Source organism: Acipenser ruthenus, chromosome 8, assembly GCF_902713425.1.
Source record: "Acipenser ruthenus chromosome 8, fAciRut3.2 maternal haplotype, whole genome shotgun sequence".
Lineage (NCBI taxonomy): Eukaryota > Metazoa > Chordata > Actinopteri > Acipenseriformes > Acipenseridae > Acipenser > Acipenser ruthenus.
In genome coordinates this window covers 46,407,995-46,470,972 of record NC_081196.1, presented here as the reverse complement: position 1 = coordinate 46,470,972, position 62,978 = coordinate 46,407,995, and the positions used below count along the sequence as shown (strand labels likewise).

General features: G+C 37.7%; 4 protein-coding genes across 7 annotated transcripts in view; all 4 read right to left on the bottom strand.

Moving 5' to 3' along the window:
* Positions 1-2,234: 2,234 nt before the first annotated feature.
* Positions 2,235-9,587, bottom strand: trim45 (tripartite motif containing 45). The gene is made up of 6 exons (XM_034011023.3): positions 8,518-9,587; positions 7,115-7,848; positions 5,213-5,342; positions 4,836-4,950; positions 4,138-4,264; positions 2,235-3,474 (listed from the first exon to the last, which is right to left on the bottom strand). The coding sequence occupies exons 1-6, from the start codon at positions 8,973-8,975 to the stop codon at positions 3,323-3,325; spliced, it is 1,716 nt and encodes a 571-aa protein (XP_033866914.3). The 5' UTR covers positions 8,976-9,587; the 3' UTR covers positions 2,235-3,322.
* A 774-nt stretch (positions 9,588-10,361) lies between these two features.
* On the bottom strand, positions 10,362-15,599 carry LOC117406740 (V-set domain-containing T-cell activation inhibitor 1-like). Of its 3 annotated transcripts, none has more exons than XM_034011024.3 (5): positions 15,314-15,598; positions 12,966-13,030; positions 11,682-12,047; positions 10,886-11,149; positions 10,362-10,679 (listed from the first exon to the last, which is right to left on the bottom strand). In XM_034011024.3, the coding sequence occupies exons 1-5, from the start codon at positions 15,343-15,345 to the stop codon at positions 10,564-10,566; spliced, it is 843 nt and encodes a 280-aa protein (XP_033866915.1). In that variant the 5' UTR covers positions 15,346-15,598; the 3' UTR covers positions 10,362-10,563. The 3 variants fall into 3 exon arrangements, with proteins under 3 accessions (XP_033866915.1, XP_058885090.1, XP_058885091.1); XM_059029107.1 differs by having other exon boundaries at positions 15,457-15,598; XM_059029108.1 differs by lacking the exon at positions 12,966-13,030 and having other exon boundaries at positions 15,314-15,599.
* A 1,192-nt stretch (positions 15,600-16,791) lies between these two features.
* Positions 16,792-33,288, bottom strand: ttf2 (transcription termination factor, RNA polymerase II). The gene is made up of 23 exons (XM_034010835.3): positions 33,065-33,288; positions 32,859-32,970; positions 31,846-31,932; positions 31,675-31,741; positions 30,429-31,517; positions 29,905-30,040; positions 29,336-29,533; positions 28,712-28,869; positions 28,284-28,365; positions 27,907-28,026; positions 27,347-27,497; positions 27,087-27,192; positions 26,802-26,992; positions 26,260-26,413; positions 26,012-26,103; positions 25,396-25,478; positions 24,506-24,633; positions 22,330-22,500; positions 21,517-21,575; positions 19,167-19,320; positions 18,689-18,771; positions 18,265-18,339; positions 16,792-17,756 (listed from the first exon to the last, which is right to left on the bottom strand). The coding sequence occupies exons 1-23, from the start codon at positions 33,090-33,092 to the stop codon at positions 17,612-17,614; spliced, it is 3,669 nt and encodes a 1,222-aa protein (XP_033866726.3). The 5' UTR covers positions 33,093-33,288; the 3' UTR covers positions 16,792-17,611.
* Positions 33,289-48,043: 14,755 nt separating this feature from the next.
* LOC117406640 (immunoglobulin superfamily member 3-like) overlaps positions 48,044-62,978 on the bottom strand; it is an 85,932-nt gene continuing 70,997 nt past the window's right edge. For both annotated transcript variants that reach the window (XM_034010819.3, XM_034010820.3), the window contains exons 7-9: positions 53,411-53,818; positions 52,372-52,785; positions 48,044-51,354 (exon numbers count right to left, since the gene is read on the bottom strand). In XM_034010819.3, the coding sequence (XP_033866710.3) occupies positions 51,104-51,354; positions 52,372-52,785; positions 53,411-53,818 (1,073 nt within the window). In that variant the 3' untranslated portion in view covers positions 48,044-51,103. The remainder of the gene's footprint in view (positions 51,355-52,371; positions 52,786-53,410; positions 53,819-62,978) is intronic.

Here is a 62,978-nt window from a genome sequence, read left to right as displayed (position 1 = left end):
AATAGTGATAGTTACATCAGGATGTGATTAAGTACAAAGTACTACAGGTTAAACACTTGGCAGATTACAGTATTCTGAAGTACAGGATTAAATGCAGTAAAATAGGGGGCAGATAAGAGCAAAATAAAGCACATTTAAATGAAGGGTGATAGTGTCCCAGGATACAAACAGAGGAGTTCTACAGGTGCTCTTTGAAGAGGTGAGTCTTAAGGAGGCGCCGGAATGTGGTCAGGGACTGGGCAGTCCTGACATCTGTAGGAAGGTCATTCCACCACTGCGGAGCAAGGGTGGAGAAGGAGCGGGCTCTGGAGGCAGGGGAGCGTAGCGGAGGTAGAGCCAGTCTTCTAGTGCAGGTGGAGCGGAGAGGTCGAGTGGGGGTGTAGGGAGCGATGAGGGTCTGGAGGTAGCTGGGTGCAGTCTGGTCAAGGCATCTGTAGGCTAGTACAAGAGTCTTGAACTGGATGCGAGCGGTGATCGGGAGCCAGTGGAGCAAGCGGAGTAGTGGAGTAGCGTGGGTGAAGCGAGGCAGAGAGAACACCAGGCGGGCAGCAGAGTTCTGGATGAGCTGGAGCGGACGGGTGGCGGACACAGGGAGGCCAGCCAGGAGGGAGTTGCAGTAGTCTAGGCGGGAGAGTACCAGGAGCTGGGTAGCATAGTTGGTGAGGAAGGGTCGGATTCTTCGGATGTTGCTCATCTGCAAGTTCGTGCCAGAGTGGAGATGTGCTGGGAATAAGAGAGGCAGGGGTCCAGGGTGACTCCAAGGTTATTAGCGGAGGAAGAGGGAGAGAGTGTGGTAGATTCCAGAGGAATAGAGATAGATCAGAGGAGGGGGAGGAGGAGGGAAAGAAAAGGAGGTCAGATTTAGAGAGGTTGAGTTTGAGGTGATGCGAGTGCATCCAGGAGGAAATAGCAGACAGACAGGTAGAGATACGGGAGGAGATGGTAGAGTCAGAGGTGGGGAAGGAGAGGAAAATCTGAGCATCATCAGCATAGATCTTACTCTGTGATTGTTTTTCTTTTTTAATTATTTGAAGATCTTTATTTTGATCCTCGTGAACTGCTGTGGTGTAAAATGTCAAACATGCAGGGGCAGGGTAATGGTCCCCTGGCATCTTGCCAAAAGAGAATGTGTGATTCGTAATATTAAATCACTGCAGTGAAAGGTTTAAGGGCTAAAGTAGGTAAGGCACCTACAGCAATTCCAGTTTCTTTAGAATAGGCAATTTATTTTAATGGGTCAGCCACCAGTTTGTAATGTCATTTCAATAGTACAACAGCGACATCAAGTGGCTGCTAATGCTGGAGCATCTACACAATTTATTATAAATACAAGGCATACAGTGTCTATAAATCCAGACTCCTATCGCAAGGCAGTGTCACTGATGTGAAATAATCTGATCTCCATAAGAGTTTTGTTGCTCCTGATAGGAGACATTTGGGATCATCAATTAAATGATTCACAGTTGGATTTTCCTGTTGTCCCATTGATACTGTTAAGCTTCCAATCTGGGAACCTTCTATTATGTGGAATGCATTGCAAGAATGTTCTGCATATTAAATTATATCAACAGTAGTAAAGATTATCAGACCCCCAAACCATTTCTCAGGGGTAATGCTAGTAATCTTTGTAAGGAACTGCTGTTCATTTTTATATCTGATGACATTTGACATAGATAGGCATTCATTAACCACCGATATGTAAACAGAGTTAATAAAGATTTGTATATAGTACTGTTATCATTCACTGCTCCACAGTAGCATACTCTTTCAGATGTCTTTAGCGCTATTGAAAAATACTCACCACAACCCATTTGCAATGTGCAAAATATTTACAATTATACAGCAAAAATCACGTTTCCACCTTCTGTAACAAGTGGTAAGAAATAAAAGCACAAAAATTAACCACATTTTTACATGACGTTGAAATTTGCAGTTAATGCTATTGTTTGTCTGTACAGTTTTTGTCTGTAAAATCAAAGCTGTAAATCAACATTTAATAGATTAAACTTGTAAACCTATTTAAACACTTTGAGTGAAAAAATGTGTTTACTCATATTTTTATTTTACATTGTTTTTGCAGTGGCTTATAATTCCAATGTATTTCTGTTTACCATTCAAACCTTTAGAATTTTTATAAAATCCAAGCGATAGAATGTATTCAATAAAACACAAAGGATCATATTCACAAAGCATTTACCACTATGTGTGCATCTAGCAAAACCAAACTACTAATGTTACAGAACTAGCAAGCATGGTCTTTTTTTTTTTTTTTTTAGAATTAAAATGGTACTTTAGTAGAATTCTGTCTGAATACGGCTCTTATTGTCTGTCACTTTTACATTGTGCTTAATTAAGAGTTTTGATCTGCAGTACAAAACACATTTCTTTGTCAGACAAGCTCATTAGCTATGATCCTTTTGATAAACCCCTAACACATTTTAATTTTGAATACCTTTCCCACTTGTGGTATAACCATTTACAAGATTGTGAAACAACTCTAATGATTTTTTGCTTGTGATCTGCAAGTTTTCCATGCATAATTTTCCATGTTACAAATTTAAAAAAAAACAGTGCATTAATTAAAACTACCGAGAAGCCAGACAAGATATTCACTAAATTGATTAACACCTTCCACCCAATAAAAACAACTTGGAAGGTGTTACGTATTAACTCGAGTTGTTGTGATTGGATCACACTCCCTATGCTGTGCCCATGTCTAGTGTGTGAGATTTGCCCATGTGAATGACAATGGTATACTGGGACTCCTCAGACAAGAATTATTAGCTAATGTTTTTGCTGCTGCTGGAGCGTAAATGTACAGTTTGAAAACAGACAATTATTCAGCTTTGGAAGTGACCTAAGATTTCCTTTCTCACTATATTTCCCTCTGTAAATATTAATGTAGAGGCAAAACGTCAGTTCCTTTTGCAGTGCACTGCTGCACAGATACCTCAAGCCTAATGTACTTCAAATGTAATCAACACAAGAGTACTTATTTGTAATGCATGTTGTCCATGCAATCTCTTCTAATTGAACACAATATATATAGTAAACGTAACCCATCAGCTGATGACACCTAATTGAATAACACAAGACAAATATAATGCATGTCAGAACATTTCAACAACACATTTTTGAATAACTCATATGTGTATATATTATAAAGATTCAAATGTGTGCTAAATGTTGCACACAGAGAGAAAGAGAGAGAGATCATTATAAATAGTGTCAACAACTATTTGTGTAGTAATAAATGGATCAAACACATCAACGATACAATAGTGGAGAGGTGTTTTGGGGCAGCGATCAGATCTGAAGATATTCAGAGAGCAACAGTTCTGAAGAGGCTGCGGGAGGAGTTTGTGCCTGTGATGGCTCCAGAGCATTCAGACACTTCAGTGAGATTTCCACAGCAGGACCAGTGCGGCTTCCCCGGATGACCTTTGTGCCCATGTCCACAGCCTTGGTACCCTCCTGAAGACACAAGAGCAAACAGAACTGCTTTGTCAATATCTATTGTCCAATAACAGAAGAGGTTGGAATCTTAGAAGGATGGAGTGGGGCCCCCTGATAGAATGCCTCTTCGCAGGGCTATGGAACAATGAGGCCCTGAATGAATCATTCCATTCCGTTTTTTGGCAGAGAAGTGCAGGAATTAAAGGTGAAAGAAGTTTTGGCCACTGGGTGGCGCCAGCTAGCCCATTTTCTATTATTTATAAGTTTGCAGTTGCTGGTGCTTTTTAGTACATTGATTAAATATTTAACCTTTCAGCTGACCACAAACAACAAGCTTAGTTATCCACCTAACACACCACCACCAAAATGAATGGACTGAAAATGAGCTTTTGACAATGATGGATTTAATCTGTTTTTCTATTGTTTGTAGCTTGAAGTGGGAGAAATAATTTGAAAACATGGCGGAAAACAATGGGTAGGCTTCTGATAAATTCCGTCAGACAAACACATTTTACTTTGTGAAACTGCATCAAGACAATGTATGCTTTTCGTAGTGTGATCCTTTAAACCTTTTCCCATCAAGTTCTTTGAAATCAACTGCATGCTCAGATTTCACACAAATTCACAATTGTAGAAGTGGTTTAAACAGGTGCCATGCATTGTCCTCGAGCCAGACCTCACCTGGCATTGTGCCCCCACACCCACAGCGAGCCTCCTTCTGTCCTCCGCTGGAACAGAATGTGCAGCAGTGGAATACGCCACGGTGTTTGCGAACTTTACTCCTCACAACCAGGACAAAGGGAGAACCCTTAAAAACATCATACAACACTTAAACAATTTTATATTTGGGTAATGAACCCCAAGCCTCCCAATTACAACAGTGTCTGAGGCTGATAACCACTGCACATGCAGCCCGTCTGAATTCCTCCATCGCTGTTACAATGTACGACTACGCCACCCTTGAATAAATATGTTTTCTGCTTTCTGTTTCTGATAAAAAAAATTACACTGCAGTGTATAAACATATACAGTATGGGTATAGGGTACTTTATAGCAAATCATTTAATTGTAATCACACTGAATTGAGAATTTATGGTGCTCAATAAACTACAGTTGCAGCTTTCATGCAAGTACTTCAGGATTCCCACTTTTATCAATTAAAAAAATAAATAAGTAAACTGGCTGCTTAGAGGAGTTTAAAACTTTGACATACAAGCCCTCAATTATATATCCTCCGTTTAGAGAAGACGTCTACGAGCACTGATGGATTTGTTCACTTATAAACTGTTCACAAAACAAGATGCACAGAATCTATAACCCATTGTATTTAATGTAGACTACAATTCCTTCTAGTAAAATCAAGTAAAACATTGTCGCACCTGTATATGCTGTCCTGTAACACAGACCCACACAGTGTATGTCCCTGCTTCCTGAGGGGTGTAGGACACACGATACGTGCCATCATTGTTGTCCTGGACTGCAGGCTTGGTGACACTAACAGGAAATTTAAATATTACGATAATATAAACACATTTTGTGACAGCAATTTGATTTCCCTCAATTGTCTCTGCATAACATGCCGATTTAGAAATATGTTTTTGATATTTTTCCTATAAATAAACAAGTAAACCAAACGTACTGCATCAGCTTGAAAAAAAAGAAAAGATTCCCATCATAGAAGTTCAGTAGTGAATAGTTTCTTTTTTTTTTTAGTATAGCAACTCTGAACTTTTCAATATTTAACCCAATTTCCTACCAATCCTTCTTCTCTTTGTGAACGATGCTGATACGGACAGTCTCCCCTCCTTTAGCCATCTGCTCTCCAGCCGAGTCTTTGCAGATCACAGTGAATTCACTGGGGTGACCCTGGCGCCCCACTTGAAATCCTGGGGGGACAGAAATAACTTGTTTAATCTGACCTCTTCTTCCTGCCACTAACTCACACCCATGAGCAGAGGAATGAAGTGGAGTGAAAAAACCCTGTCCATGGTATTATAGGTTAAAATCTTTCGGTTACCTTGTCACAAAACTGATTCATACAAGTAGTACTACAAAGAAACTTAAATGCTTTATAAAGAACCCTTATAGGATTGTTTGCCAAGGAGACCAAGTTGGTCCCAAAGATATATGCTAATCATTAGTGGGGCTATTCCATCTCAGTGAAGTGGGCTGGGGTCATAAAAATAATTCTACACATAAACAAAGCAGAATTTGTTAGCCGAAAGGAGCATCTGTTTACTCGTAACTTAAGGGTAATGGCATCTTTGATGATTTGAAAACATGAAGATGCTTCTGAAAAATGGCTGGAATTCTTAAGAAATGGGACACCATTAGATTTTGCCTGAAGAGCGCAGCAGCTGTAGATTCACAATAACATGTTTTTACTAGAACACTCTGAGCAACAGTAGCTTCTTCCTAAGTTTCTGGTACAGTCAGTTTGTGTTCTTTTCCATATTATCGTACACACAAATCTTTCAAAGTCTTATTTTTTACTTCTGAATAGGCTCTCGTATATGGATTATTTGCTCGTGCTCAGTCTTTTCGCAGAACTCTTTTTTTCACACAGTCACACCATCCCCCACCAGACATCTTTTGAATCTTCATGAGGCGCAGTACTTACGGCTACGTCTGGAATGGCCACCAGATCATATTCAAAGTAAGTGCACTTGTAAGGAAACCATGGAAACCAGGAATGTTACCTGCTTATCAGTGTCATCGCAAATCACAGGTTTTAGTAATGTTTAAGCTTGTACAGTACAGATGTAAATACAAAAATAAAAGCAGATATTATACATTATATTTAATTGTATTTTTACAGTTCACATAGGGTAAAATTTCTGAAGATTTTACACCAAAGTACAACTTGCACAATACTAGGAAACTAACTGTTTGTTACAAAAGTAGTAACATAAAATAAACTTAATTTACAAGCGCACACTGGTGTGTTACTTAAGCAAACACCCTACTGGTGCCTCATATCTGTATTAAAAACAGGTCACAGCTATAACACAAATTCATTGTTTAGCTTCTCTTTATTTATTTTATTTATTTATGGATTTATTTGGGGGGGGGGGCAAATAAAACATTAATTGTTTGATTTCAAATTGATTCACTACTATTAAGTGTTTTCCTCGTAAAAATTTGAACTCCAAGGGTGGAGAAAGTGAAAGATAATAAAGAGAGCCCAGCTGCCCTTGCAAGACTACACTGCAGTATTTCTGACATGCAATGCTGTGGACACAGTACTTGTAATGCAGCACAATGTATACATATTGTAAAATATTTGTACAGTTTAACAAACAAAAAAGTTCCCTATGACTATACAGTGAATATAATACTGAAATATTACTGTTTTATGTTTAACCTGCCTTTTTCAAAATGTATGCATATCCCTAAAAATAAAGCAATTAGGAAACTGCTTAGTACCCTAGTCTAGACTTGCTGGTTTGGCATGGCATGACTATGGGATAGTTAATAACATGTGATCATCTACAACAGTAGAAATCATCATGCATGACAGTGAGGTTGTGTGCTCCAAGGTTTTCAAAAGGCTAGAGGCAGCTTGTGTATTGGGATCAAAAGAACTCTCCCATCCAATGAGTTAACCAGACACAACCCTAAGCTTCCCAGATCTGACTGGCTATGCAGAATATCTTACCTTCCCCACTAATGCCACATTTAGCCGGTTCCACTGCCCTGGTGTGGATCACTCCAAACACCTCGAACACACCACTCTGTGCTGCTCTCTCCTGGGGCAGGAAGTGTACACCATCATCCACGGCCGGATGGGGATTATACCCCACCTCAAGCAGCCTCTTCAGCCGACTGACCGCTACCCCCTTGGCCATCAGGATCTCCAGATCAGAGCCGCTGGTCAGCAGGCGTTCCGTGAAGTCCACTCCGGTCTTCACGTCGGACAGGATCTGCTCCAGCTGAACCCGCTGCAGGTGGAGCTGGTTCCTCTTCTGCACCCGCAGCTCCTCCAGCTGATTCAGGAGCCCATCGCGGTGCTTCTCGATGGCTTTTATGTAGCCCTCGGCAAACACGCGGACTTCCTCGGCCACAGCGTCTGCTCGAACCTCGACAGACTGCTGCACGGACTCTATGTCGCTCAGGGCCCTCTCGAGCACGCCCACGTGCGGCTGGACGTTCTTCAGCAGCTCCCTCACGGAGTCCCCGTGCTTGTGGATGACGTTGGCGGCGTAATCGCAGGCGTGGTCGCGGTGTCCCGTCACTACGCAGTCTCTGCACACAGGCCGGTCGCAGGTCTCGCAGAACAGTCTCACCTCCTCTGCAGGGTGCATCAAGCACATGATGGGCTTTACAATTCTGCTGGATCCGTTCAGGTCCTGAAGGCGCACGGTGGTGTGGGAAGCTGTCTTTTTCTGTCTCCTGTTTCAAAAACAATTCAGGTTTAGAGTGTGTGTTTTTTTTTTTTTTTAGGATTTGTAAATAAATTAGGTATTATGTAGTCACTGCAATTTGTGGTTGGTAGTTTTGAGAAAGTGCTTGTTGCTGCTCCTGCTTAGTTTGGTCATGTCCCATTCTATTCTAATAGGATATGATGATGGCTCCTATTTCGGCTTACTGTAGCAAAAATCTTTTATTGTTTCTTTTATTTTGGTTTAATAAAACAGGATTTTTATTTTTTAAACCATAAAAGCAGCAACAGTCACACTCACACAAAAGTTGTTTTTTTTATGATTAAAATGTATGCTGATTCAGTACTGTAAAGTAGCAAAGGGCCAAAAACTAAGGCTTTAAAAACATCTTTAAAAATTTATCACACTTAAAAATAACAATGAGGCCCTCGCTCAGAGGAGCCATGAGATACTTTAGATGCTGCAGCTCTTAAGACGGGTGCAGAACACTTCTGCACCGGAAGTGAATATATAGTGTTGTGGTTGAATACAAAAGCACTATGAAAATAAAATATCCTCTTCAGAAAAATGAATTACTTTCCATAATGTTGATATGCTGAAGGACTCATGCTGTTAACGCTTTTTTCTTCTTTCCATATGTCTTAATTAGAGTACTGTCTGTACCTGCAAGGGTACCTACCTGTGTGCCTGACAGCAGAACTCACACAGATTGACACAACAGACATCGCACCGTTTCTCTGCAGTCCCCTCGCTGCACAGATCACAGACTAGCTCACAGTCTTCATTCAACAAACTCTCCAAAAACACTTCGCTCACGGCGAGGTGGTCGGTGGTTAACCCTTGTACCCCTGCCAGGGGCAAATCCACTTCTGAATCACAGACCGGGCAAAGGATAGTGACCGAGGGCTGGTCACGAAGGTAGGATTCCTCGGGTAGAGTTTCAGCTGTCTTCCCCTGTATTGAAAACTGCTCCAGCTGTTGAATGCATTCTGTACAGAAAGTGTGGAGGCAGGGCAGGATTTTGGGGTCGCAGTAAAAATGTCTGCAAGCGGAACATTTTGTCCTGGCGTTAACCCCGCTCCCACTCGCTTGTGAATGAGGATCGGAGGCGCACTTCTTATTTAAATTTCGTGACATTGTTTCAAATAAAAGGTATTGAGATTTATTTGCTTAAAAACAAATACTGGATGCTATAAACCCCAACAAATATTCACCGTTAACTCTTTTGAATAGCGCCGTTAATACAATATATTTCAATAACAAAACAAACATCAAATTCGTTCCTGTTAATGAACGTTGAAAAGCCTTTACTCCGTTAATTTTGTAAAAAGCTAATCCATCGTAGTTGTGGTTTATAGTTATTTCTAAAAAAAGATATACTATGGATTGCTTTCTTTAAAGCCAGGCTACTTATATAGCAACACTGTTTAACTGATAAGTAAAAATAGAAAAGCTAGCCACTTCGTAACTTTTCTTTAAAACAAACTTTCTGGAACTCTTTTCAGTCTGCAGGACAGACATACCCAATTACTGCTTGCGTTTCAGATGCAAGGCGTGGCTGAAACTTAACAAAAAGTTGAGAAAGAGATTGCTTGCATGATGAGTGTACAAGTAATCCTGCAGGAATGTTGGTGTATCCCCATCTACTGGAGGGAGAGACGAACTAAGTGCATAGCAATTCTCAAACGGGCTTGTGCAAATTTCGGTTGTTGGAATTTTAAGCAGGGATAAGTACTTTTGAGAACAGGTTATATTGTCCATTTCTAATATATATATATATATATATATATATATATATATATATATATATATATATATATATATATATATATAATTATTATTATTATTATTATTTATTTCTTAACAGACGCCCTAATCCAGGGCGATTTACAGTCGTAAACAAATACATTTCAAGAATATATATATAAAATCACTGAAAATACCAAAAAGTAACGTTCATTTAAAATCATATGGTTAATTGTTTACATTGTATACTATTACTACTACTACTACTACTACTACTACTACTAATAATAATAATAATAATAATAATAATAATAATAATAATAATAATAATAATAAACAGGAAAAACTGTGAATTATATTTCTATTATGGCAAATATACAATCTCAACAATATGTTCGAACTAGAGTGATTAGTTTTATTCAAAACCTTCTTCTCTTGTGCGATGGTGGTGGCGGAGTGGGCATCAAAATAATTTGTACTAACAGTATATTCGTGCAAGGGAATTCGTATCATAAGAAGTATTTTACAATAAGCGACTGCTAAATTTGGACATAAAATTAGAAAATTGACCGTAGTGTTAAGTTCTAAAGCTAAGAATTTACAACTTTTTCTAACTGCTATTTAGTTGCTTCTTGATACTTGCTCCATTCGGAAGAAAAGGGGCAAAGTTTTCCACTTGCTTCACAATCTTTAGCCCGTATTTTATATATCATGCTGTATATATATATATATATATATATATATATATATATATATATATATATATATATATATATATATATAGGCTTACAATTAAAGGCATTGCATTTTCTTCCCACTTAATTCCAACAGATAGTCTTGTGGGTCTTTACAAAGAATCACATTTTGTGAATGTTGTGGAGCTTCAATGAAATAATCAAACAGAGCTTGATCAGATCATCATGTCTTTTACGTTTCTATTGGTCTTCTGTACAAGCAGCAGTCTTTTTAAGAATTCATTTTAAGAAAGTATCCAGTATGCCCAAAGAGGAAAGTGAAAGGAGAAGATCAGCCAGTGAGGCAAGGGCAGGGCTGCGCTGTTCATCTTAAAGTAATTCTTCTCAGTTACTCCAGAATCTGAAAAACAATGAAAGAGAAAAGACAGGTCTGGTTTAAAATCATTAATTAGATACAGGTATGACTAGAAATTACTGGCATAGTTTTCATTTTGGTCCAAATGCCATGGTTTGCTAAAACAAAAATCCATTCCGTTTCCTACAGGAAAAGTCTGAAGCATGTAACTATGCATTGAAGTGCGGGAGAAAGTGATACTTGTACAATACCTGTTACTAATGCATTGGAAACCGATTTGACTAAGGCATTCTCAATTATGCACTCGTAGCTGTCATCAACTTTCACCGTCTTCAGAACAGATGTCACTTTGAATATTCCGGCAGAATTGTTAGAGAATTCTGTTTCTCCTGTGAGATTAGCTCCATTAAAGTCTGTCCAAGAAACAGTAGGTTTTGGATACCACCTCTGGGCCACAGCCTTTAGTGTTGCTGCCTGACCTGTGGCCTCCATAGTAAACTTTGGAGCTGAATAAGCTTAAAAAAAAAAAAAAAGATTATTAAAAAATGTAAAAACTGTAATAAAAACAAAACACACTGCTTCTAATTACAAAGACAGAATGTGTATATATTTTACAGTGTATTTAGAATTTGATCTTTTGTACTGCCTGTAACAGAGGATTCTCAAATCAAGTGCCACTATGTCTTGTTGTTTGATTTTACACAATCAGGGAAACAAAAAAAAAGGTAGGCAAAGTATCCTTATAAACACTTTCAACCAACTGAAAATAGTACAACTACTTTTAGAATAACTACCTCCTGAGAATTCTTCTATTATCTTGTGTAAAGACTTCCTTACACAGGAAGTGTGGTGGCAGTAGAAATTAGCTTCTCTTCACTACCAGCAACTAACGTCAAGAAAACAGACAAACTTACAAAATGATGAAGGGGGTTCTGAAAATGATTATAAGCCATTAACCCTTTAATTGTGACTTCATTTATAGTCTCCTTTGAAAACTAAATTGGGAAGTTGATATGTGAGCTCACGCAAAAGAGAAGGGACCCTTACCTGCAACTCTGAGATTCACATTGACTTTTCCTTGCCCATTGGAGTTACTAACAGAGCACGTGTAAGACCCCTCATCATCCCACTGAACGTTTCTCAGCAGCAGTGATGCATTGCCATTGTTGATTTGATCAGGAAACATCAGGGTCCTGTCCTTGTAGTGTGGATTCTGGTCCTGGAGCTGGTTGACATTGCTTGCATACTTATGAATGACCCCTGTTAAACCGTCCTTCTCCCAAGTAACCATTATTGTGGTAACTGGTTTGCCACCTGAGTCAACTGCAATGAATTTACAATCCAGCATAACATCGCCTTCTAAATTTCCGACTGGAAACTTAAATCTGCTTTCTACCATCGAGCTTGCGTTTCCTGAAACAAAAATAAGACACCAATCATAGTTCATGGTGCTGTCATAGTAATGGGGTGGGTTCTGGGTGTTTTAATGTTGAGAAAATAGCACCATAAATCAGGGTCATGTGTCATAAATCAGGCAAATGTCATAAAGCTGCACTGTATTTTATGATCTTCCCCAATTCTATAAGATTTTTTTTTATTTTTTATGAAACATTATTTTGTTCCAACTGTAATCGGTCAGTTGTAACAAACACCAGGAGGGACACCGGTCCTCCAGGACCAGAATTGCCCACCCCTGTACTAGATGCTGTTTATAACCAAGACTTTTGTTATTTAGTCAAATTAATCTTGAAGTAACCATTGTGCTTCTAAATAGAACACCCAGTGTTCTTGTCAGTGAGTTTACATGGTACATGCCCAATGCCTGACAGTGACCCCTAGAGCAGGTCTTTCTATTCAAGCTATTGACCAGGAGGGATTAGCAAAGATGGCACAAGCCCAATGTTTTCAAGCCTCAGTACCAAGCATGTGCAAGTGACAGCCTTTTATAAATAACAAAAGTTTTGCATTCTGTAAATATGCATCTTGTGTACATGTGTATGACAACTACCTCAGATCTTGCCATACCAGTAATTCCTATTTATACTGTACAAGTGTCAAGAGTTTGAGCATCAAATAACTTTTTTCAATGCTAGAACAGTTTTATTTTAGTTGCTAACTATTAATTATCCTTTATCTGTCACTAAAAGAAAGTGAAGAAAAAAAATTCTAAACAAAATTGGAATTTATTTTGAATGGTGCTTTTTAGTTAAGAAAAAATGTTCTTTGACTATCACTACATACTGTATATACTTTAATGGTTGATTAAGCACACACCATCCTCCCTTTCTTCCTTTTTGCTTTCTAAGGGCAATGCATTTTAAAGAAACTCACCTCCAAGTGACGTTGCTAGAATGAGGATAATGATTCCGGCAAGAATGAATATGATAGCAATCATGCTACAGAAAAAGAGGGAAAAAAAGAACGTTCATTGTGAATCCTCGACTGAACTCCCTTTTCTATACGTTTCTAATGAAACTGTAGTTAAGAACCTCTTTTGATTTATAAAAAAGGTGTTAAAACAGCAGTACATTTTTCTGTTCACCTTTTTCAACAGTTTTAGAGAGTTTAATTAGTGTCTTCTAATTTTACAGTGTTTAAAGGGAAATATGTGGAACTATTCTTACATTATTGACCCAGGCAGGGTTTCCTTGCTGTACCATGATGCCAGGAACCATGTTTGTTGTGACAAAGGCTTGAATCATATTACAATCAAAGCTCTAAAAAATATTGGAACCCTTGGATAAAAGCACTGTAAGACACTTGCAATGTAACAGTACTGCCTAGGTATGTATCTTATTTTTATTCTATAAACATTAAAAGGCAATCTGAGTCTGTCCTATTAAATTAAATCAAATGGGGTGCTAAAAAGGTTTATAAAAAGGTATTTTTTGCACAGTATTTGGCAGTTTTACCACGCATTTACCATATTTTATCCTGATCTGCCATGTTTATTAATATGCTTTACGAAATCTCCCTCTCCTCTACCATGCTTTAAGCATTATGCATTACGCTTTGCTATGCTTTTACTATGGTACACTTTTATAAAGGTGTGTTTGCTTAGTAAAAAAAAAAAGAGAAGTCTTCTCTGCTGCTGGCTTGCACAATTAATCCTGTAAATGTGACACAGAACTAGTCTTACCAGCCCCTGATGTGGATGACAGCCTTTGATGGTGTATTTGTTTAAGTGGGAATACTGGTAAGACAGGTCCCTGAAACTGCTCTATTGTACAGTACTGCCTTTGGTTTTACTGCATATAAATCATACACTGAAACTTACTTGAGAGCAAGTCTACTGTGCACACCTTCTGCATTAACCACTCCCAGCCTTTGTGCCCATCTGCTTTAAAGTCATTTTGATTGATGATTTTAATGCATTTCCATTATTAAATAAGGGGCGAGAAAAGTGCAAACTCTGTCAAATGGAATCTATACCAGTTTTGTACATAAATGTACAGTTATTACCAGAAACTACAATTATTCCACTTTAACATATCATACACAGCATGATATATATAAAATAAATAGCATACAATTGTGTTTAATTTTCTTGAAAGATGTTAATTTAAAGAAACACATTGAACCCATAGGGTCAATTGCAACGAACCAAGAACTTCCAGATCGTCACCAGGTGCGTATTAAAAATGTTCCCAATTGCACCGAACTCCAGATGATGACTGCTGCCCCCTAGAAGTGCCTGATGTACTAAATTAAACCATAAAACCATCACTATCAATAGCTCCTTCTATTGGCAAGCAAATTGGGCATAAACGATGTAATTAGGCTGTGTATCATGGGGCAAAGGATGGTCAAACGCTCCGCTCAATTGCTGTTGGCATTGCTCAACAAAAGAAAGTTTCTGCTCAGTCGAGTAATTCTGTGCACGACCGGCAGCCATAACTTCGTTTGTATGAATACAATGAATATTATAACTTTATATACGTGGATGACTCGATTTCATATCTGATTACATTTACAGCTTTGATACATATTTGCTCTGAATTATGGTCTTTGTTTATAATTATGCGGATAATTACGTTTGGTTAATTAGGCTAATTAAAATGTATTATCTTCATGTTTTACATATGTATGTTTTTTTTGTATTGTTACTTTTATTTATTTATTTATTTACTCTTTTTGCATAAAAACATTGCAAATGCTTAATTACATAAGCCCTTGGAACTATAACGAACTGGAATCAATTTGTTTGTGACCCACCCCGCAGTTGCAGTTTGGAAATAGTCTTGATCCTCTGCTGCTTACTAAACCTGAGCATCAGCTGATCCCCAACTGGTTTGTTCGTTGCAATTGGAACTAACTTAATCCGCAGCTGGGGATGATCCTCAGGAAAGTGCCCTACTAGTCCACAAAGCTTGATGCGTACTAACTCAGAATGTTTGTTGCAATTGACCCATAGTTTAATTCATACATGTGTCTGTATTGTTTGCTCAATATCTAACAAAACTGTCATCAATACAATTACTAGTGAATTTCAATTGCAAAACATTAAAAATACAAAACAATGTTACAATAAAACACCAGGTATAGGCAGACTATATATATATATATGTATTTAATTTGCTAAGGAAACCAACGTTAGCTACAGCACCCAGGCTGGTTTTCTTTCTTCCTGTTTGGATAACCTTGTACTGCAAGTCAAAAGACTGAAAATATAAAATTACCTCCCAAAGATGATTTGCCCAATGGTAGCCATGTTTGACAAAATATTATTAGTCCTGTTTTATGTTTTTTTCCCCCCTCCTGTGTTGGGGGGGAAAAAAGTTGAGTTTCAATAAAGTTGAGTTTCCAATAAAGAGTGGTTTACCAGTGCAGTCATCCCAGGCAGCAGGAAGCAGGTCCACCTGTCTCTCAGGACTGAAGGTATGTGTCTGTCAGATCTCTTACTGACTCCTCCTGTCTGGTGCACACATGCCCTGTTAAAGAGAACACTAGTGCTGAAGTCTTGAAGTAAATACTGTGCTTCACACAAAGGCCTGAGCCAATACAGTAAGCAAATAAAAAAGGGATTGTCTTGGGTGTTAAGAAGTCACACAAACCTGAACATACCATTCCACCTACACACTACAGAGGCCCTAGGCCATTAGGATTCAGATAACCAACTAATGGGCCTGATTGTCAGAACCAAGAGTGGAATTCAAGTATATCCGGTTTTAGCAATTTCAGTAGTATAAACATTCTCTGCCTTTGAAATGTAAATGTTGTTTTGTTAAAGCAAGGTTGTCTAATCTGTAAAAATGTGATTTTATTATTATTATTATTGAGAGATTTCCTCAACATGAGGTCCCCAGGATTTTAATAAGGTGCATTTTTTTTTTTTTTTTTTTAGTATCTAGAGGCTTGATGTAAACTAATCGACTGCATGTTTCTTGTTTGCAAAGGGAGGTGTCCAAAGATAACTTTTGCCAGAAAAAAACTTCAGTATCTAAAATTAATACATTGTAAACGCCTTTATATCCACAGCGATTTCCAAACAACCCAAATTTAGACACCTAAAACGGGTTTTGTCACATACCTCTTCCAGATTAAAGCCTTAAAATGGCGAGTGTAATAATCGTAAACATACACAAAAAAAAAAAAAAAAAAACCAGGGCAATTTCTGAACAAACTGAATTAATTTTTCATACTTTCTGAGGATAAATTTTTTTTTTCACATTTCTCTGCAAGTCTCCATTTTTGATTCGTTCATCATGTTTTGCTCTATAGACAGCACCTGCAAGAGCCAGGAGCAGCACCTGATGGACGGTTTGGGATGACTGGGAAGAATGACTGTGGCGGCTGGAGGACTGGCTCTAGAGCCCAGGAAGACGGACTGTCGTTTTGAAGATTGTTTTTCAGACTTTCTATTTTCCCAAAGATCTTGTGCTGAGATATTTGTAATTGATGCATCATTAATAGCATCTCTAACATTTTGTAGCACTTTCTTGTGCCAATCTGTGAAACTGTTCCTCCCCATACTTTTCTCTCTAGTAGATACAAATCATATACAGCTATGGCCAAAAGTTTTGCATCAACTAGAATTGTAGGATTGAGACATAATTATAAATAAATAAATAAATATACATATTATATATATTATATATATATATATATATATATACACACACACACACACACACACACATACACATATATATATATATAAACACAATTAAGATATTTTATTTAACATCATGTAATCAAAGAAACTACAAAATGATATCATAAAAGTCTACCGGAAGCCATAATATTATTATTTTATTTTTTTTTGCAGACGCCCTTATCCAGGGTGACTTAAAATTGTTACAAGATATCACATAATAGTAGTACAGCAGTTCATGTTAGATTTTGAAATGCCACATTTTTCAATTTGTGTCAGATTATGGAAAGTATATGGAACACTACAAAGCGGTATGTAATTCAATGCTAATGTAACATTATTCAGCAGGTTTCATTATACTTTATGAGGTATAGGGTGATGCAAAGCCTTTGGCCATAGCTGTACTGCACATGCCAACAGTACGGTTTGCACTTGCAGGAATAAATGTTTGAAATCAAATTAGAAATAAATAAACTGAATCCTGAATATTTATTTCTGCCAAGTTTAATATAAATCACTAATTATTTTTAATATCTTTGTATCTCATATTTAAATCAACTATTCATTTGGGGGGAAAAAACACACACACTAACAGCATTATTATTACATTTGTGTACAGTATATTGTAGAGACATTTCAACATTATAGGAAATAACTTCTACAAACAGTAAAACGTTTTTAAAAACAAAATCACATTCCAAAAACATATAAGTACATGAAAGGTGTGAAGTTATGACATTGGTGGTTTGTGATCATACCAATCTGTGAAGCATGAACACCAAAATGGTCCATCGCAGTGTGATGTCATGGGAGGTCAGAAGCTTAGGTGTGACAAAATAAGTTTCCAGACATAAATCATTCATAATAATCTTCAGGCTATATTTCAGACACCAAAAAGGATCTTGAGGTCAGCCAATGTAAGTTTGGTGAAGGAGTCTCCTGTACCCGATAGCACTTTCTTTGCCAGTTCTTTTTTCTTGTCTTGAAGTTCCGTGATCTTATCTTCTACAGTCCCCTCACATACAAACCTAGATTAAACAAAAAGAGGACCAAAAAAAAAAAAAAAGATGATAGACAGAAGATTTAAAAAAAAAAAAAAAGTCAAGTGAAAATGAAATACTTTCACTTAAAAAGAACAGTGCACAGCAAAATGCATACATGTGTTTCCTCTTCTGCTCTTGGGTAGCTAAGAATGCAGCTGACAACCAGCCCAACACATTCTTTGAAAAGAAAAAAAAAAAAATATATATATATATATATATATATATATATATATATATATATATATATATAGATACTTTATTTGATATTATTTTGGCCCAATAGTCCCAGCTGCATATGTGTTTAAAATATTTAATAATAATAAAAAAAATATGTATTCCTTGTTGCATTTTTTTTTGTCTTCATCAACCTATTCACCAACCTACTAAGAGCCTCAAGGTTACTGCCTCAAAACCAGAGAGGACAAAAACAACTAGATGAAAAAGGCTATCATATGCATTGTGGAACAAAAGTTTAATGGAACTGTCTTCTCACCTGTGTATGGTTACACTTCTGATCTGTCCCACCCTATAAATACGGTCACAGGCCTGGTCCTCCAGAGCTGGGTTCCTGAGGATTGAAATGAAGGTCACATTCACAATCAAAACAAGCAGAGCATGTAATAAGTACAGGTGTTATACCTAGAAAGTTAACCAAGACTTAAGGGGATCACCTAAAATGCAGTAATTACAGTCATAATTAATCTAAGCACATTTAATAAATGAGAAACTAAATATGACAATACTTTCACGTGCACAGTAAATAGACTATCAATGTTCTGTCAAAACACTCAATAATATTGAGCACACTATCACTCCATATGGCATGAGGATCAAAGCTCTGTAGCACTGTTCTTATTAGACATAATTACACACAGGAAGTAATCTGGAGCTCCTTTAAACTGCTTATTTGACCTTACCAGTGCATGTCCAATAAGAAGAGGTGATTTCCTCCAATCAGGTTTATGCCGACTCCTCCAGCACAGAGAGACACCAGCATAACCTGAACAATTTACGGGAAAGAAAAAAATCCACTTTTATTATAAATTATTTTTACAGCTGTGAATTGGTCAAGCAACAAATCAATTTTATATTGCATAACTGTAATTTAACTAGATAAAGCAGTCATATACTTTTTGTTGACACATCACACATGCATATCATTGTACTTAATAGTATTTTTGTTTAATATGTATATAACTGAATTAGATAAACATCCATATACCTTTTCATGGCACATCACACATGCATATAATTGTATTTACAGTATTTTATTTAATATGTGATCCCCACATATTAAATAAATATAGATCGAAGCAGGGGGGATGTGCAGTATGCATTCTTCCTCCAAGATGCTGAATAAAACTGACAGCTTTATGTAGCTTTCAGTGTGACTACCTCTGGTCCTTTGGGATTGGTGTTGAATTCCTCCACGAGATCCATTCTCTTTTTGGGATTGACAGATCCATCGATTGTAGCGCAACGTAAACCAATTCGGTCCAGGTGCACAGCAACAACACGGAGCATGCTTGTCCATTGTGATACAATCACACTGATAGAAAGAATTACACAATGTAATAATCAATCAAAAAGTGTGATATGAGTCACAAAAAAAAAAAAAAACCTTCCTTTATTACAGATGCACAGCTATGACCACCCTATAGAATTAACACATTTTGCTTCATAAAGTCGAATGAAACCTGATGAATAATGTTACATTAACATATTGAATTACAATTAGTCATGTACTGTTTGAATTAAAATATAGCATTTTATATATGTATATATTTATATTAATGTGTAAAAAATAAATGTGATATCTTATAACAATTGTAAGTCGCCCTGGATAAGGGCGTCTGCTAAGAAATAAATAATAATAATAATAATAATAATAATAATACCGCTTTGGAGTTTTCCTTATACTTAAGAAAAACTGACAAAAATTGAAAAATGTGATATTTCAAAATCCAACATAAAATACTCTATTATGAATTCCAGTAGACTTTTGATATCATTATGTAGTTTCTTTTACATGACGTTAAATAAAAGATCTAAATTACATTCATATAGTTTTTTTTGTTTGTTTTTAAATTATGTCTTAATCCTAAAATTTAAAGTGTGCAAAACTTTTGGCCATAGCTGTAGATTATATATTCAGACCCCTGACCAATTCTCTCATATTACTGAAATATCTTGCTTGCATAAGTATTCAACCCCTGTGCTGTGGAAAATTCCAGTTTACACCGATGAAAGAAATTGCCCTAACGAGGACACAATTACCTTACCATTGGCCTCCACCTGTGAACCATTAAAGTTGCTGTCACATTTTCTGGATAAAAACCCCACTGTTGAAGGATCATTGGTCAGGCTGTGAATCTGAAGGAAAATGAAGACCAAAGAGCATTCTACAGAAGTTAGAGATAAAGTAATACAAATGCATAGATTAGGGAAAGGGTACAAAGTAATATCCAAGTGTTTGGATATCCCAGTGAGCACAGTTGGATCAATAATCAGGAAGTGGAAGCTGCATCACACCACCCAGGCACTGCCAAGAAAAGGCCGTCCCTCAAAACTCAGCGCTCAAACAAGAAGGAGACTTGTGAAAGAAGCCACAGAGAGGCCAACAATCACTTTGAAGGAGCTACAGAGTTCAGTGACTGGGAGTGGAGTAATGGTGCACCAGTCAACCATATCAAGAGCTCTGCATAACACTGGTCTGTATGGGCGGGTGGCAAGAAAGAAGCTGTTACTCAAAAAGTACCATCTGAAAGCACGTCTGGAGTTTCGCAGAAAGCATGAGAGTGACCCAGCTGCGATGTGGGAAAAGGTTTTGTGGTCAGATGAGACCAAGATAGAGCTTTTTGGCCAAAACTCAAAGCGCTATGTGTGGCGCAAACCTAACCCTGCCATGCCTCAAGACACACCATCCCTACAGTGAAGTATGGTGGTGGCAGCATCATGCTGTGGGGATGCTTCTCATCAGCAGGGACTGGGCATCTTGTTAAAATTGAAGGAAGAATGGATGGAGCAAAATACAGGGAAATACTGCAAGAGAACCTGCTTCAGTCCGCTAAAAAACTGAAGCTTGGGAGGAAATTCACCTTTCAGCAGGACAATGATCCCAAGCACAAGGCCAAAGCAACATTGGAGTGGCTCAAGAACAAAAAGGTGAATGTCCTACAGTGGCCCAGTCAAAGTCCTGATCTCAATCCCATTGAGAATCTGTGGCACTACTTGAAAATTGCGGTCCACAAGCGTCGTCCAACCAACCTGAACAACCTGGAGCAAATCTGCCAAGAAGAATGGGCCAAAATCACTCCGACACTGTGTGCAAAGCTGGTACATACTTACCCCAAAAGACTTAAAGCTGTTATTGCAGCAAAAGGTAGCTCTACCAAATATTAATGTGTGGGGGTTGAATACTTATGCAAGCAAGATATTTCAGTTTTTTATTTTTTTTTAAATATTTCCCCAACATAAAACCAATGTCACCTTACAATAATTGATTTTGAGTTTCAGTGTTTTAAAATAAAATATCAAACAGAACGAAATTTCAATGTACCATTTGTAATTCAGTACTAAGAGAATTGGTCAGGGGTCTGAATACTTTTGCAAGGCACTGTGTGTGTATATATATATATATATATATATATATATATATATATATATATATAAATGTACGTTTTTATGTTTAACGTAAAGTGAATATGGTGTAACATCCTTTCTTTGTTAAAAAGCACAACATTACCTTTTTTGAATAATTGGACCACTTTTAATTTCTTTCAGCTCAGCAAGTATTGCAGATATCTTAAAAAAATAAAAAAACAAAAAAATAAAAATACCAATTAAAACTAAATAAAAACAAGCATCTAAGAAGCCCCAAAGCCAAAATGAAACATTTCTGATTGCCTTGTGAATTCAAGAATTCTGCTCAACACCGTTGATCAGACACTGCCCTCCCATGGAGGAGTACGCAGTTTTAATAAACTAATCTAATATACTTATTACATCCATTTTTAAATGTATTTCAGTACAAGACAGAGGTAGCTTTGAAAGTGGCATACAAACATCACTACTGAGTCACACTGAAATCATACTAATTAAAACACATGGCTGGGAACATTTTTATAATGTCACACCTGTTTGTTTAGGTATGAGTATTACAGAAAACCATGCAACTTCCACTGAAGCTCAGCAATAACAAAGAAAAGGTTCATTTGGCTTTAAATTTCTATTGGATGAATGTTTTTCACTGGGCGAGTCATGTCACATGGCTTCTGTTCTGATCATATGTGATCTATTCGCCCCTCCCATGCAAAACTATTTTACACTAGCTAAGAATCCCCCAGTATGGAATTTAGCCACAACAGATTAACACCCAGCCATTTTCAAAAGTGCCATGTGATCTTTAAATGTGCAGAGGTCACCCATCAGACCAACTGTGAACCTGTGCGGAGTGTCAACACCAGTGCTCTGTGTCTGCTTCATGATTATTCAGTGACGACCAACACACGTAACACTTCCCCGTTACATGCGGACACAAGTTTTCTTTCAACCATACCTTAGTACTCTCCCTGGTGTCATCAAAAAGGTCAGATTTAAATTTGGTCCCATTCAGAGACACAGTGGATTTCAGGTCAGGGCTGGACAGTTCTGAGAGGGACAGGGCATTGAGCTGCTCATCCAGTGAAAGAGTGATGCCTTCATTCTGAAGCTCTGTATGATCCAGGGTCTAGAGTTTAAAACAATGAAACAAATGGTGCTCGTTACATTTGTGTTAACAATTTAAAAGGTCAACTTTATTTTACATATTCAAAAACCATCAATAGGCCTAAATCAATCGTTATGGTGAATTGCTGAGGGGAATACGCTGTTTTATTTGTCAGATTGCGAGTGATGAATTTTGCCTTAATAACATAATTTGCCAATGCAGCTTTAAATTCTGCAACTCTACATCATGTTACTGCAGTATAATTAGTGTCCGCGTTTCTGGTTTATTCAGAATTTTACCGAAAAATTACAGGATCTTTAACTGAAATGTCAGTTTTTACTGATTTTTGTCTACTATTCAATTTTCCTGGTACTATTTTTTAGGAAATACATCCAATAATTATATTTTATTTTGATTCCGACTGTAATAAGCAGCCCTACAGCATGTACATTTAGATGTCAGAGGAACAAATAATGTTCAAAAGTGGTTCTCTGTTCACAAACACATTATCACCTGTTTATGTTGGCCAATCAAAATCTGACTATTGTGGCAATTGCTTGGCATGGCAACTACTAGCTTGACCAAAAACTAAATTGAAATACTTACACGATAATATAATTTTTTTAGTGGATGAGGAATGGGGAGAAAATATAAATCAGTTTATGAATATACAAAAGAAAACAAATGTTTCGAAGTATACAAAAATCTAAAATAGCAGAAGTGGGTCAGGTGAGGCAGGACGCATAGCACTGCATAAACTGCTGCACTGAGGTACATGTTCGCGCTGACAATAAAAGAACATACTAAAAAATATGTGGCATATTAATCTAAAACAAGAACGTGAACTGAGAGACAAGCAATCCATTTATGCAGCTTTTACACACGCTTTTATAAAAAGAAAGCACAGAATGACTGTGTTAATGAATTTGTCAGAGTGCTGTCAGCCACTATTTATTGCAGAGAGATGTATTGGTGACTTCGCACAATATGTCCATCAGCTAAAACACTGCCTAATGACAGCAATCTTAATTGTAAATATTTGACAGAAAATGGTGATGCTTTAGTAGGTATACTTATGGAATGCATTGATGGAAATGTCCAGTGTGATTTTTGACACGTCTCCCGATGGCTTGCACCATCCAGTTCTGTCAATGATCTTTTTGTTTTATGATTGTAAGGTGAGTAAACCTGGCTTGTTTTGTGCTGATGTCATGTTTATACCTTCTGCAGATACTATTTCCGTCAGGGCAGCAATTGCCTAAACGTTCGCATAGTACCAGCTAACTGGGTAAAATGTGACTTCATCTTGCACAGATTCTGCTTCATCATACATGCCAGGGACATAAAACTTAATCAGAAACCAGAACTGCTACAAATCATATTCCACATGTAAAGTGTGTATACTGAGATTCTCTCCCCCCCACCCCCCTCCGATTTCTAACAAACAATTTTTTTTACCTATTTTATTTTTTTTACCTATTTTATCCCTATTTTAATATATGTAAAATAAACTCAGAAAAATTCCTGGGAATTTTTTTAAAGATAACACACAAAAATGCGGTACACACAAAAGTGCCTCAAAATCTCATTATTTCACAATCCAAAAAAGCATGTTCTTCCTCCCATCTTCTACAGGGGAATGTAACAAACATTAAAAAGAACAGGCTTTTTTTTTCTTTTAAATATATTGATCTTACTTTAGTAGTACACAAAAAAACATTTAAAATCAAACAAACAATCTAAAATTGAACTTTAAAGCTCTCTAAAAAAACATAAAAAGCAGATACTGCATGTTTTTAACACACAAGACAAGACAGGATGGTCTATTAACACAAGTGTCAATACAGTAAATAGGCACTACACAAGATAAAACAAATAAAGAAAATTAGCACAGTACTAAACGAGTGTCCAGAAGTTCTGCAAGCTATTTATTTTTCACAAATGTATAGTTATAGATACAGTTCTACTAACAAGTTAACTGGGCAGTGCACTGTATATATTTGGTAGTAGATCCCAGTTTCATTACCTTTTTAAGCAGGGAAAGGTGTCCGCAGCACTGCCGCAGTCTTAGCAGCAGGGATAGAATGTGCACTGTGCTGGAGGCTTGGGACTGAGGCTGGGAACCAGACTGGCTTGCACCAAACTCTCGTGCCACTAGAGAAAAAGTAAACGTGTTAGATAGTTCCTCAGTGCTATGGTTCTGCACAGAAATATTAAAAGTTAGTCTTCTGCCACTGCTCTAATAAAAAAACAAAAAAAAACAGAAGTAGTCTGTATGTAGAAATACATTTATTGTACCTACATGAACATAAAAATATCATCAATTTAGCACTATATACAAATAGGAAATACACTAACAAAATAAGTTATTCAGTCAGCAATCTGAAAAGAGTGACTATATCACCTGTGTGTTCTAAAACACAAATTATTTCAAAACATGCTATAGCTGTGACTGAGCTTTGCACTCATAGGCTTCTTATTTTTCCAGGTTTGGTTTCATATTCAAGCACATTCACATACACTGAGCTACACATAGGCTCCCCTGGCAGCCAGAATGTATTACCATGAGCAGGTTTCATCTTTCACAAGCAGTCTAGTGCAAATAAAACATATTTTCAAGATAATACATTCTAGCGGCACCTAGAGGGCTGTTTGCTTGTTAATTACTTTTTTTTTTTTTTTTTTAATTAACTTGTCATTTTTACTTGAATTTAGAAATATTGATTTTCATCTATGCACTTCTCTCTTGATCAGCCTTTACCGTGCAAATAGCCTGAGCAGTTGAATCAAAAGAAAAATTGACAGCAAAAAAATATTTGCATCCCTGATCCTGATAACTATACATTACCCAAAAGATACACATACTGTATATTCATACACTGTAAACAGTACAGTTGTAAACAATAAAACTCTGACCTTTGTCAAAGGGGTTATCAGCCTGCCCGCTGTGTTTGGAATCCCCACCTTCGTGTCTCTTCAGATATGACTGTAGTGTTGATCTGCAAGAGATGATCAGGATTCATCAAATGCTCCCGAAAACCTAGACTGCCCTGTCCCTCACCTCATACAATTACACATTGTGATCAGCCTTTTAAAAACCAGCAAGTCATTTTGGTTGGTGGGGCAGTAGTACTCACCGCATGACCTTCTCTGGAACTGAAATTTGATTTTTTTTTTTTTTTTTTTTTTTTTTTAATAATTTATTTATTAAAACAATTATTTATGATTCAACATATGACATTTGTGAGAGTCACAGGGATAGCAAGCGTACACAGCTATTGAATTAAACTTAACAAAAGCAGAACACACTGTATAATACACCACAGTAAAAAAAAGAACAAAAAAAAAGTCTATGCATGGAGGTGGGGGCCAAGTAACTACATATTTTAAATGCAATGCAGTTATAATTGTTAGTAGCAGAATATGTTCCTTTCTTTAAAAATATATACACCTGGCAAATAATTATATTACATATTTACAAAATCATAAATCTCCAGTTAGGAAAAATCCATTGTTTTAACATGTACAGTACCTGGATTGTGCAAAAACTACATCATAGACCGACTGTTCGTCCTCAGAAAGTTTCAAGCGATGGGTTTGGCAGCAACGTTCAGGCAGAGAGACCTAAAAAATGTTTATCATGTTGTAAACATAAAAGTAATATCCACCACCCCATCCTCCCACTCACCTACACATACACACACACAAAGAAACATACATGCATACATGCATACATACATACATACATACAAAAAGAAAAAAAGAAAAAAAAGCTCATACCAAAGGTTTTCCAGAGGAATCAAGTTGGTCTTTCGTTCTCCGCAGAAGAAGGGTTTTTGTGAGAATATTCAGTCTTTCTCCTCCCCTCTTTGAACCATTGTCTACCTGATTCTTCCACAGCTTATATTCGTCAAAGGGCGAGCACCTGAGGAACCTAAAGACAGAAGTGTCAAACACAGAAGTGTAAAGCATTAGGGTCCCACCATTATAAATTAATTTGGAAAACAGAATAAAACAAGATATGATTCCTAGGTGTCTATAAAAGTGCATTCTTTCACGGTTTTTCCTTCAGAAGTTGGGGCTTAAAAGCCACGTTTTTTTTTTTTTTCTATTTCCATTGCCACCACAAGAAACCTGTAATTTATGTGCACTACCTGTAGCAGTCAGGGGTTTGGTTGTAATTCAGAAGGCTAATAATATATTTTACATTTGTTGGATCTTTCCTCCAGATTAAAACATTGTGCTATACTACTTATCAAGCTAAGTGTTTTGTAAATGGCAATATAAAACTGATTTTGATTAATAGATAATATCACCCTTACTTCAGCAGCGAGTACATGTCGAGCAGGTTATTCTGAATGGGAGTCCCAGTCACAACCCAGCGCTTCCTAGCCCGTAGTTTACACACAGCCATGGAGGTCTGCACACGCGGGTTTTTGATGTTGTGACCTTCATCCAGGATGATTCGGCACCAGGTTACTTGCACTAAGGGTTGACGAGGTAATGAAATGTCCTAAAAAAAAAAAAAAAAGTTCACAATATACCTGGTTTGTATTTGCGTTAAGTTTTAGCTGAGAAATTCCAATAATCAAGCATTCTCTTCTCACTTGGTCGTCATCATCTTTAGCTGGTTTGTCTCCGTCCTCCTTCTTCACTGGAATCTCCTTGGACACCAGACTGTAAGTTGTAATCACCACATCGTATTCTGCAAGGCTACAGGAGAAAAAAAAAATAAAAAAAATAAAAAAGAAGAATGTAAGTTCTTGGATTTTCATGAACAAATACAAATTGTTAAGCAAACTGAGGACTAGTAGTGTGCTGCTTTTTAGAGCAAAGGGACAGATTTATCGGTTCTGGTTAAACTTACACCTTTGCATTCCTCTCTCGGTTTGCTCCATGGTACACATACACACTCAGTTTACTGCCTTTGACATGCCTCTCTATCTCTTTCTTCCAGTGGTGGATAAGAGAGGCAGGGCAGATAATCAAAGTCCCCTGTGAGTTCACACATGACGAATCTGCAGTAATAAACAATCAAACAAGTATGTCAGTAACAGAGGTATGATTACAAAAATATAGCCATCAGCGGCATGAAAAAAAAGCAGACCACCTTGACTACATCCGATTCCAGACAGGTACCTCCATATACTGATAATCACACTTACTTGTACGCAAGTGTGCTTTACCACATTTCATCACAAGCGTTCTCTAGATTTTAGATCAAAATGTAAGAGTAACATGTACTGTACATACATCACTTCTCAAAATGTACGAATACACATGGAGCGACACCACCATATCCATCGCTTTATTGGAAATATTCAATGGTAGCACATCAATAAAATGTTTTAATAAAGCTAAAATGGTAAGAACATTGATTACAAAGCACTTTAAAGGGTGGAGAGAATGGAATATACATTTCATTACCACTTTTTGAAATCCATCCCTCCTGCTTTTTGTCTTCTTTTTCTTTCTTCTTTTCTTTGGCTTTCTGAGACAGAATAAGTGCAATCATCGTCAGCGTCTTCCCCAGACCCATATCATCAGCTGTGGAAGGTTGGACACAGAGGGTCACACATGTGCTTACTTCATTTTACAACAAGTAAAGGCAATTACTCCCTAACTTAAAGCTGCCTTATCCCACTATCACATACCTGTATCAATTAAATTTAGCACGCAACTTCTTAAAAAATTGACATTTTCACACAAGCTTTCTCCCTCTGAAACATGTTGCAGCTGGATGCTATGGATTTCATTTACAAGCTCTATCACTGTAAATAACAAGCTTTTGAAATCAATGTTACCCAGAATTCCTCCACATGGTTTTTGAGTCTCGCGCCAAAGTAACCATGCCAAAGCCTGCTTCTGGTGAGGCAGCAGGGTGACCTTAGGAAAGAGGAGTATACAGTGGCTTAAATACAAGGACATTTCACCTTTTAAGTGTACAGTTGTAGGACAAAATATCAGAAACACCTGCCATAACAGTCCTAGATTACAGTTGTCCTTTCAAAAGCAATTAAAAAAAACAAAACAAAAAACAACGTAATATTTTGCCTGCGGTTGTTGTGTTGTATGAATCCCATTATTTCATGAATAATTTCCACCAAACAGCAATTTCCCACCAACACACTTCCTCTGATTTGTATGTTGCCAATTAGACCTTATCAATTAAAAATCAGAGGGCAAAGCGACTTGCTAAGAATAGTTTACTGCTGGAGTCTAGTGTACATACTTTGAGCCCCTTTGGGTCCTCAGCTTCTGTTTCTGCAGTAGGACAGGACTCCAGAGATTTATGTAGATGGTCAATAGCATCAGCAGTTGCATTACGGACAGCCAGAAGCCTGTCGTCAGTCATACGACCTCCATACAAAGCGCTGTATTGTGAGTTTACTAAAGGGAGAGGCAACAAGGGACAAGGAAAATAATGTCATACGTTTTAGAGTATGTCCAGAGAGACCACTCAGAGATAAAATAAATTAAAACATTTAAATCAGTCACAAAATTCTTTGAGGAATTTGAAATCTTTTGCTATTTTCCCAAGCTGTATAGTCGCTGGTGGTCTGCATACAAAAGTCAAAATCACATTGCAAACCCATTCCCAGAGGATCAGTCTCTGCTGGATCGTAATATCTAACCAATAATCAAAAAAGTTAGAAGAGAACTGAAATTGAATGCAATGTGTGGCATGTAATCATTGAAATGGAAAAGCCACTTAACAGAAAATGACCTCCATATAAAGTCAGGGGTCAAGTTCAAAGTGTCCAACAATTTAAAGGCAAGGGATTTTAGCTACAATATTCATTTTATGTGTGCATCTTTACTTGTTGCATTCCTGCTGACAAAAAACATTCCATACCTCCATATGCCTGGCCATAGCCCTGGCTAAAGGAAGGACCTCCATGAAACTGCAGCCCCAGAGTTCCTGAACGAGCATCCTGATAGGGTAGTGGCTTGTCCAATAGGATGGTTCCCTTCTGATCACTACTGGTTCGACAGAATGGATTAAACTGGCTTGGAACGGATACCTGATGCATTGCCAAACTGTTTCCAGTGCCTAAACAACAACAAAAAAATTAAATAAATAATAAGAACATATTTTTTTTAACATACCACTTAAGTCACCTTAATTATATGTATAAAATCATTTTTGTAATGGTTAACGTTTACCAAGAATATATCTTGTTTTAAAAGTGTTAACAAAATATATTTAACAGTGACCAAATTTGTGGTTCTGCAAGAGGCCACAATACAATCAATTCCCATGAACTAAACATTTCAACAATTTATCATGTGCACTCAGACACATTATTATTTAGTAATTGTATAATATGTTGCTGTCCACATCTCTAAGGAATCAATCCATACTTTCACAGTTTAGATTATTATAAGAGCATAAAAACATAAGCACTCTAGTTGCAGTCTTACCAACTTGATTCCCATCACAGTCTGAAACAGGAGTTAGACTCAGAGAGCCTAGTGCATCTTCCAGTTCCTTAACTTGGTTCAAAAGCCTTTGGCCTTTATCAGGAAGGGCTGAGAGATTCACGGTTGTCATAGTGGCCTTTGTAAAAAAAATAAATAAATAAATAATAATAATAATAATAATAATAATACAATCATGAGCATCTGGTCTGTTTCCTCCTGTGACCTACATATTGAGATGCATGATTATTTTGATATTTGCATTAATGTATCCAGGGTTAGTAATAAACCTGGATGTTGCCTCCAGACTTGCACCTGTTCCCACCAACACACACAAACACATTCTTTCTTGGAGATAAGAATGGAGAATTTTTAAATTTCAATGGACTATGTCATTTTCATGAGAGAAGCGCTTGAATTATTCAGGTTTTTTATTTGTTGTTTTTTTTTGTTTTTTCCACAGTTTCTGGCAATACAGGTCCAAATCACCTCATCTTTAAAAGCATACACTTCAATGGCAAACATACCTTCTTCTGTTTCAGTTGAGTTGCGAGCTGGTTATGCAGAGCCATAGAATTATGTTGTAACTGAGATGCAGGATTAAATCCAGGGAAAGATGTAATAGTTTTTTGCACCATGCTAAGAGCAGGCTTCACTGGAGCCACTGCAACTGGCTGCTTCTGGCTAGCCGGAGCAGAACCCACCACATCCTCCTCATCATCAATAACAATAACATCCCCATGTTTCTGCTCAACTCTCTTTTCTTTCTCCACCACATGTTCACCAAAGGACTTATATGTTCCACCTGCATCAGCTGAAGGCTGCCCTTTCGATGGCTCCCCATTTGAAGCCTCTTTCTTCCTCTCCAGGTGAACGCCAGTTTCTTTTGTCTTTGGCGACTCCTTTTTGGCCACTCCACTTCCCTCTGGAGCGTCACTGCTGTTCTCTCGACTGGCTTCCTCCTGCTTTGACTTTTGTTCCTTTTTGTGAGTCTCACTTGCATGGTCTTTTTTCTGATCCGATTGCCTTTCCTTTGTTGATGAATCCTTCAAGTGCATTTCACCAATACTTCCTCTTTCCTTTGTGTCTGTGGAGTACTTGGATTTTTCCCCTTTGTTTGGTTTCTCGTGTTTTTTCAGGTCTGAATGTTTACTTATTCTCACAGGTTTCTCCCCTTCGACTGGTATGCCCTTTAACTGTCCGTTATCAAGGTGGGAAGCTTTTTCGATCTCCAAATGATCTGTTCCAGATTTATCTTCACTTGTATCTGCAGGTGAATTATCCTCCCCTGTTTTACTCTTGTCTATTACCTCCTTAGGAAGTTTACCACTGTTTTCTGCCTCCGCAGGTGACCTCGTCTTTATCTTCACACCTGCTGGCAGTTGTCTGTTCCTCCAGTCAGTAGATGGTGTTGGACCTTTGCTGGAAGTCTCAGATCCACTCTCCACCCCTCCCTTCCTTTCTTCATCTTTACCACCTCCATTTTCATGAAGAACTTTCCAATCTGAGGGTTCCCCGTTCCCATTCTGGGCTTTGAATGGGTTTCTCTCCTTTCGAGGTTTGAGGAACTCAGATTCTCTGTCAGAGGTGGGGATGTTTTTTTTCGGTTCAGGGTGCTACAAATAAGGATTTGTTTGTTAGTAATATAAAGAGAAATAATTTCACATTACATTAGCAGAGATTCAGGCACCCAACTTATTTTAAAAAGAAAATGAGCCAAACCCAACCTGCAGGCATGTTATCATAGGTGTGAAAAATAACCAGGGTGCATACCTGCCATGGGATATTCCCACACCACTTTCTTCTTTCAGTCTTTCCTTCAACACACCGGAAGAATAACCTGAAACCAACATTTTAAAAGTCTTCATTGTCACTCTAAATAGTACTGTTGTTTTGTAACTTGATTGCAAAAAAAACAAACAAAAAAACTTGTATACAGCACACCTGTAGTGTTGTCTATCATCTTGTTTCACAAGAGCCTGTAGTTCCACCAATGAGTCCTCATGAAGCAAGCAGTGAGACGGAGGGATGCTAGGAGAAAACAAAAGCGATTAAAAAAATAAATAAACACTATAAATACTGCCCCAAAATGATATTAACCACATCTGTAAGATATAAAACTTAAGGCTGTTGGTACATAGACAAGTGTAAGATTCCCTTATGATATTTGAACTATATTATCTACCACCTACTTGGGATGCAAGTCGATTATGATCAGTTCAGTTTAGTATCAGTATTTCATTTTTTATGAAGTCTAAATTAGGTCTACAGAGTAATTTAACAGACACAAGTATTGTCAATGCCGTGCCAAGGGTACTTCTACAATCAACACTAAGCACTTTAAAAAATGGACCTTCCTAGCAATGTCATTAACTTGCTTCCCGGTGCTCTACAGTTAACTTGAAGGCATATATACACATACAGACAATTACCTGTCTGGACCGTTATTAAAAGAAAAGCGATATAGGTTACAGATACAAATAGCAAGCACCCAACGAGGCCCACGATGGATGAGAGAGAGAGAGAGAGAGAGAGAGAGAGAGAGAGAGAGAGAGAGAGAGAGAGAGAGAGAGAGAGAGAGAGAGAGAGAGAGAGAGAGAGAGAGAGAGAGAGAGAGAGAGAGAGAGAGAGAGAGATTCTTTAAGTTTGGGAAAATCCTAACCGTTGCATCCCTACCACATATTTTTTAACATAGTGAAAGATGACAACTGTACAAGGAATGACAACTGTACAGTAAGTACACCCAAAGTTAACACTGTACTAGTGTAAAAATATTGAATAGGAATAGTCAGATCTTTAGCTATGTTAATGTTAGAAGCCGTGTTTGTAGGTCGCTCTGTAGTTACGCAGGGGGTATTAACACAGTTGCAATATTTATCAAGGCTGTCCATACTGTTGTACACAGAGTAGAAATCTGCATGCCACAGCACTGCCGAATACTTCGTGAAAACACATACTCAGTTCGCCTTGTAAAGTCACAGGGATCCCCACGTTGCGCTCCACACAGATAAAAACTCTTCCCTTTGTTGGGTCCATCTCGAACACCAGTCTTCAGCAGGCAAATGGTTTCTAGACATAATAAAACAACATGTCGCAATGTTTCTGTGTGGCCCACAATGGAAACATTTCAAATACAAGCCTACAGATTCTCAATAGTACTTACCGTGTTTATCACACACAACCTTTTCCATTAATAACGCAAGAGTATTGATAATGCGCTTTCACTTGTGTTCGGTAGCAGTGTTTTTATTTTAATACACTACTTTATTTTTAATTCTCGCTCTTGTCTTCTGTTTCAGTGTTCTACCTTGCAATTGCGCAGTCGCGGCTCTAACTCAGACACATGTTCGTCATACGTCGCACAGCCAATGAGAGATCATTCTCTAACACAAAAAATTGGCCGTTTGTGGGTAGATTGACCAATCATATAACAGTCAGTTAGCAACATTTGAAAAAAATCTGATGTTTACTTTCAAAGCACGGGCATAATGTACAGTAAATGAATATTTTAAATGGTAAATGAATTACAAACGAAGATTGCATTCTTTGATTACCCCACAGATATGTGTTCATACTTTTAATAATAATAATAATAATAATAATAATAATAATAATAATAATAATAATAATATGGGTTCTTATTGAGCACCATGCTTTATTTTTAGCCAGTTAGTAAAATTCATATTTTTCCCATGCAGGAAGTGGAGGCTAGTATTTAAACTTAGCTTAAATAAAATAAATTAAAAACCACCAATGATTTCTTGTCCTGTTTTGTGTCTAAAGTGTGGAGTCACCCTGGACCCCTGCCTCTCGTATTCCCATCACATCTCCACTCTGGCACGAACTTGCCGATTCTTCCTGAGCAACGTAAGAAGAATCTCCCTCAGCGACACCCAGTGAGACCTGCAATGAATAAAACAAAGCAGAGTGCCTTACTAAAGCAGCAACAGGGGTACATTCTGGAACTCAAACACATAGATAAGATGCAGTGTTTATAGTCTATAAGAAAATGTAACAGAACAGTTTAGCACATTGTTGGAATGTTTCTGGGTGAAGGGTGAATACCTACTTTTTAATTATTATTTATTTCCGCTTTTAAGTCTCGATAGCCCTAGAGAGTTGGGTATGTAAACTTAACACGTAAGACCACAATAATCATGCAGTGTAACAGACGAAAATATTTAAAACCTGGAATAACAAACAGCACTGCTGGGGTAATTATTTTTCTTTACAAGAACAAAGATCAGCAACCATCTTGGAAAAGATTTTTGTATTTCAAAGGCTACCTCAGAAAAGGAAATGACACATTTTTTTATATTTGTTTTAGTTTAGCTGAACTCTTCACAGGACTATTTTAATTATTATAATTAAAATGTATAATTAAAAACTGTGCAAACCTCAAGATGGCGCTGTTCTACAACAACAACAAAAAAACACAAAGCAGAGGGACAGGATCATCCAATCACAATAAAAGTCTAAAATCTGTAGTTTTAATCGGAAGGAAGCAAACATGTATTTTCATTTTAAACCATGATTCCTGGTACTAGACTAGGTTAAATAAAGCTCTTTCTGCAGGCTTTGGCTTCAACTTCCTTGGTAATTTTTCACCAAGAGAGTGACATTGTCCACACCTCTTCAGGGCCTTCTTTCCTGTCATTAGCCAACCAAATATCACAGATTAAAAATCTGCAAAGCCATCAACTGAATCAAGTAATGTACAGATAACTGTTTGGCATTCGTTTTATGGGAATCCGCAACAGATTGTTTCAGGAATAAGGGGTTCACTGTATTTGCTACAGCCAGACATGAGCAGCTGGCATGAGCAACTAGAATTCAGAAGCAGGTATAGTCTCAGTGTCAAAAGCTGGGCCACACTTCAATTGAATTTCAATTTAAATGTATTTTATTTTTACAGAGTGTGTTTTATACCACAGTATCTCAAAGCGAATATGCAATATCAAGAAGTAGGAAGTTGTAAAAAATTACAAAGTAACAATAAAAGATAATAACAACAATAATAATAATAATAATAATAATAATAATAATAATAATAATAATAATAATAATAATAATAATAATAATAATAGAAAATAAAACCAACAATAACAATTGAAGAAAACAGGAAATTAATAAGACTGATAAAACACAAAATTACAAAAATAAGCAAATAAAATAGCTAAAAAAATTATATTTGTAAGTCAGGTTTAAAAAGGCTAAACTATAAAATTAAGTCTTTAATCTAAACTTAAAAATATTGAAAGAAGCAGCATCTCTAATAGAAAAGGGCAAGGAGTAACCACAATCTGGGGGCATTAGAACTAAAAGCCCTTTCTCTTCTCCTTTTCAATTTTACCTTTGGGGGGCACAAAAGGCTAGCATTAGCTGACCTTAAAGTGCACAGAGGTTTATATGTGGATATGATCTCTGCTAGGGTTAACGATCAAACAGCATGCACTAAGAAATCGACAGAAAATATACCAATAATTCAAGGAGATCGTATTATAACAATATAAATCAAATGTATTATACAGCCACCCTAACAGTGATCTACACAGATGTATGCAACACAGTTAACCCCAAACCCCAATACCACCATGAAACAATGCAGCACAAGGCAAGAACTATTTCTAGGTTGGTCTGTCCCTTATTATAGAAATGCACGAAAACGAAACAGTTTAAACCTGTTTAAACACTCAATGAATATACAATATTTACAAAAATACCAACATATAGTCCAGTTGCAAATGAGTTAAAATATATTTATAATATCAATCAGCAAAAATCTTGTTAGTGCCCAAAGTCCAATAAATCTAATTAATAATCCACACAAAAAGTAGTGGTTAGGGCTCTGGACTCTTGACCGGAGGGTTGTGGGTTCAATCCCCAGTGGGGGACACTGCTGCTGTACCCCTGAGCAAGGTACTTTACCTAGATTGCTCCAGTAAAAACCCAACTGTATAAATGGGTAATTGTATGTATAAATAATGTGATATCTTCTAACAATTGTAAGTCGCCCTGGATAAGGGCGTCTGCTAAGAAATAAATAATAATAATAATAATAATAATAATAATAATAATAATAATAATAGAGTCCAGAAGACAATCCTTAGTTAAAAAAAACACAGAAGTCTATTAAAAAGGTTAAACTCTGCAACTATATGTTGTTAGAAATATCAGTGCTTTCTTGAATAATTTCTACAAATGATTTTAAGTTTAAGGCAGGAAGAGAGGCCAGATAACCCTACTCTTAAGCCAGCTTCAAGCTAGCTCGCTACTCAGCTGGCTTTAAGCATTTTATCAAGAAAAAAACAGAAAAAACAGGTACAACAACATTGCTATCAATCACCTGGAACCAGCAAAGCATAGAACAGAGGATTACAAGTAGAAGAACTACAAGTTTTTAAAGGGGTGACATTTAATTAGGTTGGGGTTGTTTCTTTATGCTACACAAAAACCTATTTTAGGTAACCTTGTTACAAGGTAATCCTGTGCCAAGCCATTTAGTGCTTTTTATGCCAATAGTAAGTTTTTAAAATCAATTCTAAAACACACTGGAAGCCAGTGTAATGAGGCCAACACAGGAGTTATATGAGCTTCTTCCAGAGCCAAGCTCCCTCATTTGAAACCCGTTACAGCAACAATACAAGAACATTAGAGTGACAAATCCATTCATTGTATTAAATTGGATGAACATGGCATTTTGAAAATATGAGACATAATCTAATGTGACTGTGTTTTACCACTGTTCAGCCTCAGTGATTGCTTTCAGGAAACAGAGTTCACAGAAACCAGGCAGCAGAGAAAATAACGGAGGAGGTGGTAAAGGTATAAAAATAGCTTTAATAAAACATGGATAAACAACAACCTGGTCTAGTCTGCTGCAGGAAAAAAACAATAATGACACAGAGAAACTGGGAGAACACCAGCAAAGCTTTTTAAATAAAAACATATTTCCTCTAATTGTAACAATATTCACCACTATAATTGTGGACCAATCTGGCAGGGCTCTCTGGTATTTAATTATGTAGATCATTCCACATTTTGCATGGTTACACTCTATTATATCTTTTAGCATGGGATGTGCACGAAGATGTCATGAATTCTTGAAAGTACTTGTTGAGCGCTTGTCTAAATTTATGTTTATTACTGTGTTCCTAAGTGTGACAGGGGAGATCTGGGCTGACTGTCTGACGCATGCATGGTGCTGCAGGAAGAGGGCAGCAGCCTCGTAAGATCCTCCTGTCAGTCTTGGCAGTGACACGGGGAGGTGGGGAAGAGGGTGTGTTGGCTTTCCTTCTCTCTGAGTGGCTGAGAGGCGGGCCTTGGGGGATTGCTGGGCCTATAAAATAATGTTCTGTTGTTCCCTCAGCCCTGCCCCTTTAAGATGTAAAACAAGCTCGCGGAAGCACTGCTGCCGGACCAAGCACAGCCAGAGAGGAACAAAACAAAACAAAATAAAAAGAAAGAAAAATGATTTTTTTTAGTAGCAGGGGAAAAACTTGGGCAGAACCCCGGAAAGTATCTGCAAAGCAGGTTGAGGGAATAGGTGAGCGTAGGACAGAGACCCGGGCCGTGCGGATAGCGACAGTCGGGGTAAAGCTGCAGAGTGCAGCACCTTTATTTTGTAGTTTGTTAAAAGTATTTTATTTTCTCTTTTTCTTTGTACCTTTTGTTTTTGATAATTATTTGTTTAGGTACCTGCGAGTGTCTATCTGGCCGTGTCTCATTTACCATTGTTGGTATCTGGCATCGGTGGAACTTTAGTGCCACCTGCTGGTGATCAATAAATAGTGCACCCGAGTGGTGTTTAACACTACAACTTTCTGTCTCCTGTATCAGTGAATTACCCATAGCTATAAGAAAACGTCAACAGCACTTAAGATTCTGCTGAGCATCCTCTGACACTAATTTACACTTGATTGCCCAAAGTCCTTTAAAAACTCTCTGTCAACATTTTAAATAACTAACAAGTTAATTAGATACTAATTAAGAGCGGAGGTTGAAAATGGAGACAGTAGCAACGCTCAATGAATTTAAATTGTATGATATGCAATACTTCACAAGTGCTCTTTGCTTTACTGCAGTCGTGTGAAGAGTGGTTGCCTTTTGCATTCGTTGTGTGACAAACCCATGTCACAAAAGACAATGAATTCTAGACATGTAATAGGCAGGCAGTGAGCCCATGATTGTAAGGCATAGGTAATGCTTTCTGTAATAGAAAAGAAGTGAAATGTTTCAGAACAAAAAATAATGCCCCTAATGTAACAACAGCCAACTCCAAGACTTGTGAGAATGGTGTTATGTTAAAGAGAGGTAAGAAAAGCACTGGTTATCAATATAGTATTGGACCTTTAAATTAAAGTGGTATCAATACTGCTAGCTGAGCAGCTAGCTTTTGATTTGAGAAATGAGGTTCACACATCACTCCAGTTATTGTCCAGTGTCCTCACATTTCTCAGTTCATTGAGGCTGAGCTCTGGGTCAGACTGGAGAACCAGTGTAGGGTACAAGTAGAGCTCTAATATACATTTTCAAAATCTAATTTCAGACAAGCCGAGAGACCAGTGAGTGCTATTCATTACAATTGTAAGATAGTTTACTGGATTTTCTCAAATATATGTTTTAACGAGTAACTTGGTACATGTATGAAACTGGTATCTTAATTGACGTATTCTTGTTCTTGTTTAGAATGATTTGTTTCTTTTTGAGTTATCACATCATGGTGACTTTATAAAACTCAAAAGATAAAAGCACCCCTGTGGCCTCTGTAGAGCTCTCAAACATGTCTTCTTTAAGTACAGCTGGTACACCAAATTGTAACCGTGTCTCCCTGCAACACTGTCCCCAGTGGATGTAAGTTATATATTTTATGGTTGACAGCAATTGAATGAAAATATTTATACTGTGATTAAAAGGTCTAACAATGATTTATTGCCTAGTTCATGATAAGATCTCCACAGGAGATAAATTACTGCCAAGTAATGACTTTCTCATAAAAACTGATTCTTTATCATTACTGTTCAGCTTTCAGTGGCCATATCTGTTATGAAAGCTAAAAGTAATTACGATTGAGAGGGAAAGTATTGTAAACATCTGGTAACACTGAAACACAAGGGACTACACTATAGTATGACAATAACAGCATCTAGCTATTCATCACAGTTTAGGATTTGTAGTACCTCATTTTTGATATAGTAAACACCTATTATCTTGTGTTTCCACATCTTGCAGTTGCGGTTGCCTTGCAGGCAGTAAGCCCATAAAGACTCTTAACTGTTTACTGAGTGCTCATGTACTATTCATGAGTGATTGCATTTTAGCACTAGACCGTGGAACTGACATCAAAGAATAACAGCTGAAACTCCCATGACAGATATCAGAGAGCTTTAAAAATAAGTATAGCTTTCGTGCAACACACCAGAAAAGTTTGTGTAGCTACCGGTTATTTTAAATGATGTTTAGAAATCTATTATTCTCAGCCAGTCTGATGAGCATTTGACCTTATTTCAATATAAATAGTCACACCACTATCATGAACAAGGTTGGGTCTGGTCAAGGAAAACTGTGCTGTTGGTAGCTCAGAAGAAGGGAGCAACCTAGTGTTCTCACTGGGTGAGAAATCAACCTATATTTTTGTAGTGTCTGTGGTTTGAGGACTGCGAGACAGACTTGTATCATCTTCCTTGCATACTGATTAAATACGTATTTATGCCAATCACAATAAAGTGTTACCGTTGTGTTTAATAAGTGCCAGTGTAATATTACTGAGGATGAGACAGGAATAGCATCTGGCTTTACCAGAGGGGAAGATGGGCAACCTTATTCTCATTTAATGTTCATTCTGAACAGATGGTCACCAACTTCTCTGTATGAAGAGCCAAACATTACTAGTGTGCAGCAAACTGAGGAACAGCAGTTGGGTCTAATTAACAGATGTCACTCATAATGAAGCATATGGATGATATGCAGCTGTTGTTCAAAATGATAGGCCTCTGCAAAAGATTGCAACTGTATAGTGCCTCACACGAGTAGGGCTGTGTGTTTGAATGAACCTGGAAACCAATTAAAATAAATGCGCAATATATTGTCCTCACCTCTTGAGATGCTCGACTACATCTACAAGGGAAATTTGTTGGACCTGTATCCTAACCTCAGTATTATTAACTTGCGTTTGCTTTTGACTGTGCCTGTCACAGTAGCGTCAGGGGAGGGAAGCTTTTCTCACTCAAACTGAAATTAATTAAAAAAAATATTTACTTTCTACCATGTCGCAGGGATGTTTGACTGAACTAGGGCAGATATCGATCGTGCACCACATTTGCCCAAAACGGGATTATTTAGCTATTATTGCAGACTGCCGGTGCGAAAGCACAAAAGGTTAATTTCCAACTGCCTCTGTGAGTGTGTTTTTTTGGGGGGTTTTTTTGCGATTGCTGTAGTAAAGTGCAATACATTTAAGTGTCATTGGTGCTCTGTTTGAAAGTCATGGTATCATAGCGTAGTATTATTGGTAAGAATAGGGAATAGGAGCCCCGGAATCAAGCTTTGCATGGGGCCACTGTGGGACAAACGTCGCCACTGCTGCTAATTTACAGCAAAGGGACCCACATTTACATCATCTTCAGGTTCTTAAGCCCTGTTTCTAAAATTCAAAACTTTAAAATATAAGAGCTGGGGTAGTTCAATAGGCTGGTAGTTCATTAGGGAAGAGTAGCCTTTGCAATCCTTTCAGTTTCTGTAGTTACAGAATAGTCAAGGATGTCCAGATCACTGTCCTAGGCTGGTGTGGTTAAGGATCCTGGGCAAGGTCGTGCACTCTCAGTATTGCGGGGAGCATTTGGTGCTTAGTTGTTATTTACTAGTAGTTTCTAATTTTACCTCGGTTGGTAAGTAAACGGAAAAGTTCAAAGCCGCAGTGAGTATTAATCAATTTGCTGGTTTGTGATTGAGAAGATTAGTCTGTGATGTGCTCTGACACAGAAGACATTGATAAGGGGTATACCCATCAATCATTGAAAACTACAAAACTGTCAAAAAACAAATAGCATGCTTGAGACCTGACAAATCTGACATTTTATAAATGCTTGTCTCATCCATTTAGTATCCCAATCTCCTTGAATGCTTCAAGTGTTTAATCTTAATTTCCTAGCTCAATGACTCTTCCAATATACAAATGCAGTTGGAAGCTGTCTTTGCACTCCAACAAGCATGTTGCTGTAATGTGTATCCTTCAGTGCCTCGTTCCATTATGTATCAGGAGGGGGGAATGTCATTTCATCACTGATTTATGGTTATTTAAATACATTGTAGGTTAGGTAACGAAATAGAATGACTTGCGATCAGGTTTATTGCTGATCAAAATATCAGCATTAAAAACAGGGTCATTTGTGTACCAAGGTTATGTCATAAAACAGTAAATGCAAGTCCATCGAATGTATTTCTGTCTGTACGTAAATGCTGGCAATATTTTAATCTGTCACTTTAGAATGCTGTAATGAACAAACCCCACTGTTCTAGTGCTGCATTTATTTTATTTAGCTTGTTAAACGTTCCACATATTTTTAATGCTGTATTTTTACGAAAGTGCTGAGTCTTTCAAAGTAACCTTGTTAATTAAAAATACAGGATGTTCATTTTTGTAATTAATTGGCCTGGGGAAAACATTAGCATTTTGTATGTAAATCGGAAATTATTGTAATACTAGCAGTCTTAATGAAATACATGAATTTAATTAAATTGACAAAGGATAAATAAGTCATTAAATTGTTCTAACAAAGAAGCACGCTGGCTAAAAGGAAGTTTAATTCACAAGGTGACCCATTTATATTTTCATATTTACTCAATGATTCAACCACCCACTAAACCTTCTGGCATTAAAATAACAATATTGGCTGCAACTTAGAGTGGTCTTTGATCCTGACAGAAATAAAGACACAGTGACATAAACAAATTAGGGTTGTTTCATAATAATATATTCATTTGCAGCAGATGGTATTGTTTCCATACCCTTGGTTTCATGACAGAGATTTTGCTGAAGGCTAGAAGAGTTTAGATAACTTATACCCCTGTCACATAGATGAATTATGACGGCTCAGAACCGGCACTAATGCGGCATTTTGGTCTGTGTGAATTGCCTATACCGTCACAGAGCCATCATATTTTAAGCTGTCTGAACCACCTCGCGAGCAACCCATTACTTCCCCCAAGAACCTAGAGTAATAGAGAACAGGAAAACAAAAGTGGTAGGATAGATTTGGCCGGGGGTCCCCTCTGGCTCGTGGAGAACCTTCCTGGTGGAGGACGAGGCCAGCGTGGCTGGGCCTCTAAAGTTAGGAAGTGAGCTTCACTTGCCCCAAGATGGAGTCTGCTGTAGAGGTGGCGCAGCGTAGTGGAGGAGCAGGGATAGAGGAAAACGAAAAAGCGAGACAAAGAATAAGAGCGTGACCCAGGGTTTAAACAGAGGGATTCATTGATATTACGGGGGAGGAGCCCTAGCTGCTGCCCCCTGAACCATGCTTAAAGATTTAAAAAAAACGACATGGTTATACAATGGCATGGTTGTGGTTCCCAGTTGCCCCATACTGCCATTCCACTATGGTACCGCCAGGGTGTGCTGAAATTGGGTATCACTGTCCTGGTCACTCCCTGCCTGAGACCCTAAAATGTCTCGATTTCCTTGTGTTACATCTACAGCCTTGTGCAAAGATTAGTTTAGGTAGCTTTTACACCTTCCAGACAAGAGAGACTTGGGGCATTAAAAGACAGTAATAAAAATGTAAACAAAGACACATTCAAAACTAATCCCAGTAAGCATGTTATCCCACTCATATTATCCCACTCAAGTGAGATAACAAAAATTTATCCCACACTAGATATACCCAAGCTTGTGATATAAATGTTATTCTTTAGTGAAATAACCCCACTGAACAGTAGTAGGTTATACATGCTTAACCACAGTTTCCTTACTTTACCAGTAGTAAATAGAAGGCAATTTCCTCTGGTCAACTGATAATGCATATGAAGGTTAAGAATGGTTAAGTGTCACAGCCAATGCTGGTAAAATGAGTCCTGACTGTTAAATAGCTAACTTGAATACCATATTTCAGTCCCTGAATTGTTTACCTCTTATCGTATACATGTTACCACACCTTTACCCTACCAGTCAGAATCATCAAAGAGAACCAACCTTTTTTTACCCATGTTGCTATCTGATGTCACACATGGGCAAATTGGTAAAATGCAGCTTTAAATATATCACACTCCATAACTATTTATAGTTTGTAATGGGTTTGCCAGCAACAGCAGGATTTCCACAGTCTGCACATTGTGGCTCTCACATCCAGGATCAAGTGGCAATGAGAAATGTCTTATGCTCCTTTACATAATTTTGTGCTCTCCTCGTTAACAATCTATATTTATTAGGATACTGTACCCTGATCACCTGATCAATTAAGTACAGGTTCCCTTATCTATTAAAATGTAAGTGTCTTATCAGTGACCTGATGATTTGCACCTGAATGTCTTTACCAATGTTACTGAACTGGTATGCTCAGCTTGGCCCATGATGATATGGGACGTGGCTAAGATACCATAAAAACTGTAAAACACCTTAACATTTTGTCAGAAATATACTATCATGCTTCTATGATCTTTTTCAAATGCCGTGAGCCCAGGGAAGTGAATAAAAAAGAAAACATATGCTTCTCAATCATCCAAAATAAAAAAGTCTGAGGTTCTCAATTTCCTGTAACAAGCAGGTGTTTCCTGGTGCATTGTTTTGACGCACCTGGCATCCTCTCACTGCTTAATGATTCCAGCTTGTGTCTGTCAGCAGTCTTAACGTGAGCCATAGAAAGACATTTTGGCAGAAAGATTCAGAATACAGTCTTCTGACTGGAAGTGCAGATGTGTTGAGCATAGGCAAGAAAAGCAGCACAAGGGCTGTTTTAATACTAGAGCATTTTTGTGAATACCAGAAGCGTGGTTCAGTGATGCTGACAGGCAGCTAAGTGACTAGGGTTCCAAATGGGTGGTATCTTCAGAATATTCCAAGGGAAAAAAGAACACTAAGCCTTTATTTCAATGCAGCTTGGGCAGCACAAATAAAGCACACACCACAGTGCTTCACCACCACTAGTGGTCATTCTGCATAATACTTTTGAGGTTTCACAAGTGTACTTTTTAATTAAATCCACGACCCGCTGGCAATTTCAGTGCCGTCCAACTGCATGTCAGACATAAGAGTTTCTTTCAATTATATTTGGAAATGTCAGAGGATATGCTAATTGGGTCTTTCTGTGACAAAAAACAGCTGTCTGTTACCCATGTGAGGTTATAATTCACTCCTGCTCTTCTTTATTGAAAAAACAAAAACATCCAAAAGCATAGAAAATAGTATTAAAAAACAAGCACTGTTATCCATGGATATCAATATTGATCCCTTTTCTGTCTGCGGTCTGTGAACATTTGAATTCTGTATTTGGTTTGTCCACAGTTCATCATAAAAAAAAAATGTAAAGGTTGTTATTAGTGGCTCATTTACCCTCAGTTTCATGGATCTCTGGTCATCTCTCCTCCATACTCCAGGTCATGATTGCTCAACCACATGATCGCACTGTTATAGTTGTTATGTACTCTCTCTACAGAATGCTCACCAAGAAAATAAGAGCGGCTGGAATCTTGGCCAGATTTAGGCCTCTGTTAAACACAGGGGCCTAAATTCCAATTGTTGTGCTGCCAGCATAGTTTTGATTTAATCAAGGCCCTGCTGGTATTTATTAGACTTGGTGCTCCACTGGTTAAAGAAAAGGGCTGGATACCAGGAGGTTCCCAGTTCAAATCCCAGCTCAGCTACTTACTCAGTATGTGTGACCCTGAACAAGTCACTTAACCTCCTTGTGCTCTGTCCTTTGGATGAGATGTAAAACTGAAGTCCTGTTGTAAGTGACTCAGCTGCAGCAGTTGATACATAGTTCACCCCCTAGTCGCTTTAGATAAAAGTGTCTGCTAAATGACTAAATAATAATTTGCTGAGATTTTCTGTCTACTACTGCTATTGACATGATTTCTGATGCCCCTGCCTTTTATTGACTGTTTTTCTTTCTAGTTTAAGATGATAGGCTTTTACTTTTAAACTTTAAGACAGACCCGACTGTAACAACAGTATTATTGTATTATTATAGTATTATTATGTATTATATAGTATTATTATTATTATTTATTTCTTAGCAGACGCCCTTATCCAGGGCGACTTACAATCGCAAGCAAATACAAATACATTCAAGTGTTACAATATAAGTCATACAATAAGAACAAGAAATACAATAATTCTCAAGTGTGACAAACCACAATTCAATAATACAGCAGATAATAGTGAAAGTTACATCAGGATATGATTAAATAGTGATAGTTACATCAGGATATGATTAAGTACAAAATACTACAGATTAAACACTTGGCAGATTACAATATTCTGAGGTACAGGATTAAATGCAGTAAAATAGGGGGCAGATAAGAGCAAAATAAAGCATATTTAAATGAAGGGTGATAGTGTCCCAGGATACAACAGAGGAGTTCTACAGGTGCTGTTTGAAGAGGTGAGTCTTAAGGAGGCGCCGGAATGTGGTCAGGGACCACATTCCGCATTGTTACAGAGGCAAGGCTCAAATCAAAGCTACAGGGTACTTACTCATTTCGTCAAGAATCTCACTATATCCTAAAATCAATTCAGTTTGCCAAAGAACAAGACTGCATTTTATCTTCTAAAAATAAGTCAAGAATATTTTATGTTTTATTACTAGTTTGTATATAAAACTACAGTACTTTGTGTGTAGGATACCTGTTTAAACAAGTCTATACAGGTTAGATGCATGCCTAAAATCTAAATTAGAAAAAAAAGAAATGTATTTCCATTTGAAATGGAACACATAGGGTATCTATTCATTATTATTGCATTATCATAAGTGACTTAATAACATCTGCTTTTAAAGAATTATCCTGTTATAGAACCTAAGGTGTTTTTTAAATACAAATATAATGAATAATTCTTCATAATATCAATTTATTGTTAATTTCAGTCAAACCCAGGAGACCCAAGGGGCTTATTTAAAGTTGAACTCCCACGTAAATTACTTTTTTTTTTATAAACCAGAAACTACAGCTAGTCAATGCTCTTGTGCAATCTCTGTACTTTGAAAGCTGGTTTGGGGAGAAACAAATCATATTCCCCTTTGCCCCAGGACCATGTATTGCGCTACAGATTTACTGAACCCCTCGGGCAAATCTTATTCAAAGTATAGGTTGACAAAAAAAGCAGTGAAAAAGTATTAAAACATTATTACAACTTAAAACAATAATTAAAGAAATCACTTCTATTCACTTAATTTTCATATCATTTAAGGTATTTTATTGCTGCGATTTCTATTGATATTTTCAACCGTAGGATGTAGGATCCAAATACCTGGAAAACGTGGTTGTATTTATGGAATTGTATTTCAACACGTCATCTCAAAGTGCCATAAAGTGGCTGGAGAGGCCAGGTTCTCCCTCAGTGCATTCATCCCGTCTCTCAACTGCTTACTTTTCATTCATCCTTTCCTATTTTGGGTTCATGGTTTGGCAGCTTTATCTTTTGGGGGGAGGTGGCCCACGAGACACACTTCCTATCCGTTGCACTAGATTGTACGATATCGTCGTGTATTCACTACCTAGTCAGCATTGTGGGTAGCTGTCGAGCACCCAGGGACTCCCAAGGTCTCCAGCCAAATTCATAATTCTCATTAATTCGTCATTGCCTGTAGTTTGGTGGAATAATCATGTGGTGCTGATTTTAGTGATGTTGCAACCAATGGATTGGTGAAATTCTAATATGGGATAAGAAAACAGGGATGAAACCTAACCTAAAGAGAAGTAACTTTTGCCCTGAGAAGATTAGTCATCTTGCTTACTGCTACTCTCCAAGGGCTAGCATCTTGACACCAAGTAAATTACTTTAATACTTTTATCTTTATAGGATAAATGACATATGGGTCTTGGAGGATCATTTTAGCCCTTTATAGTTATATATTTAAAATATATATTTTAAAGTTTAATCAAAATAAAATATTAAGTTCACTCTTGGGCTGTGTGTTCTGTTTAATTATGCCGTCACATTAAAATGTTAATGAGAGGGTCAATAAATCACTCCTGGTGAGAAAATATCAACATGATTAATATTGTGATATGGGTAGCAGTATTTAGATTTGCCTCCATTTCAATCATTATAATAGACCTGCTAACACTTCTGTTATTGCTGCCCCAGTTTTACTGCTATTCTGGTTTTGACGATGGGACAACCTGCTACAGCAAGAGGTGATGGTCCGTCGATATTCAACACCTTTACAAGGCTCTTCCTGGGGTAAAGAATCTCTTATCCATAAACCAAGGGTACCAAGAGGAGAAGAACCAGATGCATTAAAGCATATAAAAGCTACCGTGTTCTATCCTGCACTAAGCAGCTAGGTGGTAGAGCTGGAACAATAATCCATGATTTGTTTTAGTCTTGATTATTTATTGTACTGAAAAATAAAATCAGTGAGAATCGTGTTTCTGACCATTATATAAAAGCTAAAACTGGATCAGTGCCTGTTGCCAAGGTTTTGTTCCTCTCTTCTTAATTGACAACCGATAGCTGAATAAAAATATGGGAAAATGAATTGAATTCATTCCCCCTCTCTCCCTCTGTAGTAGGAGAGAACAGTGGTATGAGTTTTTCAAAACAGCAAACAAGTGAAAGGCAGACAGAAAAAGAGAAGTGTGAGAGAGAAAGAACTACACTGAAAATAGGGAGAAAGATGTAATTACAGGAGTTAAAACATGATTTCGGTTAATTCTTGCAATCATTTTTAGATGATAATCAAAAAATGAAACTGTAGTTATCACCAAACCCTACTAGGTAGAAATATGGTTTCTAAAACCATGCAGTACAGTAACAGAGAGAAAACTGATATCTTTTAAATTAAAAAGTTATTTGGAGGTACCGAGATCTTAGATGTGGAAGGAGAGAGAGGTTCAATGTAACAAAGGCATTCATAAAATGGAAAACAGGTATCAGTATATATTATAATAATTATACATACAAATACTAATTCAAGGGAAACAAATCTGTATTAAACAATTAACATTTATTCAAGCTGTCAATTGCAACAGATAGACAGACAAAACCCATAAACCAATGCTAGGAGCATGCTCAGTAGCAGAATTAAAAAAATGAAATAAAAAAAAAGCACAGCCTTGGGTAATTTAAGAGGGTCCTACACAAGAGCTGATATTTCCAACATGTTGCAATATTACAAGAAAATGGACACTGAAGCCCATTTTGTCCCTAAAAAAGTACAAAACAAGCAGTGTTTGATTTTGTACACGAGTGTGTGTGAGTGAGCATATAAAATCAGGTGGGGTTGTTGAGAGAGATGCTGCACCAGCTAGTTTTAATGTGTGTAATAAGCATCAGAACTTTTGAGACAATATTTAACATATCAGAAAATACTCAAAGTTGCTTTTTTTTTTCTTTTTTAGTGTTTGCCTATGACATTTGAAGTGCTTGCTACAGTCCCGATGCATTAAGGAAACAATAAAAAGTTAAAAAAAAAAAAAAAAAAAAAAAGGGTCAGTGCACGTTCTATGTACAAAATCAGATGAAAAAAACCATAAAAAGATTATAATAAAAAACAGCACTGGCTTAACTAAATACACACACCATCACGTCTACCTTTTTTGGCCAGTACACACTACAGGAACACACAACTCTGCAATTCATTATACAGAATGTAAAAGTACAAAACATCACAATGTTCTTTCTGTCATGCATATACATTTTGCCACAAGTCTAAGAAAGAAAGAAAAAAAAAGCAGTGATCACATAAAAAATACCCCCCCCCCCCCCCACCCCCCACAGAAAAGGTTTAAAGCTGTCTTTATGCTATTTGTCAATAGGTTTTATACAGTTCACCTCAGGGATTGACATTTAAAAGCATAAAATGTGCCTATTTTGTAATTGAAATGACTTGTATTGTATAACAGCATATGAAAGCAGCTGAACTCCAAGGGGGTGTAGTCTGCTGATGAAGGTGAAATTGTTCTACTGCAGCTGGTCACTCTGGAAGAGAGGGGGTCTGTGAGATATCACCAGTACACTATATATGTGGAATCTGATTTATAAAACCTGTTGTAAATGGAGCTCAAGAGGACCACAGCATTTAGACAGCGCTTGTTTACTGGTACGACAGCAAACAGAAAACGTAGTACTGATAACTAATCTCCAAGTCTAGATAACACATCTGATAGCAAGGATACAACACTATGGACCATCAGACACAAACTAAGCATTTGTTTAACAAGCACATTGCATGCTGTTTTGTCACTGTATGTGCAATATAATCCCAGCAGCTGACCTATGTGCAGCATACAGAGTCATTTCTCAAGATACTAAACTGAAAGGATGCATGATATAGCTGCTTGTCTAAATGTGTGTTCTGCTTAGTTGCTGCATTCCTGTAAAATTATCTGTCAGTGTTTAGCTAGAATCCAAGTGGGAGGACAGATCAACCTGAATTTTCTCTTCGCTTGTCAGTGTGTATGTTTTAAAAATAGTAAATACAAAGTTTCAACTTAAAATTCAACTTAAATCATGTAAACAAAGTTTTAAGATTCTTTAGCCATGTACATATTAAAAATAATGTAAATATTAGGTTTTAAAATAAATATAGGGTCACAATAATTAAAAGGAAAATGGGGCGTCCAGAAAAAAAATCCTATTAAATACTAAAAACAATCTCTAACAATGTAGAACTTGTTATGTAGACAGCAAATACTGAAAGTGTTATTACATTAAACTTAATGTTTTGTATACAATGGCACTGTCATGGGTTGCAAAACACTGTAGCAACACACTGTCAATGTTAGCAACACTGTAGACCGTGCTTGAAAAACATGTATTCAGTAGGTTCACCTCTAAGTTGATTTACATTCTGTCTACACTGAATGTCCGAGTTTGTCTACATCACGCCTAGGGGGGATATCCAGTAATTAGCAAGAAAATCTCCCATTGGCATATAACAGGGTACATTTAACACCAACACATCAGCTTCTACAGTGTAAAATAAAAACTACTAACTTTAACCAGAGAACGCGCTGTTAATTGTTCATTAAATCACAGATATACTGAACAATAATACAACCGCGGCTTAAACAAGCGCACTGTTGTTCACTGATGACCATAGTGTCCCACAGTAACCCACAAATGTCCAGTATGAACCAACGCAAACATCTTCCATCTTGGAGTCCAAGTATTTCTAGTGCAGTTCAGAAACGCGTGCCCTGCATTTGCATGCCTGCCATACTCCAGTGGTGTGGAATTCACGTTGGTTTCATTTAAAGACTCATGATGCTCATTTTAAAACTGCACTGGCAACATGCTCTCTCCAAGACGTCCTTTGCAATTTAGTGATTTTTAACAATTGCCACAACTTTGCAGTTTTTGTATTTTAGGAGATGGTTGTGCTTCAATAAAGGATGCAAAGGATGCATATTTTGATCTCCTATCCAAGTGACCTTCACGGATTTTCAAGTAAAAACTAAATCTTTTGGTGCCCTTCCTTTTCTGTGGATATTCATACTCCTTCTGCATCCAGAATTGAATATTGACTCAACTTTTATTCTTCTTACTGTCTCAAGATACTTTATTGCAATGCTGCAAGAGTTTATAGAGATACAACGGTGCAGTACTGTAGGTACAATTAATACCATAAAGTGTCAAGAAATTAAAACCATTTAAAACTGACCTTTTCAAAACAAGTCCTGGAACAAATATACATATCTATACATATTAAGCAAATGGCAGCCGACCCAGGTATTAGTTTGCTATAGTACTTTCTGGGATGTTATTGGTAGAAGTTGTTAGATTGAGGTCAAGGGATTGACCCTATAGGGGTTTTGGTGGTTGTCTATATGCTGGCCAGTGGGGATCTAGGAACTACAAGACTGGTATGATGCTGCAGCTAATTTCTAAATCAGAGAGGTCTCACTGACAGGTCATGGAAATAGATGGCTGACGGATTTGAGACTCAATTAGCAAGTCACTGGAGATTGTTAACTGCACACTGGCTGCAGCCCAAAAGTCGCTCTCTTCATATTTGCCTGCTCTTTTTGAAAAGAGTCACCTAGGTTAATCCACAGAGCCTGGGTGGAGGTTGAGGCTGGGGGCCTCCAGGCAGGTGGGGGAGTAGTTGATGTGAGGCTCTTTGATCCACAGCAGAGGGGCGCCATTTTTACCTTCCGAATTCTTGCTGGAGTTGCGAGCCTTATAGCGCACCAGCAGAATGGTGATCAACAAGATCCCGAAAATGGGAAACGGGTAGAAGAAGATGAAGTAGAAGAGCGAGTCATTGGAACAGATGACTGACTGCAGAGAAGAACCTGAAGATACAATGCAAGAACAAAAACAGATGGGTTGAAGCAACAAAGGTTGGATAAAATACACTACTATGACATTATCAAGAAATTTGATTCATTATCCTAGAATTTTGTTGATATTTCTATAGTATTTACTAGTCATGCATATACTTTAAAGATTGGTGGTAAAGGAGTAGGAGACACCTCTGGAAACCGAAGTTTGCATAAAGCTTGGGTCAAGTGAACTTTAGTGTTCTCAAATAACAGTACAAAACCAACACAAGCCATTTTCGACTGCTGAATAAATTATCAATATCAGACTACTGGCAAGGCTAAATTTAGTCGTTGTCAATTAGTTTTTATTATTTTCTCCCCAATTTGAAATGCCCAATTATTTTTTGGCTCAGCTCACCACTACCACCCCTGCGCTGACTTGGGAGGGGCGAAGATGAACACACGCTGTCCTCCGAAGCGTGTGCCGTCAGCCGCCCGCTTCGTTACACTCTGCAGACTTACTGTGCAGCCGCCTCAGAGCTACAGCGTCGGAGGACAACGCAGCTCTGGGCAGCTTACAGGCAAGCCCGCAGGCGCCCGGCCAGACTACAGGGGTCGCTGGTACGTGGTGAGCCGAGGACACCCTGGTCGACCTAACCCTCCCTCCCCCCGGACGACGCTCAGCCAATTGAGCGCCGCCCCCTGGGAGCTCCCGTCCACGGTTGGCTGTGGAATAGCCTGGACTCGAACCGGCGACGTCCAGGCTATAGAGCGCATCCTGCACTCTAGCGAGCGCTTTTACTGGATGCGCCACTTGGGAGCCCCAAGGCTAAGACTTTTTGATGATGAAACTGCTGTGTATTAGGATTAGCCATTACTCTAATATTGATGACTTACCAGTGTACCATTTTTAATCTTTGGAAAATACAAAGGATTTCGGTCTCCAAAATCGACCATTCCAGCAATTACCAACATTAAAACACAAAAGACAAACAAAGAAAAAAAAAAAAAAAAAAAACTGTATAAAAGGTGAAATGTTAATCTTACCTTGCTCAAGCACAGAGACAACTGTCACCCCAGAATTAGCCTCTGCCAGGTGGTACCAGGCATTCCTTGGGTCGAGAAGCCACTCCTCCACTTGACAGTAGTAGTTCCCAGAATCTGAGAGTCTGGCCTTCTGTATCGTCAAGCTGTAGGACTCGGCAGATGTCCTTTCAAACTGCAGCCTGGACCCTGGGCCCTGCCCCTCGGAGGAGCTGCAGTTGCCGTTCCCGAAGACGTTGTCGTGTCCGATGGAGAAGACACATTCTCGTTCAGGGTTCTCACTGCTGATGACATACCAGGAGACGGAGAAGCGGGAGTCTTTGCTGGACTGCGAGGAGACGCTGCAACCCAGTGTGAAGGCATCCTCCTCTTTCACTGTCATGTTGGATTCAGATTCCTCTACCTGAAGTCTGATTTCTGTTTGCAACACAAAACACAGAAACGAAAAAAAATATGCAATAAAAACTTAAGTACTTCAGAATTTTCATACAGATTTAAAAATTATTAAAATCTCTTCCAAAATAATGTAGATGCAGCACATTTATTGATGCATCAATGGATTTCTTAATGAAAAGATCTACACAGTTCTAGAATTTCAAGTAATATGTTACATTGTACAAAATATACTGGTAACTATTAGGGCATCTTAACCTTGCTCAAGTAAAATTCAGTTGAATAAAAATGATATTCTGGAAAGGGTTTTTAAGCGTTGTATTTCCCTGGTGCTTCAAGAAAAGCCACACGAATCATCACGGTTTCAAAGAAACCTTGCGGTTTGATATTCCGTGTGTACAAAAAGTCTGCATAAATTTGTTTAACTGAAACAAAAAAAGTGAGAATGCTGCATATATACATACATTGTATTTCACTTGATTTTATTTTTTTACTGTCAATATCAGAAGTAATTCATTCTATTGAAATGCATTAAGCTAAAACATTCGGTTTCAAGGGACTACAGGCAGGTTACAACTCACAATCATTCATTCGTTCCTAGACGCTGCACATTACATCTAAAATCTCAAAGATAATTGGGAATCGTTACCTGGGCGTTTAATAGTGACCTTGGTTAACCCCGAAGTCTCCTCAGTTAACTTGTACCAGGCATTGTTGGGGTCAAGCAGCCACTCCTCCACTCTGCAGTAGTAGCTGCCACTGTCACTGAGCTCGGCCTGGTGCAGGGTGAGGCTGTAGAGCTGTGGGGAGAGACGCTCAGACTGCACCCGGCTCTTCAGTCTCTCTTCTTCCGCGTAGGTGCCATACTCGAAAGCAGAGTTATGGTTGATCTTGAGTAGGAGCTCGGCGTCTGCCTCATCCTCTTTCATGGCGTACCACAAGACTGTGTACTGGGCGTCCGGGCTGGTCTGAGAAGCGATTGTGCAGTTGAGAGGAACACGACTGTCTTCGACAAACGCCAGGGTCATGTCGGCTTTGCTGACTCGCAGTTTGCTCGCTGCAAATAAATAAATAAATAAATAAATAAATAAATAAATAAAAAATGGGAAAACTCAATAACGTAATCGGAAATAAACTCAAGATTTTGTTGTGAAGCCCATAGTTCTGATAGCATAAATGCATCATACCAAAGCCTGCTGTGAACAATACTATCAAAAATTACAGAACTCTCCATGCGAATGTCTGTGTTTTGTTCATGTAAAAAAAATAAAAAATAAAAAAAAATATATATATATATAGTTAACATGCAAGACACAGCAGCAGTCATGTGTTACTGCATACAAATCATGGCCGGTATTAAAATGAAAACACACCTATTTATTGGGGTGTTGATTTCAAAACAAGAAGACCTGCCCTTCCCTCACTTTTACAATTGAATAACACTCAATGGAAAGTTTTTTTCCTCTCATCTGGGGTGCCGACATTTCTACCGCCGTACTTCCGTACCGAGGCTATTGACGATGAAAATGTTGAAAAACTAGCAAACGCAACTGATTCGTCATGTAAACGTGACTCTTTCCTTAAACTCAAGCTACCGCTGGGGAAACTGTGATATATATATAAGGGGGATGTCAGGAGAGAGTTGGTATGCACATATTTCTATTGTTCCTGAGCTAAGCACATTCTTTGCATAAATAAATCACCAAAGAAACATCTCACGAAACGGTTGAGATCCCAAAAAACTGGTCACATCTTTTTTTTCTTCTTCTCTAGTGATGCTGGAATCTTTTATCCTTTTACAGTATGGTTTCCATAGTTACTCCATGCCTTCCAAATACCTCTGAGTTTCACTCAAGGTTTCAGACAGGAAACAAAATGAGTGTAGAACCATCACTGGCAAGAAACGGCAAGATTACAAACTTATATAAAGCCAACCGAAACAAAAAGCAGTGTTTCAGACCATGGCGAGGCTTTACTGCAACAGTGCTGGTGTCCATGCTCTTTCTCCTCTACATGAACAATCTCGACCATTTGACAAAGGACCAGGCAACACAAAACTGGGTGGCATAGTTGACAAGTACACATTCGCTTAGAACATACAGAGACATGGCAAATCAAATAATTTGTTAACAAATGTACAAATACCAAATGAGTAGTTCACAAGCATTACTCTGAAGCCTCAGGAAAAACCAATTCAACATTGCTCCATTGTGGATCCATGTGTAGTTCTAGCCACATACTGTACTGAGCTCTGATGTGCAAATCAAACAGCAAAACTAAAAACAACCACAGGGGTTCCTATCATCACAGACCTGGTATGGTTATAGTACAAACTAATGAAAATAATAACACATGCTTTAATGAAATAAGTTTCTTGTTATGGTCACCTTTTCCCCATCTCTTATTCTCATTAGAGAATGACACATCTGTTGCTTTTCACAATATGCTGCACAAGACTGTAGGCTTGATCTGTCATAATCTACTTACAGAACAGAACAGAACGGTGCTGGCTTTCTGCAAACATTGCCATTCCAGGAACACCTGGTAGAGTGTCTTGATGGTCATTGCAGCTACTGTGCTGAGGGACAAGCTGGCTGCACAGTAACTACTGCCATGCCCTTTGTGAAGTAACAGACTCTTGGTTTTCCCATGATTGTTGCCAAATAGATTCATACAACTCTCACAAAAGATACTGTACATATCAAGTGGATCACATGGCATGCCACCTGACCACATACAATTACATACAAGAACTAGGGGATTTTACTCCAGTCAGTCTGTGTATATTAAAGTATGTATTTTAAGTTTGTATCACAGATTTCCATTAAAACATTCCTTTGCTTTGTGCTTTTAGAACATAAGATTGCAATTTAAAAAACTCTGAAAATTCTAGTGGTGCTGCTCCTTTATCATTTCACTGCAACACAACTATAAAGTATAGGCTTGCTAAAACTAAATATCTAGAGAGATAGAGAGAGCGAGCGAGAGACCAAGAGAGAGAACAGCAAAAACACTGCTCTACTGTGCAGATGCTGCTATCTGATCATTTTGCAGCTGAATAATTTGGTAACAGAAGACCATTCAGATGAGTCACTGCGGTAATTAGGAAACAATAAGTCAAAAGCCGGTAATTGCTATCTTGGAAGGCACGCTAAATGACAATAAAAGCAAATTACAAACAAGCGAGGCTACCAGAAACACAATGATTCTGTGGTTTGGGAAACTCTCCACCCAAATATGAATATTTTGTCTTGCATCTTTAAATAAAATGACCTAGGACAACGTGATCAGAGGAGACTGGTGGTGACCGATGGAGGAAGACAGAAGATGATAGATGACGTGAAATCTGAAAGGCAGCATTGACTAAACACAAAAACCCGAGCTACTGTGACCAGAACAGTCCACCGGGACTTACCCTGGACATACATACACATTTAAGCATGATTTTCTTGTTATGGAATTTTTTTCCAGGAAGGGTTGAGTTCAGGTCTGTACATATAATGCAAGTGTTAATAACACAACTCCTAAACTATTTGCAACCGTCATGTTTCACACATTATCAGATTAGTTCTCCAATGTCATTATATAGACCCTAAAATGAGAAGAAAATGAACAGAAAACTGACATGATTATAATTGCACAGAGAAACAACTTGCACACATGAAAATATGGGATGGGCATTCACAAAAGGCATTTACATGACTTGCATTTTAATATGATGTGACAATATGAATCTCTTCATAAGTGTGAGAAGCCCCATATGGCCACCTTTAGCTGATTTGGTCGAGACTGCAAATCACCTGCTTTCCTCAAGCAGAGTTACAGTAGAAATACATCTAAAAATAGCTGTGAAGCGCTTCCCTAGTGGTACAGTATAATGGGGACATCACATCAGAATCCCTTGTATGAGGCACGTATGAAACAGAAGATGTATCTCATTTAATATTTATTTGATTAATGAAAAACATGACAGTGCCATTTTGACTTCATTCTTTTCCATTAAATAAAAAAATGAGAAGATTAAACATTAAAGTAAATTCACTTCCTTATTGCTAATGGACAATATCCATACTAATGATGCTATGTTGTTTATTAACAAAAAAAAATGATTTGCCTGGAAAGACCTATTGAGCAAATCGCTTGGGTTCCAAAACACCCTCTGAATGTGAAATAGGCTCTGCAGTCCCAATCAAGCTGCAAAGCAAATACCTTTCACACAATGGAGAGAAACGTGTTGCCTCTTGCATCTCAGTTTTTAAACGCTTTCATGCATTAAATTTATACTGGACACCATATGGAAATGTCACTTCAGTACTTCCCATCGCTGCACACATTTCTTTCACTTGTAAAAATATAAATCACATAATGTAGATGGATCACCACAAGAGGGTAACAAAGGATCATGATAAGTTTTGTCCCCATGTCGTAAAGGACATTAGCAGACCATGGGTATACAATGCACCCCATGTGAACTAACAGGGGCAGCAAGGGGAACCAGACAGGCACAATGCACTGAAAACACAGCAATGGTATCTCTGACCGGTTTCAACATCATCTAGATTCAAATCGATTAAAGAGCAGCAATTCAGATTAGCTGGTAATATTGTGAGGCCCCTTGGCTTTGTGTGCCTGGGGTGTGACTAGTATGGCTACTCCTCCACATTTCCTAATAATGTTTTAGGTGTAAACTCTCCATATCTAAGTAGCATCACTACTGAAATGACCCTCCATTGCCTGTGCTCCTGAGCCACATTGTCATGTCAATGGAGGACTCTGATCGGTGATGTTTTGCGTTGCTAATCAAGCGCTTGTCTATTGCAGATTAATGACTTTCTGGGTAGATTACTGGTCAGTGCTTTGATTGTACGCCTATTTTAGTTTCTAAACGCTCCAGCGATGTTCAAAATCATTGTTCACTTTGCAGTTCAAACAAAGGGAACATTTTCAAAAATTGTGCAGGAACATGGCAAAGATAAGGCTGTACAGCTGCTCTTTACCCATTTCTGCTAATGCCACAAGATAAAGTGGGTTCTTTAAATTGCAGTGTTGACTTCGATTGTGAAAAGACTTCAAATTGAAAACATTTTTTCATAACATTTGAAAAGACAATAGCTTCAAAACATGAAACCCCTAAATTTACATGGATGAAAAACTCATACCACCGCATATTAAATAGGTTAAACAACAACTCTGCATGGCTGTGAAATATTAGTTTTAAAAGCACCACCGTGAAACAGAAAATGATAAAAATTAATCAAAATAACAAGAATATATTAGTTAAGGAAACTCTGATACAGTATTTCAGACCTGTAACAGCTGTAAAAATTATATATATATATATATATATATATATATATATATATATATATATATATATATATATATATATATATATATATATATATATATATATAAAATTTCCAAAAATACAGGATCATTTTCATGTTCTATGAATACATATATATATATATATTTTCATTATGGAAAGAGCTGGGAAAATAAACCCCACCCCACTTTAATAATTCCAGGAGTAGCACAGTGCTTGCAACGACATTATCCACGTACTGTACTATATACAGGTTATAAAGCCCAGTTAGTGCTCAAATATGGATCTCCTTTGTGAGTTTCTCCAACATTTGTAAATTTGGAATCCACTTTCACTTTTTACAAACACACACTATGTTCAACTGATCCAAAAACCACCACTGTTAATGTTTAAAATAAAAACATGGCATTTCACAACTTTAAGACAAAAATACTCCAAAGAGACTGACGCACAAAGATTTAGATATTAGTTTTCACCAAGTCTCCTTTTAATATTGTAAACCATGACAGTATCTGCCAGCATTTAGATTAGCTACAGACTTCAATTCCGTGTGTCCTAATAAGCAGGATAGGATTCAGAGGAGTCTTCATTTTTGAAAGCTTAGGATAGGTGTGTTGCTTTCATTGAATCTACCATTTTGAGGCAGTTGCCAGTGTATTCAGCATTACGGAGGGCCAATATAACATTTCATAGCAGCAGCAGAGAGCCCAAACACATTGGATCTTAATTACTTCTGTGATGTTGTAATGAAGCACTCTATTGCTCCATCAGCCTTCTCTTATTAAATTTGAATAACGGAACCTCAAAATTAGAAATGATCTGGTTGGGGAGGGTGGTGGGTGGTGGTGGTGGTGGATGAGAACAAGTGTAACAGAAATATGGGAGAACCCCTCCTCCTCTCCTCTCTCTTTTTTTTTTTTTAAATTACAACTGGATTAGAACAAGTAGGTTCATTAAGAGAATTTATCGTTTTAACAAAAGCCAATCTGCCAGCAGATAAGATGTTGGAGAAATTATTCCATTACACAGAGATATTTAGGGTCATCTCATATTTTCTAAACATAATTGATATCAAGGAAAGCTTTTTATTAATAACCTACTTTACTTTAATTTAGTTTTCATTACAATATTTTTACAGGACAGAGGATGGTACAAAGAAACCTTGATCATGGCAAGTACATTTATAATAGCCAATTAAAAATGAAAACATAAGTAAATAACCGGTTCTACTATATGTTTCGCATTTAGTAAAAAAAAAAAACACAACTTGGACTGTTCTGATTGGGTGTTGAAAATATTCCTCAAATTAAAGAATGCTGCGACTCAAAAGGGAAAGTGGGTTATGACACCCCTGGCTCCCTGTCCCTGATTTTGATTAATAACCGTGACTGTGGTTTGTGCTTGGACTTTTGTTACGAATGTACCGTATAAAAGCTTCAAACAGCTAGCCTGCTTTTAGTGCCAGCTGCCTCAGTATTCAACTAGGAATAATTTTTAATCTAGTGGTAGCAGTTTTTAACATATGATGAGAAGGGTAATTTAGAAATATGTTCTCAGCACAGCTTGGTTATATTGCTTCTTTGTCCCTCATGGTATTGAGATTTTCTGTTCTTTGGATATTCCAAACCTTTTTTTTGTTTTGTATGATTTATGCACAAATAATGTTGCTTACAGTATCCTTTTGAGACACTAAGTGACTACTACCTATGTTGTACTGGAACACTAAATGTTATGCTCACGCAGTAAAGTTAGCGTAATGTTTGTCTTGTGAAGCTAAATTTGACTCGGCGCCACTAAATTTGTCTTGGTGAAACAGCACCCCTGTTTACAATCAGGAGGCTTTTAGATTGACTGTGTAATTGTACTGTTGTTTTTTGCTGTATCATGAAGAAACTCTTTTGTTATTAAAGTTCTGAGGCACCAATAGTTTGAAAAGACAATTTAGCTTGGATACAAGGAGCTGACAAAAATCGGTCTTCAAAATAAGCTTGACAAGCTGTCAGGACTGCTCTAATTTAAGCACTGAAGCCCATATCTGCAGAGCAACCATGCATTATGTCATGTTTCCATTTGCACCATGAAACCAGTCTGCAAAATTCAATCTTAACTCGTTGCAATACCAAACTGGGACTACTGCTGGTTCAGGATGATTGTCTATATACAGTATGCTTCGGAATCTCGAGGTTCACTCCTGCCCTCTAGCACCTTTCGCATTGGGTGCCGGTTAAGTAACTTCAGAGGCTGACAAGAGTTAGAAACAAACAGGACTGATTTTCAGCACAGTGCCAGTGGCTGGGGAAGAGGCATTCCTATACTAGTATAGCATTTGACTAACAAACCTAAGCTGCCTGTTTTCACACACAAGCCTGATTTTATAAAGAAAAATGACGCTAACTCTGAGCGCAGCGCCACAGAGCCATGCAGACTTTCTTCTTGTTTTCGCAGGCCCAATGTTATGAATGCCTCCCCCTTTTTTCTCTTTCATAGAAAAGGATGCCGACCCTTCAAACCTGTTATGCTTCATGAAGCCCCTTTACAGTGAGGAAGACTAGTATCTGTTATATTAATTGCCATACTTTTAATCCCCTTTCATTTCATTGAAACCTCTGCTAATGTCAAGGCCTGTTTTATCACTCTCCACTGGCTTAAATACCTACTACTGGGAAAAAAGAAAACTCCAAGCCAGCATTACGAAACAAACATTGACCTTTTGCTTTTTAAGACTACAGTACCTCTTTTGCCCAGAAGATCCCATAACATTTTTTGTTCAGTCCTGTTATTAAGCACCATGCCAACAGTGCCACTGTAGTCTAGTCTCACAAGGTAAAAGTTATGACAAGCTGATACAGTATATTGCAAAAAAAAAAAAAAAAAGAAAAAGCAAGAAATGTTTGATATTTCACATCATGCCTTTCAAGAGCCGAGTTATGCAGCCTGCTCAAATGACACAATAGGGAATGAGACCTGTGCTCTGCTGTTTGTAACCTCTTTCCTGTCGGTAGACTTCCTGGTTGAGATCTTATTTATTTATTTTACCTGCACACCCCATCCAGTTTAGGGATGATGTGTATTTTTTCAAAGACTCTGGTTTAGAGATTAAGTTATTTCAGCAGAAACGGTAGGAATATTAGAGTAAATAAAAAGAAAAAGCTGCAGAAAAGGCAGTTAGTCTGCAGTGAAAGCACACATCAAGCTTAAAACTGAAAAGCAAAAAGAGCAGTTTTAGTGCCGTATGGACTCCAGCGTCATGACTAAAACAATGGTCAATCTGTAGTCCTAACTGACAACCACACTGAGAAATCTAACACTGCTTTCGAGGCTGCTGTTACCAGAGGACTACAGTACCAGGAAGCTCTCAGGAGACTTTACAGGAATACAGTACATGCTGAAATACATTAAATGATCCTGCAGAACCAACTGGGGAATACAGTAGTTTGATACTACAAACCATACTGCTGTACATTAAAATCAAAACAACATCATATAAGAGCTGCAGATTACAGACAAATGAACCCATGCCTAATGTTCTCATGAACTTTTATAGCTTTGATTCAGATTGTAATACAAAAAATAACGATTTGTGTTGAACAGGAAAAGGCCTAATTGGAAACCAAGTCTATCAAGTGGTAATGCCTTTGATAAGAATGTTATTTAAGAAAGGGTCTTGAAGACAAGGATGAAACCCTGGCTTTTCAAACACTTATGATGTTCACTTTGGTCTTTCTAAATTGCCTGCAACAAGGCCTGCGTCTTTACAAAGCCTCAGAATTTCCCTGTGTTAATCCACCTTGACAGAAAATGATAAATATCTTAGTGGATGGACCCAGATGTGCTCATTTCCTCATTAACGTTACCAGGGAGACCAGGCCTACTTGCTGGTTATTCTAAACAGAAATTTTTAAGCATCAATTACACCGTGTAACAATTATTTATATATTTTTTTTGTTCCTGGGTAGTAAGTGTTATTTCCTAATTGCTTATGCTGCAAAAGTATAGAAAATGGCTATTATTCCCCACAAACTTTGCTTTTGTGACCAGGACAGTGATATTTTGAAATTTACCTAATTTTCCAGAACATTCCAGATAGATTCAGTACTGAGTAAACTTGGAGTAACTTCTAGAACGTTCTAGAACTTTCCAGTAATATAAATAGTAGTATAAATACAGGGGCCTTAAGCCCACCAGTTCAGTTTAGTTCCAGCTGCCTAAGTGGATACATATCTGCATTTTTCTGAGATGGCATCAAGAGGCTGCAAGCATCCGGCAGACGCATTTTGCTATGTCTGCGGCCAATTTATCAAGACAAGAGCGAAAAAATACTGGAAGCATCTGCTAAGATGTGTGAGGCCTACAAGGCATATTTCGGCATGCCTGTCGGGGATCAAGACAAACCCTGGGCACCTCATTTCACCTGCGAGCACTGCAAAAAAACTCTGGAAGGTAAGATGGACAATTGTTGCTCTGAATTTTATGTTATAAAATTTGTTAATTTTTAAATTGTAAAAGTTTTTAATTTTAAAATGTTTTACAATTTTCAATGTTATTGAAAAAATATATCACATATGAAAAATGTTGTGAGAATCTCTTACACATTAGTCATGGGTGAAATAAATGTATTTTTGTAGGATGGTACAGAGGGGAAAAGAGAGCCATGAAGTTCGCTATCCCAAGAATTTGGCGGGAACCCACTGACCACTCAAGCAACTGCTACTTCTGCATGGTGGACCCTTCCAAACATCGGACTGGCAAGAATGCACCTGCTATCACGTATCCGGACCTTCCTTCATCTATCGCCCCAGTGCCACACTGCCATGAGCTCCCCGTACCCACTCCTCCGGAGAGAGAGCAGCCGTCTTTAGAAGAGAGCAGCAAGTCAGAGAGCGAGGAAGAC

Excerpts from the sequence above, each read along its gene's own strand:
- trim45 (XM_034011023.3), bottom strand. The coding sequence starts at position 8,975 with ATGTCACGAAATTTAAATAAGAAGTGCGCCTCCGATCCTCATTCACAA. Across the intron at positions 4,951-5,212 it reads CACAAAGAGAAGAAGGATTG|TGTCACCAAGCCTGCAGTCC; the intron begins GTAGGAAATTGG and ends ATTTCCTGTTAG. Across the intron at positions 4,265-4,835 it reads TTACAGGACAGCATATACAG|GGTTCTCCCTTTGTCCTGGT; the intron begins GTGCGACAATGT and ends GATGTTTTTAAG.
- ttf2 (XM_034010835.3), bottom strand. The coding sequence starts at position 33,092 with ATGGAAAAGGTTGTGTGTGATAAACACG. Across the intron at positions 27,498-27,906 it reads GGGATGGATTTCAAAAAGTG|ATTCGTCATGTGTGAACTCA; the intron begins GTAATGAAATGT and ends TTATTACTGCAG. Across the intron at positions 26,104-26,259 it reads ATTCCTCTGGAAAACCTTTG|GTCTCTCTGCCTGAACGTTG; the intron begins GTATGAGCTTTT and ends AACATTTTTTAG.
- LOC117406740 (XM_034011024.3), bottom strand. The coding sequence starts at position 15,345 with ATGGCTACCATTGGGCAAATCATCTTTGGGAG. Across the intron at positions 13,031-15,313 it reads GGGCAAATCATCTTTGGGAG|CATGATTGCTATCATATTCA; the intron begins GTAATTTTATAT and ends CTTTTTCTGTAG. Across the intron at positions 12,048-12,965 it reads TCTAGCAACGTCACTTGGAG|GAAACGCAAGCTCGATGGTA; the intron begins GTGAGTTTCTTT and ends TTTTTGTTTCAG.